The sequence below is a fragment of the Mustela putorius genome, unplaced genomic scaffold, assembly GCF_011764305.1.
Source record: "Mustela putorius furo isolate JIRA1106 unplaced genomic scaffold, ASM1176430v1.1 tig00000765_pilon_pilon_pilon, whole genome shotgun sequence".
Lineage (NCBI taxonomy): Eukaryota > Metazoa > Chordata > Mammalia > Carnivora > Mustelidae > Mustela > Mustela putorius.
In genome coordinates this window covers 10,176,086-10,247,336 of record NW_025421470.1, presented here as the reverse complement: position 1 = coordinate 10,247,336, position 71,251 = coordinate 10,176,086, and the positions used below count along the sequence as shown (strand labels likewise).

The window sequence follows — 71,251 nt, the reverse complement described above, 5'->3', positions numbered from 1 at the left end:
CTTCTGCAATGTTAGAAACTGCTGGGCTTACAGCAGTGTAACCATTATGCCTTCACATCCCATGAAAGAAAACTGGAACAAAGCCCTCAAAGTCCTCAGGGAGGTGAAATGTCTCTTTATCTCGACCTGGGAGACCTGCTGCCTGAATTTACAGCAGTGTATGCACACTTAAAGCAGAAGGAAAAAAAAAAAAAAAGCAAGAATCGGTTAATCAGAGGTAGAAAAACACAACCCGTAACCTGTGTTTTGTGAGCTCTGAGTTTCTAATGAAACACGAGCCAGTATGATTCTGGGAAAATTCAACTTCCTGGTGTAAAGACAGGCTTATAAAACAGCTTTCAAGTTTTGTATATATCGAATGCTCCCGCACTCACCCAACTGGATTTTTTCAGATGTAATGCACGTAAGGGCACCAGAGACACACCACTGAAATTTACAAGGAAGAATAATTTTATCCCAAAGATAGAAAATCTTCTCCAAATAGGGTTGTTTTGAAATTTAGTGGTTCAGGCTTTGTCTCACTCTTCCAAACAATCTAGAATTCCCTCCCCCTCTGACTGCCATATGTCTACATTGCTTTCACATCCCCCAAGGTTCTCACTCACTCCCTCACTATAAACATCCACATTGCCAATGTGTACCTTCCTTTTACTCTTTCATCAAAGATCCCAAGTGGGTTAACTTAGGAACAGTCAAAGACCTTCTACCTGGAAAATAGTTTCTTACTCTCTCTTGGGTGCCTTCACACGTTCATGGGTGCGAAGCTTTTATTTCCCAAATAGAGGTAGGGACTTAAATGTGTAAATGCTCTTTGTCCTGGTAGTTCATTGACTCAAGCTCACATGAAGGTGTACATGCGTGATGCTCAGGGTGGTCTTCCCCAACCTGGAAGAACGTGAGACATTCCTGCAGACACCAAGGCCTCATTTCTGGAGACCGGGCCAGCAGGCATTTCATTCTGACACATGCCCCCGGCACCCCTGTCATTGTGATGCACAGCTGGGGTTGGAGCACTGAAGGTCTGATGCTGATGCCTTATCTTTGTTATGTCCACAGTTCCACGGACTTTGGACTTCTTGTTTGGTCCCAAATAAACTTATAAATGCAGGAAACTTATAAGGGATCACTTCCCAGTGCTAAGGTTGGGAAACTTGTTCAAAGACACCCAGAAAGCCAGTGCAAGTAAAAGAAGAAGAAGGTAGGGCTGGTCTGCCCTTGGCTTATTTTGGAAATTTTGTTTAAAGCCAATCCTGTAGGTTAATAAATGCCATGAGTATCATCTGTGAAACTAGGGACTTAAACATGAAATGGGTTTTTAAGAAAAGCTGGCTTCCATTTCGAAATGGAGTCAGAAGCCCTCCAGAAGGAATCTTCCAGCTGGATGGTAAGGATGTATTTCTTTTTTTTTTTCTTCTTCTTTTTTTTTCTTGGCGAGAAAGTTGCCATCCCTGTCTTAGCAGAGAAAGGGCCAGTCAAGTATCTTGGACTCTCTTGATTTCTGGGTTTACAAATATTGACAAGTATAAATGGGGTTGCAAATGTATACAAATGGAGAAAAAAGTTTTATGAAGCATATGAATCCTCAAATAATGAGGATTGCCTATACTTTGTAGAGATTGACTCCTAACACCCTTAGTGGAAGGACCCATGCCACAGAAGGGAAGACCAAGACATGTAGGGGTTAGTAGCTTGCCCCAAGTAAGACAGCAGGCAAGAAGGAAGCCAGGACTCTGCACCTGCTTCCAGGGCTCCTCAGAGCCCTACCTGCTGCTTTCAGACTTGTTAAGAGTACCAGGTGCCATGAGACCTTAACTCTGCCAAGAGCACCTTAGGCATTGGGATCTTTCCAGAATATTTGATGGGTTTTAGGACTTCAGGACAGGGTCTGTAGAAGGCACTGTGCCTCTCATCCCTGCTTCTGGTGCGGCAATTGTCTACAAGCTAAAGAACAGGACGGACATCAGATCTGGGCCACTAATTGGCCCTTTTTTCAAGAAGAAAGATACAAGAGAAAAGAGAATGAGATTTAGCAGCTGTGTTCAGAAGGCTGGCAGGGATAGGAGTGGGATTTGGGCAGCAGCCTTCATGGCGAGCCTGTAAGATGGAGGCTGTGGCCTGAAGTCAGCCGCCTGCACAGAGAGGGAAGCAGGTTCCCAAAATAGAGCTCCACATGAAGGCAGGGCACAACCTCACTGGTATGTAGAATCTGCAAAAGCTGAACTCAGAGAGAATACACGGTGCTTTCTGAGGCTGGGGGTGGGGCAATGGGGAGACACTGATCACGGGGTACAAACTTTCAGTGATGAGATCAGTAAGTTCTGCGGAGCTAACGTACAGCTGGGTGATTACAGTTAACAAGACTGAAATGAAATATACTTGAAAATACACTTGAAGAATACTTGAAAGTTGCTAAGAGAGTAGGTCTTAAATGTTGTTTGCTACACCCAAAAATGGTAATTATGTGAGGTGGTGGAGATGTTAATTAACCTTGTGGTGGTGATCATTTCGCCATATGTATGTGTATCAAATCTTCATGTCGGACATATTAAATATCACACAATGTGATATGCCAATTAGATCGCAACAAAGCTGGCGAGAGAAGTAAAGCACAGCATCTTATTCCATGATCGCCAGGGATGATTACCATGATTGTTTTTTTTTTTTTTTTTTTGTACAAGGGCCTGAAAGTGATCAAGTTATCCTCAGAGGAAATATTTCACACAAAAAAATCATATTAAAGAGTGAAATTCACAACTCATAATTTAATCCAGTTCAAGTCCCTGTCGTTTCACTCTGAGGCATTCTCTTTTCTACTCTAGGACAGTGACCACCTCTCAGGATTGCTGAGATTATTAAATAATTTGAAATCACATATCATGTATAAAAAATGCTCTATCTAGTGGCAGAATGCATAACAATCTATTTAGAAGATGGAACTAGACAGAACAATCTTTAAGGTCTTTGATCTTACTGTTGATAACCGTACCTGCACTAGAATTATGGAAGAATTTTAAACCTAATTTAGAATGTCATAAAGGAAGTATAAAGGGAAGAAATTACTGTGCCATGTAAATTTCTAATTAAATTTCTAATTGGTACCATAATGCTTTCTCTGCAAGATGGATAATTATATAATAAGTACTTATACATAATTTTATTATAGTGAGTCACTGTACCCCAAATATTTACATACGGGGTTTGGTTCCAATAATACTGTGACATTTCATAAATAAATACAATAAAATATAACCAAATATCCATACTGTTTTTCCCCAACATGCTCAACAACCAGTCTGCTTTTGAGATTTTGGCTCATTATTCTGTACTGTGTACCAGGCACATAGGGCTCTTCTTTCCTTTCTTTCCTTCCTTGCTCCCTCCCTATTCCTTCCTCCCCTTCCTTGGGTTCCTCCTTTCTTTCTTTCAATCAGTAAGTCCTTTGCTTTGTTCATTTGAAATAAGGAAGTAAACCTCATTGCTAACTAAAACTTAAAACTGTAAGCATTCTTTTGCTTTTAATTTAAGCATTTTATTTTCATGAAGATGACTGTTACAGCTTCCTTTTTTGCTCTTTCTGATGGGTTCTGGATCAAGACACTAGAAAATGGGTTAGACTGAATTTAGGATAGAGTCATGGGCTCAGAATGAGAGCTCAGTTGCTCACCCTTGGGGAAAACACTCACGCTGTGAGAGGTAAACTCAGTTGTATTGTTTTTGGCTCTGGGAGACCTTTTCTGCTCACTTCCTGATTCTGAGCTTTGTTCCGCTCTGATTAGTGATTTCCACATAGGTGAGATGTTAGATCATAGATTACAGAATTGGAGTGCTGAAGGAACCCTACAATCATCTGATTCAAGGTCCTCATTCAGGTGATATACCATTAAGTGAAAGGGACTTCCCAAGGTCACTGAATTCACCACTTTCCCGATCACACCCAAACACCTCCTGGGAGAGTGTGCGCACAGAGCTGAGGCCCAGGTAGCCTTCACAGCCTTTATCTCTTTCTGGTCCAATCAGATTAAACTCAACCACATTCAAAAGGAAAGCTCAAATCTTAGTAAGATTTGGAGGTGTAAAAGTCATGAGCTAAATGATTTCATCCTAAGTGTGTTGAATAAATGAACAAAAATACATTTCAAACATTTGTCTCCAAGTTTTTAAGAAATGTGTTTCAAAATATAAGCAGCAAAAATATTTCCACAAAGCATGGCCTTGGCGTATTTGAATTCATAGAATGTGGTTAAAGATCTTCAAAATAAACAAATGTGTAATCAGAGTTATTGATAAAGCATGGTGTGAAATGCCAGCAATGAGCCAGTGTGAACATTGCAGGTTTACAGCTGTAGGAAGGTTTTTCCAAAACAGAGAGGGACCTTTGTTCCATTTGTGCTTATTTCTCCAGCACTAACTGAGTCTGTGCCACAAGAAAGTCCTCAGAAAAAGTTTGTGGTATGATGGATGGTTGGATGGATGGATGGATGGATGATGGATGGATGGATGGATGGATGGATGATGGATGGATGGATGGAAGGATGATGGATGGACGGACAGATGGATGGGTGGATGGATGGATGGATGATGGATAGATGGATGGATGATGGATGGATGGATGATGGATGGACAGATGGATGGACGGATGGATGGATGGGTGGATGGATGGAAGGATGATGGATGGATGGACAGATGGATGGATGATGGATGGATGGATGGGTTGGTCTTCTCAATGCTGTGAGTAGAACAGAAATGTTTTTGTCTTTTTTCTTTTTTTTTCTCATACTTTCCTTTATTATAAGATTAAATAAATGACCATAGTTATCAAACTAGTATTTTTTTCTGATGAATAATATGAATCATGACTATTCTTTTTTAAAATAAGAGAAAATTACTTGGGATGATACATGTTCTTTAAATAGAAAGTATTCTTCTTTTAAAGATTTTTTTTTCTTTTTTTTTTAATATAATTTTTTATTTTTTATAAACATATATTTTTATCCCCAGGGGTACAGGTCTGTGAATCACCGCAACCTCTTCGACCTCAGCCGCAGCAACATCTTCCTAGGAACAACGCAAAAGGCAAGGGAAGCAAGGGCAAAAATGAACTATTGGGATTTCATCAAGATCAAAAGCTTTTGCACAGCAAAGGAAACAGTTAACAAAATGAAAAGACAACTGACAGAAATGTTTTTTTCTAAAAGACAGTTTCATGACTATATTATAGAGAGGATAACTTAATTTTGTGATGTGGTGCTTACTTTTTCATGAACCTGTAGTTAGGCAAAATGATAAAAACAAAAGGTTTTTTGTTTTGTTTTTGTTTTTGTGGTCACAATGGTCAGCTTGTGCTTTACCTGGCTACTCAGAGCTTACTTGACTCCCAGCAGCAGGTATTTTTTGGATGTGTGGGTACAAGGTATGCTCTAGGATCACCTTTTCTCTTTACCTCCATCTTTTTCCATTCTGACAGATAACTTTTTTCCCAATGTTTCCTATAAGGAAAGGAAATTTAGGAAATTGAATTTTCTAAGTCCTTATGTGTCAGTGGATGCCCAGGGCCACAAAAGCTGGCTTTTTGACAAATAACAAGGGGTTAATATTTTAGATAAATGTCTTGTGTTATAGAAGAGGTCCATTCCAATATCTGGACAGTGAAAAACAATTGGGCCAGCCCTTGGACCACCACCCAAAGGCAATACCACTTGGTGATCGTGCAGAAACATTCAAGTTTACAAAATGCTTTACACATTATCGTTTCCAAAGTTCAGAGGATCCTAGCGCGGTAGGTTTATTACCAAGAAGTGGCTTGCACAATACAACACAGCCAGTTAGCAGCAGAATTGGGAGTTGAGCCTAGACTTCTCAATGCAAATCTCATAATCTCTATCTCCTTTCAAAGAGTTTCTCATCAGGATTCATTTGTAATCTGTAAGGAGATGTTTGAAGAGTGAGCAACCCTCCGACACAACACAGCACCCCCTCACCTACTTCCCCTCAGCTCTTGGTAGAGTTGATACACTATATTAAGGCAATTTCTTTGGAAAATGCTACAATCAGGGGGCTGGAGGGAGGCTGGTCTCCTTATCACCCAACGGTTGACAATATGGGCTGGTTAATTCTTGGTGGTGGGGGATGCCCTGTGCGTGGGAAGAAGTTTAGCAGCATCCTGGCTTCTACTCACTAGAAGTCAGTAGAGCCTCCAATCTCGACAACCCCAAAGTGAGTCCAGACATGACCAGGTGTCCCACGAGTGGCATAATTGCTGCTATTTGAAGCCCAGGGTTCATACATACCTCCATCCATTGCTGTAGATTTTAGGGTTCTGAAGGATGGGAGGGAGGAGAAAGAAAACTTGGGGAGTTTAGAATTAAAAGAAAAGTGAATTTCTACAACATGTAGAGAACAGATACAGAACACTGGACAGTTTGAGAAAAATGCCAAAATGCTTAGAAAAAACCTTTATAGATGGAACTGGAAGGTTTCAAACAGACTGTCAGTCTTCAGTTTTAGTACTGTTTTATCTGCAGCAGGATTGTTACTGCTACTCCTGGGGTTGGAAGGTAAGGTATGGAGCTGTGAGAATAAGAGGCTGGAACTGCTGCCTTGGGGGCCCAGGAGTCAGCTTGGCCGAGGGGTCCACACCCCTCCATCCCTACCCTTCTCCCTGGACTGACCATGAGGCCTGCAACACAACTTCATGTTTTCCCTTCCAGACTGTAGGCTGCCTTTCCAGAAAGGCTTTCAGCAAGAGATTTGTAATACAATTTTGGAGGCTTCTCTCCTCCTCCTTCATCTCCTTCTCCCCCTCTGGTTTGTAAAAAAAAATCTCTTCTCTCATCCAACAGGTATTTGTTCCAAATCTTGTTTATGTTGAGAACAGTGCAAGATCATGTGGAAAAAAAAAAACAGAAAAAAATCCTCACTAACTGTGAGTTCATGGTAGGGTGACCATATGATTCATTGTCCAAACTAAGACACGTTTATGAGTGACAGGGGGTGCTTTTATGATTATGTTCCCGAGTCAACAGAATAACCCATGACTGTCACTGGCTAAGTGGGACGAAGTGTTGTGGTTTTTCCAACACTTCAATATGCTGTTCTGTCAAGATGTGTCCTTTGGGACGATACTAACAATGAGGTCACAATGTCAACAAGTGCTGTGCTGAGCACATTCTCTGACTTACAAGGGCCATGGTCCTATTACAGCATCTTCTGTTCTAGATGAAAAACTTAGTCAAGATCCCACGGTTAAAGTGGGATTTAAATCAGCCAACAATGTGACCAAAGAAGCCACCAATTTCACCATGGCACCATCTGTATTCATTTGTGTAATATATTTATTGACTTTCAAGATGGTGTATCTGTGCTTCAGTCACTGTCTTCTGGTTCAGGCTGATTCTTCAGCAGTAGCCTCCTCCTCCTCCTCCTCCTCGTCCAGCGCCTCCTTCTTTTTCTTCTTCTTCCTCTTCCTCTGCTTCTTCTCCTTCCCCCTCTCCTCCCCTTCTCCCTTTTCCTCCTTCTCCTTCTTCATCATCTTCTTTGTCCTCTTCTTCTCCCCCTCCTTCCTCTTCTCCTTCTCCTTTTGAGATTCAATTTTTTAAAGTAATATGGGCCTTGAACTCACAACCCTGAGATCAACAGTTGCACGACCTGACAACTGACCCAGATAACCAACCCAGTGATAACCTTCTTTTAAGTGAAATATGCCTTTATATTTGACTGGGTAAATCCAGGGAAATTAAGGCAGGTTTGGGGCCACTATAAGGTGAGGAGGAACAGTTGTTGAAGAGAAATCAGTGCTAGTGGGGACTTCTGTTTGGTCATAACGCATCCTGTGATCTGAACGTTATACATACATCAAAATCCCAAGGGTCTTCTGAAAGGAAGACACACCTGCTAGAGAAAGAGATCTCTATGGAAGTGAATCTATTCATTCTGGAAAAATAGCAAAATGACAAATCTTTACATTGTTTAGTTACGAGCCCTTGAGTTTTTCCTCATTAATCCCGAGTTATCCTGCCTCGAGATTCCTCATAATATGTGGTAGGTCAACTCCGTAAGTACTAAGAGCTACTTCATTACCTGTACATTTGCCTCTTGCCTCCCAGCCTTGAATCTGTCACCTCTGTCTAACCCTCCTTGGTATTTAAATAGCTAATCTAGTATTGGTTGCTGAGTTAACCATGTGCAAACCTCTAAGCACCATCACCTTGACCTTCACAATTCTGTTTCTTTGGTATTTCCTTTTGTGTTTCTGTGTATGAACTGATTTGACCTTTGCTAATAATTAAAAGCATTTGCTGAAGTATTCACCACAGTCAGTAGATAAGAATTTCTGAGAACAGTATTTCTGTGACATTAGCTTGTCCCCTGAAGTATAAAACCAACTGAGGTAAGTATTTTTGAAAACTGGTTCTAGTTGATACATATGTATTTGAAAGCATACATGTATTCATTACTCGAGAGGTATCAGGCTTCTAGTACAATGTGCCCAGTCCTGTTCTAGGCAGAGACAAAGAAAACCCACAGTTTTCATGCAACAGCATCCTGGTTGGGGAGTGGGGGATCAAGGAAATGGATAATAAAGAAGCAGAATACATTATATGTAATACGGAGATAAGTGCTATGGGAAAAATAAGGCCGAGAAGGCTGATAGAGAGTAGGAATTGAGCTTTCAGATAGGGTGCTTATCCACCCTCACAATAGTCAGGATATGGAAACAATGTATATATCCTTGGATGGATGAACAGGAAAAAGGAAATGTGGTATAAACACACAATGGAATACTATTCAGTCTTTAAAAAGATGGGAAACCTGACATTTGTGACAACAGGGATAAACCTACAGGACATTCTGTTAAATGAAATAAGCCAGGGAGTGCCTGGGTGGCTCAGTTGGTTAAGGGACTGCCTTCGGCTCAGGTCATGATCCCAGGGTCCTGGGATGGAGCCCTGCATCGGGCTCCCTGCTCAGTGGGAAGCCTGCTTCTCCCTCTCCCATTCCTCTACTTGTGTTCCCTCTCTCACTGTGTCTTTCTGTCAAATAAATATAATCTTTAAAAAAAAAAAAAAGAAAGAAAGAAAGAGAGAGAGAAGCCAGATGCAGAAAGGCAAATACTGCGTGACCTCACTTACATGTGGAATCTAAATAGTCCGACTCTTGTAAACAGAGAGTAGAATGGTGGTTACCAAAGGCTGGGGGAGGGGAGGGGGAAATGAGGAGATGACAGTCAAGGACACAGAGTTTCAGTGACGCAAGGTGAATACGTTCTGCAATATCGTATTGTATATTGCTAAGCGGGTGAATCCAGCATAAAAGTGGCCTGGCAGACTCGTGATTTTGAGGGGGTCATCTGGCTTTGGGGTGGTGAACAGACTTTGGAAAAGCAAGAAAACCAGGAGGACCAGCTGGGAGGTGATGGTGGTTTGGTCCAGTAGGGCAGCAATGGGGGTAGAGAGAAGAGGTTGGATTCTGGATAAGTTTTAAAAAGGGAAGATAATAGGATTTATTGGCAGGTTGGATGAGGTGTGTGAACAAAAGAAATTAAGGTTTTCAGAATGTGCATGTGTGAGTATAAGAGTATATGTCTGTATAAAGCCCAACATTATCCACGGATGTCTGGCTTAATTGCTTGCTTATTTAATTTTGTTCCATCCCAAAGCCCTGCAAAGGAAAGGGACCTCTCAGTTTTGCTCCTTGCTATATGCCCAGTGTCTAGAACAGTATCTCTCTCAAAATGAAAAAAGTGTTTATTATGAGTAATGGGATTACAGAAAAATTGTAAAGAGCTCTGCTATTCTCTGTCTTCTCAACTTTTAGCTTGAACACTGTATTCATTTAAAAATAATATAGGGGCACCTTGGTGGCTCAGTGGGTTAGGCCTCTGCCTTCGGCTCAGGTCATGATCCCAGGGTCCTAGGATCGAGCCCCACATGGACTTTCTGCTCAGCAGGGAGCCTGCTTCCCCCTCTCTCTCTGCCTGCCTCTCTGCTTACTTGTGATCTCTCTCTCTCTGTGAAATAAATAAATAAAATATTTAAAAAATAAAAATAATATATTCACTTAATTATAGAAACTTAAAGAAATTTGTAGAATTATGTGATGTAAATATTTAACAATTGTTTATTAAGACTATGACTAAAATATGGAAGAGTCTACATTCTACAGATGGCCTTGTGTTATTTTTAAAGACAATATCAACGTGAGTAAATGAATGCAAAAAGTATATAAAAATAAATCCTAATCCTATAGAATAAAACAGCCTTGTAGGATATGTAGGATCAGTTGCTAGGATGGAATAGACTTCACTAGGGCTGTTTTTCAACGAGGACACTACCCGGGACTAGCCTTCAGCCAGCCAGTCAGCTGTGGTGAGTTTGCATTCATGGGTTAATCAACTCTGGGCTTGATTCAAAAGGAGTTTTTCAGAGATGCCAACCTTCCTATAAGGAGGGTGTTTCTATTAACTTTGCCAGAGTTAAGGCTCACGAAATACTGTTAATTCACATACGTATGAGCCTTTGGTTTGGTCCTTTGTGATGATAGAGCATTGGAGACAGTTGGTTTGTTATTAAGAAGAAATGTATAGATGTAACTAATCTCGGAGGTTTCCACGGAGAGCAAATAAACCCAGAGCCCTGCAGTAGGTCACAGGACCACAATGCATGTATACATCCTGAAATCCAAAAAACTGAAAACTGCAAGCTTTTCGGGGAGACCTCTTCTGGAAGCAAAGCCAGACTGACCAGAACTCATTTGGTGGTGAACTTGAACTGGGATCCCTGAAGCTATATGTGGTTTTTATGTATCCTATCTAATATGAGTGTTCACTGGTACCACTACAGAAATAACAATGCGTCTGATCACAGGGTGGTGAGCCGTGTGACATAATATATACTAGAAACTCTCAGCCAACTTTCTGTTTCTAAGAATTCTGTTTTCTGAAACACATCTGGCCTCACGGGTTTTGCATTGTCCTGGACTGTGTTTGCTGTCTGGGGCTGATGGTGCTGGCTTTGTCCTTCCTTAAGAAATAAGGCTGATCGCTGTCTTGCCTTGCAAATATTGCAGGATTTTCCCGGTGACCAGAGGTTTTGCAAGGCAGCATCTGTGTCTGATATTTCTGTCTAGCTCATATGTGTGAGTGCCGTGCTTTGTGGTGATGAAGCTTCTGGCCCCTTCCTTTCCCAACAGGGCACAACCTTGGAGAAAGGTAGCATGAATCTAGGTGACATTGGGCTCCTGTCTTGTTACCCATCGGTCATGGACAATGAGTATAGAAGGAGACATCCTTATGATTGGCTAAATGGATGACTCTAAACCATATCAAAGATACCACCTGATCTTTTAGGGATGGCAGAGCCCTCTGTGGATGTGATAGAATAAGGTGTCTCAGGGAAGTGTCAAGGCCGCCAAGAGCCCGACAAACTCAAATCAGTCTTGAGTTGGGCTCCCTACTCTATCACATTTAGATTGGCCATCTGGAGCAGCAGGCTCCTCTCTGTAACCCACACGATTCAGCCTAGCTCATAATAAACTTACTACATAATTTTCTTTTATTTATTTATTTATTTGTCAGAGAGAGAGAGAGAGCAAGTGCTGGCAGAGTGGCAGGCAGAGGCAGAGAGAGAGAAGCAGGCTCCCCACGGAGCCAGGAGCCCGATGCGGCACTCAATCCTAGGACCCTGGGATCATGACCTGAGCCGAAGGCAGGGGCTTAACCGACTGAGCCACCCAGGCGCCCCATTACTACATAATTTTCATCAGAACTTCCCTTTTCTTGGGGAAAGGTGTCCAGTATGGGATTTGGGGAGGTTCCTAACCCAGTGAATGCCACAGCATCCCTTCTTCAAATCTTGTATTTTCTCCTCTTTACCCCCACCTCCCCAAGCTAACACGTCACAAGGTAAAGCACTGGCCATGGGTTTAGAAAAATCTAGAATTTGAAACATAAACTGTTAGAGTCTTGAGGAAATAGGGAGATGAAGGATCTAACCTCTCCCCAGTGCAAGGCCCCCATTCTTGTCATACCTTGAGGAGGGGACCCTTGTGCTCAACAGAACCCATCTCTGGTCAGAGCAGTAAGACTCCTTTTGCTTCTATATGGGGCAGAGAAACCTCTCAGGAAGGGCTTGCAAAAATCGGTAGGTGGCCTCCCCTTCACCTCTCTTCCAGGATTTACCTCCCTTGCTCTTGGACATTGAGGTAGGACCTGGACATCTGCATTAGGTACCAGCTGAGAAGCTGAACGCTTGGGTGCCTGGGGGAAAGTGGATATTAGGTATTTGGGTGTCCAGTGTGGGGTGTTGGCGGGGGTGTGATCCAAATGGCTCTGGAACTTGATGCTGTTACAGAAAACACCCAAGCTGCCAATAGAACCAGAATCTTTTCACTGAGATCCACAAGGGCCGTGAGAAAGGCCGTCATTGGCCAGGCTCCCAGGCCACCCGAACAGGGGGAGAGGATGGGGTGCAAACCCCGCCCAAGCCCCAGGGGGATGGAGTTGGCACTGATGACTTCTGGTCAGCCCCAGGACTGCAGGGCAGGCATTTCAAAGGGTGCAGGAGCGAAGAGGTCTTCCCCAGCCGCGCTCTGCTCCTCGGTGGCCAGCGCCTCCAGGGACCCTGGGTCAGAATTAGAGTCTGGGTGGGAAGCAGACGTGGACCCGCAGTTACGGTGGAGGTGGAGGAAGATACCAGAGAGCTTAAACCGCGAGGAGAGGCGCGGTGTCTTGGGGTCGAGCCCCATTTTAACCCCGCAGTTCCAGAGCTCCGCCCCGCCTGCGCCCCGCGAGCCCCGAGCCGGCGTCCTCTAGGAGCGGGCGCAGTGGACCCCGGCGCGGAGCTCCTCGTCCAGGGCCGCTTGCTCCATCAGCAGTGTCAAGGAAGGGTCTCCAGGGGAGGACAGGGATCGGCGGCCATGGCCGAGGCCGCGGAGCTGGAGGGGGCCCCCCCAGGTCCCCAGGGTCCCCAGGGGCCGCTTGAGGCCCCGGTGCCTCTGGCAGAGAAACCTGGCGAGCCGGGGGCCGCGGGCGGGAGGGCGGAGCGGGAGGAGGCCAGCGAGGGCGCCGCGGAGGCGCCGAGGGGCGAGGGGGAGGGCGCAGCAGCGACGGTCGCGGTGAACCAAGCAGAAGGCACCGATCCGGACGGAGCGCGCGCGAGCGAGCCGGAGCCGGGCGCGGACAGTGGCCCCGGGGCCGAGACTCCAGGCGCGAGGGCCGCGCAGGGCGAGGCGGAGGCGGAGGAGGGCGCCCCGGGGTGCGCCGAGGTCCCCCAGGGAGAGGAGGCGAGCGGCGCAGAGCAGGTGGAGGAGGCGAGCTCCGGCCGCGGCACGCAGGGCGAGGCTTCGAGGGAGATTCAGGGGGATCCCGGGGAGACCGAGGTCCCTGGGGCAAAGGAGAAAGCGGAGCAAGGGCCAGAGGAACCCGGAGGCGGCACGCCGGGGGCGCAGGGGGCCAGCATGGAAGCCGCGGGGCAGGCGGGAGGGGCGCTCGGGGCCGAGGGTGAACCCCGGGACCGAGGCGATCTCAGCTCCCAGCCCCAGGTCGAGCCCACCGAGGCCGCGGCGGCGGAGATTGGGGGGTGCGGCCCCGGGGAGCTTGCAGAGGAGCCTGGGGGTGCCGCGGCGGGCGCCGCCGCCGACGAGGCGGGGGCGACGGGGACAGAGGAGTCGGAGGAAGTGGCCCCCGGGGACTCGAGGGCGGAAGCTGTCGAGGACGGGGACCAGGGTGAACCCCAAGAGGAAATGGAGGAGGCCGAGGAGGAGAGGCGAGAGCGCGGCCCGGAGGTACCAGTGGAGCCGGTCGCAGCCGGGGCCGAGGAGGAGCCCCCAGACAGCAGCAGCGCGCGGGCAGAGGCGGCCGCGCCAACGCGGGCCGCGGAGCCGGAGGCCGAGCTCAGCAACCACCTGGCGGAGGAGGGCAGCGTCGAGGGCCGGGAGGGGACCGAGCGGGTGAATGGCGGAGAGGATGGCGAGACGTCAGAGGAGGGGGCCCCGAGGCAGGAGCACGACATCACCCTCTTCGTGAAGGTAAGTCGAATCTAAGCGGTCCAGCTGTCCGGATTGTCGCTTCTGTTCACGGGAGGGAGGCGGGACGGCCTGGGGGTCATGGAGAGTCTCACGAGCGTTTTGGGGACACAGGATGGTTTGGGAACAAGAAGTTGGGTAGGGGTGGTAGGAGGTAGTGGGGGTGCGGGTCCAGCATCCCACTGTCTTTTGTTCTGAAAATCCTAACTGGTCCTTCTAGTCTGGAGATTATTGAAGAATCAATTAAAAAAAAAAAAAAGTGATATGCCCTATTAATGTTCAAAGCAATTCATGCCAAAGGATTTCACTTGAAGTGAAAAAAAAAAAAATGCGAACAGGTTGTAATGTGAGAAGTCTCCCCGGGACTCAACTTTCAGAGGCCCAGAGCTGGCCAGTGTTTTCAGCTCCCCAAAAGTATCCCTCCTTGATATTTAGAATGCAAGTGGAAATTTATTTAAATATTATAATATTGTTGAGCATTTTAACATGTATTTTGGAAGAAAACAAGACGCTGGTGACTTGAACATCATCTGCTTTTAAGTCATATTTCAACCCTGCTACAAATGGAAAGAAAGCAATGATTTTATTCCAGAATTTGTAGGACACCACTGAGGAACTTTTGCATTTAAAGAGACATCAAAGGTAAAGGACAAGGTCCAGCGGTAGCTCACAATCACAAACGGGGATCTTTGTTAAAAAAAAAAAAAAAAAAAAGCCCTTTCTGAGGACCTTCAGCCGGACCAGGAAAGCAGCTAATAATAAGGTCAAGAATGTGCATTGCAGGTTGAATTGTAATCCTTTCAAAATACTTTCAGGCTTATAGAAGCCAGTTAGGACCTAAAGCTCCTTGATGGGAATGTAAGCAAATTCTAATAAGCAAAAAGAGAAATATTTCCAAAGTGATTAACTTCAGAATTTCAAGAATTGCTTGGGGGGGGGGCAAAGGGGTTAGGGAAGAGAGGGCATGCGTTTCTTCACTGGTTCAGGAAGGTGCTGTTCTGAGCATTTCTGAAGACCCTGGAGCATTTCAAGGTTAGGTGTTGGGATATAATCTAAGGGCATAGCCCCTAGGAAGGCCCCTGGGAGCTGGAAGTCTGCAGAGATGGGAAAGGGAACTGGGAGGGGGGGATGGAGCTGAACACAGTGCTGCTGTGTGTAGATCTGCCCTTGATGTGAGCAATTCCCCCTTCCTCCATCTCAGGGCCACCTGCTTCCAGCATGTCTTTGCAGTTTCTTGTTATAATTTTGGAATACGTAACATCTTCCTCGTCTTCCTGCTTCCATTTCTCAGCTCTCCAGTAGGCCTTTGGTGATAGCCAGTGAGCTGGGAAATGAGATTTGATCACTTTACTTCTGAAAGTAAAATTCTCCAGTTGTTCCTTGTAGACTTTAAGATGAGGCCACGCTCCTTAGCCAGGCCACAGACCACTCACGATGGCCTTCTGGCCTCTGCAGTATTGCTTGGGTTTCCCCCCCAACTGCCTGACTTTCTCACCCATGGTACCACCATGCCAGCCTATTGAACTAGCTATCATTCCTTGTGAGAGCCACATTCTTGCCTGCCTGGAAATTGCACAGGTGCTGTACCCTCTGCCTGAGTCAAGTTTCTTCCCCCCTCACCCCACTCCTTGCCTCCTGCCTGGTTGTCTGCTGTGGGTCTACATTCAGCACGGGCATCGTCTCCTCTGCGGCGCCTTTGGCAACCCTAGTCTGGGTTGGGTGTCCCTCTGTTGAAGGTCCCTTCACGTGATGCATGTTTTACCTCTTCCCTTGACTATGTGAGATCCATTTTCTATGCTCTATGTGGAGCACAGGCTTGGAACCTGAAGAAGGTTTGAATGGGTGGCTGCCTACACAAGGTAGTATATACTGTGGACATTAGAGCCAGTGGGATCAAATTCTGGCTCTGCTGCTTCTTGCAGGGTGACCTTAGGCAAGCTACGTAACCTTTCTGTGCCTTTGTTGCTTATGGATAAAGTGGGGATAAAGGTAGTACCTACCCCACAAGGTTGTTACGGGGATTCAAGAATTTGATTATGTAAAGCACTTAGAAAAGCACCTGGCGGGACGCCTGGGTGGCTCAGTTGGTTGGACGACTGCCTTCGGCTCAGGTCATGATCCTGGAGTCCCGGGATCGAGTCCCGCATTGGGCTCCCAGCTCCACGGGGAGTCTGCTTCTCTCTCTGACCTTCTCCTCGTTCATGCTCTCTCTCACTGTCTCTCTCTCAAGTAAATAAATAAAATCTTAAAAAAAGAAAAAAGAAAAGCACCTGGCTTGAAATAAGCATTGTATAATTGTGCATTCTTGTTCTATCTGCTCAGCTCCCCCAAATGTCCATTGGATTTTGCACAGAAACAATCCCCTTGCCCATTCCATCCCTGCCTCTTTTTATTTTTTTTTTTAAGCTTTTATTTACTTATTTGTTGGGGGGGCGGGGAGAGAGGGAGGGAGAGGGAGAAAGAGTGAGAGAGAAAGCACAAGTAGGGGGAGGGGCAGAGGCAGAGGGAGAAGCAGGATCCTTGCTGAGCAGGGAACCCAAAGCAGGACTGAGGCTTCACTTCCTGAGCCACCCAGGTGCCTGCCCTCTTTTATTAAGGGAAAATCTCTCTAGGTACCTAATTACTCCATTCTCTGAGGATAGGCATGTTATGAAAAGTAAAAATAAGTTTTTTTTTTGTTTGTTTGTTTTTTGTTGTTGTTGTTTTTCTCAGTTCCTGCTCAGGAGTAGCTTGTGTGGGCAGAGGCAAGGGGCTTGTCATGGACAGCTTTCCAGAATGTTTCGTTCTGACATGATCATCCTGGTTCTCAGTTGCCTGCTCCCACCCCATATATTTTTTTTTTTTTCCTTTAAGAAAACAGATCTCCAAACAGGGAGATTGGTTTTGAAGCAACTACTACTTGATATAGGATCTGAGGATCAGTTAAGGTGTGCTTTGTAGGATTGTTAAGGCACTTCACTTTCTCTTTATCTTACAAATCATTACCCTTAAAAAACAAAAAAGAGCCCAATGCAGAAATCAAGTAAAACCCTTTAGACACTTCTACCTTTTGAGTTTGTAATACTTGATTTAAAATCCTTAAATTAGTCCAAAATAGGATTTCTTTGCCAGATTTAGCTTTCTTGAGGTTCCTTCTTTGGGCTCCACTGAGTTTAGACCGCACTGCGTAGTCGACATCTGACCTCCTGGGTTTTGTAAACATGTCAAATTTTTCTGTGCCATCACTGGAATGCAGAATTCACAGATTTGTTCTTTAAGGAGAAGTACCACAAACATTCCAAACATTCCCCTCGCTTTCATCTGACAGCTTAGTAAACCTGGTTGTAATTAGCCCATATTTTATTTGTCAATTTTTAACTTTTACATTTCCCCATATTTTTAAAAATAAATATATCAGCTGCAAGTATACCACAAAGTGATGACTGATGACCCAGTGACAGGTGCACATCAAATCTGCTTCTACTTTTAGCCACCTGGTAGTTTATATACTCCATCTTTGTGGAAGTTTATATACTTTATATACTATACTTTGTGGAAGTTTATATACTCCATCTTACTAATTTGACATTTTGTTTTATTCTGTAAGCATGCGAGAATATATTCTTGAAAAAGAGCCAAGAACATATGGAACAGACCAAGGGAAACTTCCCTGAATTATTATATGGTAAATTAATTGCTGATCATGGTAATTCTTACTTTTGTTTTTTTTACAAAGAAGTGTTAATTATTTGTCATCAAATTATAGGGTAACCCTGCAGCATATTTAGTAAGAAAGTTCCCTTTCTTCTTTACTCATAACAAAGGGTTACAATGTAATAACATACTAACATAACAATAACAAAAGACAAACAAAGTACTGACAACAAAGGATAAGGTAGGAACTTCACCAGCTGTGGGGTTTTAGTCACTAAGGAAGTCTTGCTTACAAATTTGGTGTTTCTAATCCAATAGTACCTGGCGATTGTGTATACTTTAAGGTAAGGTCTAGAGGTGAGGCTGTCTAAGATGGATTTCCTGGCAAATTTCACATGACCTAAAAAACCTCAATGTGACCAATGAACAGCCCTGGGCCAGAGTCTAAGAGTTTCTTAAACCAGGTTTTGGACACCGTATATTTAGCACGTAGCTACTGTGGAGCTTGGAAACTTGCATTTGCCATCACATTTGGGTCTCTCAATAGGTGGAATTGGAGATGGAACAAAGTCCAACTCAAGAAGGACTTGACCTCTGAATAGGCATTGTCACTGAGAACCCCCCCAACATAAATGAGTACATACATGGAGCCAGCCGAGCAGTGCCACACCATGTGGCCATGGCAACTTGGGAAGGATAGGTGTGTGTCCAGGAACAGCAGCTGAGAAACTCCTGGTAGACCACTTGGCTGCAGCAATCCATGCACCTTTCTCCAGGAGAGAGCATGTTGAGACTGTTCTGTGGGGGCTCGGTGCCCGAGGAGCTTGACAGGGAGTTGCTATTTTCATAACTCTGTGTGGACTATGACCCTGTGCTCTGAAGGGAAATGAGCAAAGATGCATTTCTATGACTTTACCTCTCCCCCCAAAATATTTTTTGTTATTTGTTTCCTGAGTGTCTTACACAACTTGCTTACAAACACATTTTTCAAATTTAAATTCAATTAGCCAACTTACAGTACATCAGTATTTTCAGATGTAGTGTTCAATAATTCATCAGTTGAGTATAATACCCAGTGCTCATCACATCTTGTGCCCCCCTTAATGCCCATCACCCAGTTACCCCATCCCCCTACCCACCTCCCCTCCAGCATCCCTCAGTTTGTTTCCTTAGAGTTAAGAGGCTCTCATGGTTTGTCTCCCTCTCTGATGACTTCCCATTCATTTTTCCTTCCCTTCCCCTATGATCCTCTGCATGGTTTCTTATATTCCACATGTAAGTACCAGATGATAATTGTCTTTCTCTGAATGACTGATTTCATTCACCATAATACCCTCCGGTTCTATCCAGGTTGATGTGAGAAGTATTCATCTTTTCTTACGGCTGAGCTTACAAACTCATTTATGAAATCAGTGGAGTTAGTTGGGGTGGAAGCTGGAGGAAACACTGGGGGGAAACACATGCTCACTGGGGATCATGGTCCCTCTCCCCATGCTGAGTGAGATCCATGTCACAATAGCTTCTTCACATCATGTCCTCCTCACCTGGCATGGCAGTGGCCTTGTTCTCAGCTCTCAGTCAGTGCTTTTGGTAATGATAGGTAAATAGCTGAATGGATGAATAGTCCAAGGTGACTCAGCTAGTGAGAAGCTGGACACAAAACTGTTTCCCACCAACCCAGTCTGGCGTCCCTTCTGAAAGAGCCAGAGTCATTCTCCTCTATGAAGACATCTTGGCAACAGGGCTCCAAGATGCTGGACTTCCCTCAGGGCTGTGGGAATTTGTGGCTCTGCTTTGCTGGGTACACATATGCCACAGCTCTTGCCCCTCACTGTTGCTGACAGGCTGTGTGCTCTGGACTCTTCAGATGTCTTTTTTGGTGAGTGATCATGCTTCACTCCCAGCCTGAGGTCCTCCTCCTCACAGTGGGTCTCCTTTATAGCTTTGATTTCTCAAGGTCAGCTGCTCTCTAGGAGTCCTCTCAGATATCCTACTTCCCTGAGTATCTAGAGATCTGTAAGATACCTTCAGAAACAACACACTGGATCCTTAGAGCAGGTAAATTTACCCTTTAGTTTCATATACATAGAAAAACAAAGTCTAGACTTTGACGGAATATATCAAGGACAAAGCTCTGAGCCATGGTTTAGGTTCAAGTGGGTCACAGAACTGTAGATTAGTCTGTTAACTTAGCCCATGTGGATTTATTGCCTCCTACGTGTTGACTCTGTGCTAGAGTTTGTGTACCCAATGTCAAGCAAGACAGACAGGGTCCATGCCTTTATATTTTTAAAATATTTATTTATTTATTTGACAGAGATCACAAGTAGGCAGAGAGGCAGGCAGAGAGAGAGGAGGAAGCAGGCTCCCCACAGAGCAGAGAGCCCAATGTGGGGTTTGATCCTAGGATGCTGGGATCATGACCTGAGCTGAAGGCAGAGGCTTTAACCCACTGAGCCACCCAGGCGCCCCTAGACAACTTCTAAAGACATCAATGTGTCTTTTGGCAACCCATTCTCCTCCCCACAGGGAGACGGTGTCCAATTCCATTTTCAGCTGGAGTCTGCAAAGCCTAAAATATTTATTGTTGGGCCCTTTAAGACAAGATTTGCTGACCCATAGCTTAAATTTCCCGTGATTCATGACCTGGGACGAGATACACTGCCTCTGGCACAAAATTGGAGTTTTATTTAGCGAGGAAGAAGGGGAATGACTATTGCGTAAAGAATCAGCAGTGTCTATAACAGGGAAAAATATATAAGACACTATACATCTTATGCATATTGTTAGAAATGTTATTTTTCTGTGAAGTCCCTAATCTTGACTTAAGTGAGATTGAAATAAAACAGAGATTATAAATATAAAAACATACAATGCAATGCAACATAAGGGAAAGGAAGTCTTTTTCTACCCCTGACGTCCAGCCTTTCAGTTTTTCTTCCTGGAGACAGCCACTGAATATCTTTCCAGAGATATTCTGTGCATATGCAAGCTTATATGTAAATAATCTCACTGCATTAGTTATCTAACACTGTGTAATAAGTTACTCTAAGACTTAGTTATCTAAAACAACAAACATCTGTTATTCACAGTTTCTCTATGTCAGGAATTTGGAATCAGTTTAGTTGGGTAGTTTTGGCTCATGAGTTTGCAGTGGAGATGTTGGCAGGGCTGTGGTCTCATCTGAAGGCTTGGTTGGGGTGGTGGGGTGGCTGACTCACATGTCTGTTGGCAAGAAGTTCAGTTCCTCACCACTTGGGGCTCTCTTCCTGGGCTGCTTTGATGTGCTCACAACATGGTGTCTGGATTTCCCCAGAGCATGGGTCCAAGAGAGAAGAAACCACAACTGTCACTTTTAATCTTATTTTATTCATTAAGTCCAATACTTAAGAAGATCATAATTAAACTCCACATTTTAAAGGGAAAGTCAAATGATTTGTGGATGTATTTTTTAAAAATACCACACCCACTTTTTTTTTTTTTTCATAAAAAGTAGTACACTGGATATACATTGGGTTACATCTTGCTTTCTTTACTTAGTAAAGAAATAGTATATATTAGAAATCATTCTGTGTTAATACCTATAGTTCTATCAAATTCTTGTCAAAAATTTCATAGTTTTCTAGTAATGGGTATACTCTGTAGTCAGTTTCCCACAGGTGGATGTTTGGGTGGTTTCCACTTTTGTATCTTAAACCGTGCTATAGTGAATATCCCTCCACAGTTGTGTAATCACGTATGGTAGCTCAGTTTTTAGAAATGACATTAATACAGGAAAGGATGTGCCTGTTTAAGATTTTGATAATCTTTACCAAATTTCCTCTTCAGAGGTTTCACCACATAATGTCCTCCTGACACAATATGGAGGCCATGTTTATTTCCCCAACCTTCCCTACTCAGAATTTTCTCAAACTTTTTGAAGCTGAGAGGTGAAAAATGATACCCATTGTCATTTAATTCACATCTCTTTCAGTGTACTTTTAGAGCTCTAAAAACTATTGATACCATTTTTCCATGAGCAGCTTGCTTATGTCCTTTGCCCATTTTTCAAATCTACGTTTAGCTTTATTCTTCCTGATTTTTATATTAAAGAAATTAGACCATTGTCTGTCATGTGGGTTGGATATATTTTATGGGACTGTTTTGACTATTTGTACTGGAGTAATTCATCCTTTAAGTCTTAGTAACTTCTTGGAATTGATGCATAGGAAAACCAAGCAAAGGCTGTGACAGATCTCTTCAAATCTTCAACTTCATTTACTAGGATCTTTAAATGTTCTGTTTTATCTTCCATTCTATCACTTCTTGAGTCCTGAGGGATCAGATATTTCGAATCTTGCCTTTCTTCTTTTCTTTTTAATTAGCAGGTTACATTTTATCTAGCGCATGCCCTTGGAAAACTACATTCTTTCTTACATGGTAAGAATTCCTATTCAAAACAAGGTTTAAAATATACAGATCGCAGGATCATTTCATGCCACACTGCTCCATGTGAATGGGTATGATACATCACTTTGATTGTGGCATGCCATCTACTGGGATGGACTTGAATCCCACAAATAAAAACCATAGTGAAAAAGAATCAAATGTCGTGCAGTGATATCAAAATATGGTTTCTGAGGTTGTCTCCTAGCCAGATGTTCTATTTATGCTCCCATCTGTTGAAAGAATTGACTAAAATTTATAGATAATGATGACAAATCCTAGTTGTAGACATCTAGTGAATTGTGGAAGACTACCCAGAGCTTATGTTTAATTAGTGGGAGGAACTGAAATACTCAAATACCAAAGATCATTCAGAGAGATACTTTGGAAGCATCTCAGAGCCCATAGCTCTATGGGCAAGAGTTGATATATACTTATTCAGTCTGCAAGGGTAAGTCTAATTTGATATGTGTGTGTATGAAATCATCAGATTAGAAATAGTTTCTTAGTCCAGATTTTTACTGGGTTTATGGACTCTACCCCCAACTCACTGTGTCTTCTCCCTTTGGGCTTGTTTGGCCACGTGAACGTTGAGGCTCTTGCTGGGGTGGGGGAGTAAAAGTGGATTTTCTATCTTCCGAACTCCTGAGTGGTATTTTGGACCCAAGTGGCTATTTAAAGCAAATATTTATTGAGTGCCTGCCAAGTATCAGACATGGTGCCTGGGGCTGGTGTACAATAGCGACAAACAATGATGAACACAACCCTCACTTTTCTAGAGCTTTCGGCCTACAGAGTGACCCAGAAGGAAATGGCTAGAGTGCAGTTTGAGGAAGGGGAGCACGGTGAGGGGGTGGTTTGCTGGAATAGATGGGAGGTGTAGGATGGCAGAGTGCACAACGAGCCTGAAAGGGGGGAAGAGGATCTAGCCTGTAGATCTCTGACAGCCTGGGCTCTGCCCTTTTGCTGCAGTCCCTTCCCTTTGGAAGATTGTGCTGTGCACGATGGATGGGAAAGTGAATGAACAATGTACAGGTATGTCTACTGCATCAGGTAAAAAGAATTGGGTGGTCAGTTTTAATGATGCATTTTTTGCAGAATGTAAATTTTATAATCTCATAAATTCTTTCCATCTAAGTTAGCAATGCCTCATGCATCATCATATTGCATTCACAGACCTTGGCTTGAATCTGAACACAGTAACTGAACAGCTATTAAAGGTCCAAACATGTTGCACATTGTTTTTGGCTTTCTGTTTCTATGGTGGAGCTGTGGTAAGGAATACAGTAGAAGAATAAAAAATGGGGGAGGGAGACACAGGTCACTCAGTGGTGCTCAGCTGGTGGATGGGCCCATTTGAGGGGTTCAAGGCAGCTTCATGCACCTTTCTAGGGTCTCAGCAGTGTGGCTGGAAGGCTGGGCTCAGCTGGGATTGTCAGAGGGAGGACCTACACGAAGCCCCTCCAGCTGTTGGCCTCATGAAGGTCAGTGAACAAGGCAGAAGCTGCATAGCTTTTTATAGTGAAAACCACACAGCTCCAATGTTTGTCTCTAGATCCAGCTCTTTATTAACTTGAACTGGTTTAAGAACATTTTAACAGTGTCTCAAAGCCATAGAGTTATGTCATTTATACCCAGTGATGAGCAGAATGGCGTCTCTGTGGCATTTTCTACAGCTAATGTCAATATGTGGAGAGCAATCGAGCAATCTTGTTTTATTGCTGCCATTTAGGACAGTCATAATATCGTGCTTAAAGTGGCAGTTAACAAAAAGTAAGTGTCCCTCATTTCTGATGTGTTAATGCCTCCGAGTTTTCTTTAGCATCGGATTCTCTGCAGAGTTAAATGACACAAAGAAGCCATTGAGTTGTTACCCAGAACTTTATCCAGTCCGAGACCGTGTGTGCGGACAGAGTCAAAGGCATTCCCGCCTGAGGCTCAAACAAAGGGAACCAAGTTGGGGTGGAGATTAAGTCGGTCCAAGAGTCGTCGAACTCACTGCCTCCCCGACCCAAAGGCACCCTCCAAAAGTGTTAATTTCCCTCATTTAGGAAGAAAGCCCCCGTCCCTGGATCTCCAAACCAATAATGCTTTTGTTCTGCACAGCCTTTAAAGCCCGTGAGGCCTGCGATGTGCGGTGACTGTGATCTGAAGGGCCTTATCAGAACCCTTACAATGACCGCCTGCCCAGAGTCCTCTTCCCCCACCTGCTGTGGCCAGGGCTGGGGCTGGGGCACCCAGGCGTCTCTTCCTCCTGGACCGCAGCATCCTAAGCCCCCAACAAGGTTAGAAAAACACAAAGATAAAGCCTTGGGCAGAATGGGTCTGGGCTTTCTCCTCCCACAGGAGCTGGAGAGAGTCCTGCAGGCCAGAAGGCAGAATCGTCCAGCTTTGTAAATGGGGACCCAAGTCTAGTGTGTCTCTGGGACCACTCAGGCTCCCCACACTTGGAAACAAAAAGGGTCCCTGGGACGAGTCTCTACTTAATTGGCACGGAATTTCTTCTTCATAAGAATAAATGGCTGCTTTGTAGAGAGGACAGAGAAATGACTCTAGAAAGGGTACATGGAGTGACCCAGGTGTCAGCTTGAGGCCCTCCTTGCCCATGTGTTGTAATTACAGTAATTAAACAGTATTGACATTTGCTGTAGGAAATGCCGCAGAGACGCTGTCCTGCCCATCCTGGATATAAAAGACGTAACTCCACGGCTTTGAGGCACTGCTGAAATGTTCTTAAACCAGTTCAAGTTAGGCAAGAGCTGGGTCTAGACACAAATGTTTGGAGCATTTCCTCACACCCTGAAATCCCATGGATGGTGGGGTGGGTTAGAGGTGGCTGCAAGTTCTTTGACCCTGCTCCATTGAGAAATGGGGTCTCTGAGTCTCTCTCCTCTCTCCAAATCTGGCCAGACCCCTGTGACTGGCTGTACCCCAGGAGAATATGGTTCACTATAAAAGGATATGCAGCTTCTGCTTTGTTCACTGACCCTCTTGAGGCCACCAGCTGGAGGGGTTCCACGTAGGTGTTCTCTTTGACAACCCCAGCTGAGCCCAGCTGAGCCCAGCCTTCTGGCCATGCTGCCAAGACCCTAGACAAGTGCATGAAACTACCTTGAACCCCTCCGATGGGCCCATCCACCAGCTGAACACCACTGAGTGACCTTTGTCAATGCCACGTGGAACAGAAGGGTCACCTAGTTGAAGACCTTGTCCTGATTCCTGACTGATGAAATCGCGAGACATAAAAAAAGCAGCACTCCCTGCTACATTTGGGGTAATTCGTTACTTGGCAGTGGGTACCTGGGAGGTATGGCTTATGTCTCTTCTCAGTTGGTGAAATCTGGGTGGGTCGAAAGACAGGCCATGGTGAGAGGCATGGAGGGCTTTAAGGCCAGTCGAGGAGTAGGCAGGGCAAAGAATTAAGGCTCCCTGTGGCTGATTCCTCTGTTTGCTGCATGGATGTTTTTCCCTCTGCGGTCACTGTAGGGACTGGAATATTCTTAGCCATTCAAGAACGCAAACCACCAGGGTATATAAAAACAGGCTGCATTATTAAGCAGGCTTTCCAGAACAAGATGTTCTTTTGTTGTAATAATTCCTTGTGAGAATTTTACAAGGAAATAAGCTTTTCATGTCTGTGTAAAAGGTTCAGTTGGTATCAGGCCATATTATTAAATAAGGATTAAAAATAGCCCTGGAGTTTTTAAAGCATAATTCATATATGAGGATAAGTAGTAAGTTCCATTTTGTTCGTCGGTGTACTTCTTATGACTTGATCCCACCTACTGTGACGATGAATACTAACGTAGCTAAGCCTCTGGCTGGAATTTAAAGCTAAGAGCAGTTCAATTCAGTGATTAAGCTGGGTTGGGGGGCAGGACGGGGGTGGGTGGTGTGTCAATCACCTAATCCATCTAATAATACACTGATTGTCATGATAGTTGAAAAGAATAAATACTATACATAACTTGGGAATGTATTCAGGATGAAGGGGCTTTTTGAAAGGTTCAGATTATGTTTCAAAGTTTCAAGATCTAAAATATATTTCTTAGGATCTAAGTATAATGATGACTTACAATGTTCTTAAGTTCTAAGTGTATGGAAGAGTGAGAAGCACTTTTCAATATATATATATTTTCAAGGTATATATAAATATACATTTATTTTTATAACAAATATTTACTTTTAATATTATATTTGTTTTTATATAATTATATAATAAATATATTTATTTTCTATTACATTTATATATAATAAATACCTATTTATTATATAAATAAATAAATACATATTTATTTATTTTTTGCAGCCTGGAGTGAAGGACTTCTTAAACACAATATATTAATAAAGTGCAGGCAACGGGCCTATCTCGCCACTTCCTTGGGGACGGGCAGCCTAAACCATTGGTTGGTTGGGCAAAGTCAATCTTGAAAGCGTTATCAATAGCGCAGGCTTGTATTTATTTGAGAAAAAAAAAAAAAACCACTCAGGAGTGCCTGGCTGGCTCAGTCGTTAAGGGTCTGCCTTTGGCTCAGGTTATGATCCCAGGGTCCTGGGGTTGAGCCCAGCATCCCGCACCCTGCTTGTTGGGGAGCCTGCTTCTCTCTCTCCCTCTCCCTCTGCTTGTGTTCCATCTCTTGCTGTCTGTCAAATAAATAAAATATTAAAACACACACACACACACACACACACACACACACACACACACACACACACTCAATGCTTCTTTTCTAAACTAGGCCTTGCTGCCCTTATGATATATATTTTTCCTTCATGGGCTTTTAAGAAGCAGGACACATAATCTTTGTGTCATGGGATTTGCTAGTATAACAATAAACTACCAACAAAGATCCGAAAACGAGGGTCTTAATGGTCTTTCTCATCAATCCTCAGAGGTGTGGGGGGAGAGAGGCTCCGTTCCTTTGGCTCCGCTTCTGCAAGGAGCCTTACTTCTGTGCTAGGGTTTGTGGATCGCCGCGGTCCTCGCTGATCACCTTGCTGCCGCTAGATGGCAGAAGAGGGAAGGCACGAGCCAAGACGATGGGCCGGAAGGGTAGTTTCCTGGCCAGTTAGCCGTTCCCTCAGACTTGGGAAAAGTTAAAGACCAGAAACCTTGCAGATGGTCTCTACTGCACAGTAGTCATGGCGATGATACAGCTGGAATCTTTGCAGTCATTGGCCTCTTGCCTGCAAGCAGCGGATACAGCCCTTCCTATTGACCTTGGCAGTTACCTTGGCCCCGAAATCCTCGGTGATAGCAGGAGTCCAGCAGGGCAGGGTCTGGCTTTCTGCTCTGCTCCCCGTGGGCCCTCCTCCCCTCCCATCTGCAGGTGGCCTGCGCCCCCGCCCCACGTTGCATGGCTCCGTTCTCACCAAGAGGTGGGGGAAGGAAGTGCGGATTCTCCTTTGCTGTCACACGCCCTGCAGGATGACAGGAGATGGTGATGCTGAGCTCAGAAAAGCTTGCATGGAGCACTGGGTGTGGTGAAAAAATAATGAATACTGTTTTTCTGAAAATATATAAATTGATAGCTGTAATTAAAAAAAAAAAAAAAAAAGAAAGAAAAAAGCTTGCATGGAACATGCCGGCAGCAAAATCATCAGGCCCCAGCAAAGGGCTCGTCTTGTGAATGAGACTCAGTAATACTGGTTACTGTCAATTGAAGGGAGGCTGGAAAATAGAAATTCTGGCATTGGAGCCGGGATATCAGATTCTGAGGGCTGCAGGGTCAGAACCTCCCCCAAGGAAAGCAAGCAGCGTGCCTACTTCCCTTGCACCTTACAGATAAGGCGAAATGAGGGGAGAGCTTAGTGTGTTAGGGACTGGCGCTCTCTCTATCACATTTCTGTTGGTTTTCGCTCATGTTTGTCTCTGTCCCCCGCTGAAGAGGTTCATATATCTTTTAGAACACTATATCTTTCACAGGATACTCCTTCCCCAATTATGCAGTGGGTTGGGCATTTCTGTTCAAGTTGTTCCATTAGTTCCTGGCAAAGAAAATAATCTTCTGTTGTATCATTGTTTCTGTGGGAAAATCAGTCAATATATCAATTCACTCACATCATCTTTCCCAGGAATGAGGTTTCCTTTTTAAGAATGTCCTTCCCTCTAAAAGGTATTAGTGACTCTTATTTCAGTAACGGATTTTTTTTTTTTTAAATGTGTAGTCCAGATTTTCAGAACTATAAGCCTGTGGTATACCCTATTCTGATGAATCAGGTTGATTAGCTATTCAAGGTTTGCAGAGTATTATTAAGTTGTGACTTTCTGCACCGATAGCATCTGAATAAAAATGGAAAGAGTTAAAAATCCCCTGAAATTATTCAACTTATTCCTCAAGAATAATGTGTGAAATGAGTTTAGAGCTTTGGATTTCTCCTACACTACCCTTCATAGGTGGAATTCTAGAATGTTCTCCCCACAATGGGTATCCAAAACTAGGTCGGAAGTAGGAGTCAAGGAAGCATTACTTCAGAAGCTGATCCTACCCTGATTGGGTCTCTTTTCTCTCCCCATTGCCACTGTCCACTAGACCTTGAGGATGTGTTGACAAATTAAAGACCCTGAATGCTTCTGTTCAGCACTGTGGTGGGTACTAACTGTCAATGTGGACATTGCTGCTGTAAACACTGAGGGTGCAGAAGCCCTTTTTTTTTTTTTTTAAGATTTTTATTTATTTATTTTTTTATTTGACAGACAGAGATTACAAGTAGGCAGAGAGGCAGGCAGAGAGAGAGAGGAGGAAGCAGGCTCCCCGCTGAGCAGAGAGCCTGATGCGGGCCTCGATCCCAGGACCCTGAGATCATGACCTGAGCCGAAGGCAGCGGCTCAACCCACTGAGCCACCCAGGCGCCTGTAGAAGCCCGTTTTGATTACTACATTTGTACCTTCGGGGTAAATACCCAGTAGTGCAATTGCTGGGTCATAGGGTAGCTCTATTCTCAACTGTTTGAGGAACCTCCATACTGTTTTCCAGAGTGGCTGCACCAGCTTGCATTCCCACTGGCAGTGTAAGAGGGGTTCCCTTTTCTCTGCCTTCTTGACAACATCTGCTGTTTTCTGAGTTGTTAATTTTAGCCATTCTGACAAGTGTGTGGTGGTATCTTATTGTGGTTTTGATTTGTATTTTCCTGATGCCGAGTGAGGTTGAGCACTTTTTTCATGTGTCTGTTGGCCATTTGTAGGTCTTTGACCAAATGTCTGTTTATGTGTTCTGCCCATTTCTTGATTAGATTATTTGTTCTTTGGGTGATGAGTTTGTTCTTTATAGATTTTGGATACTGGCCTTTTTATCTGATAAGACATTTGGAAATATCTTCTCCCATTTTGTAGGTTGTCTTTTGGTTTTGTTGACTTCTTCATTTGCTGTGCAAAAGCTTTTTATCCTGAAATCCCATAGCTCATTTTTGCCTCTGCTTCTCTTGCCTTTGGAGACATGTCTAGCAAGAAGTTGCTGTGGCCAAGGTCACAGAGGTTGCTGCCTGTGTTCTCCTCTAGGATTTGGATGGATTCCTCTCTCACATTTAGGTGTTTCATCCATTTTGAGTCTATTTTTGTGTATGGTGTAAGGAAATGGTCCAGTTTCCTTCTTCTGCCTGTGACTGTCCAGTTTTCCTTGGGGCACTTTTATAAAGTTGCCTTGTGAGGACAGGGGCGGGACAGCTCCAGGTGGTTCAGAGCAAGAGCAAAGTGCACACTCTGTTGTCGCTCCCTTGCCTGAGAGACCATGTTCCTGCACTCCCATCTCTCAAGTACTTGCCCTCCTTGTTTCTTCTGCGTGGGAGAGGGGAGCGCCGAGAGAATGGTCTCCATTGCTGGATTCTCCACCTCCACTTTGGTTTCCCACTCATCTAGTGGTCACGGTCAGACCCACTCTTGGGGAGAAGTTGTCAGTACTCAACACGCAACCCAACACTGGAGTGTTGCAGGAAGGCGGCTCTCTGCAGAGAAGCCCGAGTTAATTGGTGTTAGCAGGGATTTCGCTGAAGAGGAATGGTTTTCCTTTGGGGATTGGGAGGTGGTGCAAAATAAAACCAGAGAGCACTTCCAAGGTCTTTATGTTTCAAAGCACAGGGCTTGTATGGCATCATCCATTCTGAGTATTATTTTTTATGATCATTTTCTGCCAATCCTCATTTCAGGGCCAATTTCTTCTATGGAAGGTGCTCTTGCAAGCTTCTCACTTGGTGCACTGAGGGGTCTGAAGTTCTTCCTTTTTATGAGAACTGTCGGGAGAGAGGATTGATGTTGGTGTCCCTCAGAGTTGCTCGGCACCACTCCAGGGGCACTAAACCCCCAGGATAGATGGGAGTATTGCTGTCCGTGGCCCTTTCTGGGGGTTGGGATTGTGGCTACTGGAGTTTGTTCTTTTGGCTTCACTTCCCTGGGTTTGGCAAAACCTTTCAGACTGGTCTATTTGTGGGCTGTGACGTTTCTCTAGTGCTTTCTGATTTCTGATTCACCTTCAGTGCAGCGTAAAATGATGCTTCTTGGTCTCCCTCTGCCCTCCAAACAGATGCCCGCATTCCCTTGGAGCAGCCACCCGGATTCTGGCTCTGCAGTCATGGGGCAAGCTTCTGCTTCCTTCTTCCTACAGAAGACTGTCCCCTTCTTTCCTATAAATGGATTACAGGACCTTGTCCTGGATTCTTGGGGGGGGGGCATCTGGACCCTTGCATGCTCCCAAAGGACAGATCTGGGGGCTGGAGCAGGGCAAGGGGCTTCTCTGATCCTGCTCAAGCTTACAGAGCATGGGGTGGAACATGCCTGGATGTCCGGGTGCCCAGGATCAACCTCTGGTTGATGGGTGGCATCCCCCCGAATCACAGCCAGATCATCTTCTCATTCTGTAGTCCTCCTGAAGGGGCAAGCATTTGTCTTTCCCTGTATAGTTCATGAGCTAGAGACACACTAGTTTGCAGTATCTGCAAGTTATTCTCTGCAAATAGGAGGATTTTGTTGTCTCCCTTTCTGAATTCCAGTTTTCCAAGCCTTACTTTGGCTTTCAACATAAAACCAAAATATAGCAATTCTTTCTTTCTTTTTTTTTTTTTTTAAGATTTTATTTATTTACTTGAGACAGGGAGAGGGATTGAGAGACCATGAGCCGGGAGAGAGGGGAGAAGGAGAAGCAGATTCCTTGCTGACCAGGGAGCCCAACTTGAGGCTCAATCCCAGGACCCCGGGATCATGACTTGAGCCAATGGCAGACGCTTAACAGACTGAGCCACCCAGGCGTCCCGAAATACAGCAATTCTTAAGGAACTGGACTTGCCTAGTTTGGATTTAGGACATACATGAACATCTTTAGAAAAGCCCAGCCTCTCCTCTTGCGTCTGCGTGTCTGTCTCCATGGGACAGATGAAGTGACTCATCACCCTGACATCGGATTTCTGTAGCCACAGTATGGTTTGCAACAAATTAGGGACATCGGTTTCCTGCCCGCTGACCATAACTGCCCCTTTTTAAAAACAGGAGGCTTGGAAGGGTTTGCTCCTTGACGGGTTTGTGGACAACTCTGTGAAGCTGATCTCTGGGGTCATTGTCTTTTTTGAGCTAAAGAGTCAGGGTTAGGGAATCCTGAAATAGTAGAGGCCCCTCCTTCTCTTTTCCCAGGGGTGAGGGTGGGGAAGGAGTTACAATATTTGCCCAAAAAAGCATGTGGCACAGAAAAGACTTCCTTATAATAAAGCCAGGGCGTTAGCCATGGCCTTGGCCAGCCCCTTTGGTGTTTCTGCTTGTCTGGAGAGCAGCTGATCCCCTTGGCCTGAGGCCACCTGCCTTCCCTGTTGCATGGGTCAGGCCGGGGCATAGAATATAGTCCTAGGGACGAATAAAGCCTCCAGATAATTCTGTAATGTCTGAGTCCCCAAATCTCCCTGTTTAAATTGTGAATAACTGCTGATCGGTACTGCGCGTCTCTCTTCCCTGACAGAGAACTTCCAAGTTTGGCACATTTATTTTCCATAATCTAGGAACCCCTGAGCTTGTAAGGAACTCATCAGAGTCTGCAAGGAAAGGCAAAATAAAATCTAATCGTTACAACTGGAGTCCTTACCTTCTCAAGCATAGTTCTGTTAGAATATTGTCATTTTACTAAATACTGCATATATATATATATATATATATATATATATATTTTTTTTTTCGGACTCTGATTTTCTTGCTTTTGAAGCTTAAACCAACGCTCCCTAATTTATACCTGATAGGATTTTGTGTCCTCCTGGTTGGTTCTTCTGTCTCCTGTCACTGATGCAAAATGGTAGGCTGGTTAGAGTCCAAAGGTTGTAAGGCCTGAGATTTCTGTTTAGTAATGCAGGCTTACCTGCAGTGGGAAAACAGGGTGAGTTGGGGAAAATTAGCAAGTTGAAGGTGCTCAGGTTTTTTATTAACCAGGGAGATACAGGACAAAGTTTACTACATTTGCATTTAAATAAAAAAATACCGTTCCCTTATATCATTGATCTGGCCTGGGGTCCCATAGTGTGTTGTGCAATCACCTTTCTCCTTGGCAAGAAGTTGTGTTTTGTGCTGGGAGCTGTTCCTTTGTTTGCTATTCTTTCTTTCTTTCTTTTTTTTTTAAACGATTTTATTTATTTATTTATTTGACAGAGAAAGATCATAAATAGACAGAGAGGCAGACAGGGGGGGGGGGAAGCAGGCTCCCTGCTGAGCAGAGAGCCTGATGTGGGGCTCAATCCCAGGACCCTGGGATCATGACCTGAGCTGAAAGCAGAGGCTTAACCCACTGAGCCACCCAGGTGCCCTCTTTGTTTGCTATTCTTGTCGAAGTGCAAAAGTCATTCAGGGATAATCCATTATTCCATTAGGCAAGACAACTGCAGGAGACTCAGTTGGTCTAATGCCTAGAAACGGCTCTGTTCTATTTGTCCTACCTGGTACCTGTGGTTGCTGTTTCAGTATACCAGATTTTTTTTTTCTTTCAATTATGTAAGTATCATTGAGGCCCAATGTTTTATTAGTTTCAGGTGCACAACATAGCGATTGGACAAATCTATACATTATGTGGTACTCATCACGCTAAATGGAGTCTCCACCTTTCCCCATATCTTATTACAATATTATTGACTATATTCCTTACACTGAGCTTTTCATCTCTGTGACTTATTTATTTCATAACTGGAAGCTTGTACCGCTTAATCCCTTCACCTATTTCGCCACTACTCTGTACTTAAAAGTGAGTTTTGTTTGTTCTCTTATTTATTTTATTTTATTTTATTTTATTTTTTAGATTCTACCCATAGACAAAACTATGTGGTATTTGCCTTTCTGTGTCTGACTTATTTTACTTAGCATTCTACCCTCTAGTTCCATCCACGTTGTCACAAATGACAAGATTTCATTCATATTTTTTTTAGATCTTATTTGTTTATTTGACAGACAGAGATCACAAGTAGGCAGAGAGGCAGGGGGGGGGCAAGCAGGCTCCCCGCAGAGCAGAGAGCCCAATGCGGGGCTCGATCCCAGGACCCTGAGATCATGACCTGAGCCGAAGGCAGAGGCTTTAACCCACTGAGCCACCCAGGTGCCCCCAAGATTTCATTCTTTTATGGCCAGGTAATATGCCATGATAGTATACCAAATGATTTAATATGAAATTTTGAATATCCTACTACAGCTATAGCTGTAGTAATTAATAGGGCTTCTCAAAAGTGCCTCGAACCTTTTGGAAGGAGATCGGACAAGCATAGCTTTACAAAATGACATTTAATAAACAAGACAAGAGCGTTGATCTGGTTTTGCCACTTGAGCAAACACCTGTAGGAAGGTGCAGAAAGGGTCATCCAAGGGGACATTTTCATGTTGTGTACGAGGAGATGGACAGCGTCAGTTTGTGGGAAGGTTGGCGGTTACTGGGGCCGGTGTCCTCCTGGGAAAGAGAAGAATAACAGCGACCACTTACCTTAATAGACCATGACTGTTTTTCTAGATGATTCTCTGAGTTGCAGGCCTTCATGGAAGGCTGGTATGGGCATCTTTAGCCGGCTGGACTCTTACAGATGTTGCGACTCACACTGTCCCGGTGAACTTTGCCTTCCACCTGAAAAGGTAACCCCAAAGCTTCTGGTTTCTGCCAAATATTAAAAGGAAAGCATCTTCAATCCACATTCATCCTAAACCTGTATTTCAAGAATATCCTTAAGATATTTCTGATTCCCTGGTTAGTTCAGTCTGAACAAAAAGTTCTACAGAATTCCTAGTCCTCTTCCGTGTCCCGATCAATAGAACTTTCCTACGTTGGTCATGGAAACCAACCTAAGAGTCTTTGAGGCACTAAACTTCCTTCTTTGTATATAGATGGTTCTAGGCCTTTGGCTTCCTTAAAACTTATAAACATTACAAAGAAAAATAAAGAGAAAGCAAGGACCTCTTTTGTTTTTCAGGAAGCTACAGGTTTCTAATGACTTTTGCAAAAGAGCTACAGAATTCTGAGCAAAATGAGAAACCTGAATCTGGACACTTCTAGAGATAATTAGATTTTTTTTTTTCATGTTCTCTTCTGCCCAGCAAAGGGAGTGATCCTGCTTTCCCGCGCACTGTACTGCCTCCCTCCTCTCTCAATTGTACTTCAGTGAAAACTGAGAAATAATTTGCAAGTCATAAACTGCTGTTTTCCTAACATGAACAAAGTACGCACAGCTGATCTCAAATCAGGATGCCTTTTAAAAGCCGCATTGTTCAGGTCCCAGTTGCGTCTGGGATCTGGTTGTGGCAGTGCTAGGACAAAGAGAGACAAGGCCCTCTTTGGTGGTTTTAACGTGGGGTCTAAAAGGGCGCCCAAAGGTAGGAAGACCAGTGCATTGTCGTTTATTCAGGACTTTACTGGTTTCAAAATCGAAAATCTAGGTAGCAGGAAACCCCTGAGGCCCTGGCAAATCAGGAAGGGAAAGCCTCCTGCAGGCGCTAAGAAAGGAACTTGGGAAATTCTCCCCCAGAACCTAGTTAGGGCTGAAGTGGTAAAAAGAAGGTGGGAAGTCTGAATGTGCATCTCAGGACCACTAGGGGGCGCCATCAGCCCCTTGATGTCGTTCCACAGTTTGATGCTCTAAGGGCCTTTTGAAAAGGCAGGTTCTAAAAACTACAGTAAGGATCCAAGATTGTAAGGGGCACAATGTCCTTGGGCGGGGTGGGGGGGGTGCTCCTTATCCTCTAGATGTGATGATCTGTGACTGTGACCAGTTAGAGTTTTGGCTGTATGAATCCTCAAATTGGGTTTTACCAAATAAAAAATTGGGCAAAGACAATAGCCATGTGAGTCCCATTGGAAAGAAAGCTACCTTTGGGGCTGGTCATCACAGGCGGTGACCCCAAAGGTGACATGGAGGAACAAGCAAGAGTCCCCACCATTCAGGTCAAAGTGCTCACAAGTCCATATAGAGTTGCTGTGGTCCTGGCTTGGGTGAACGTGGACCTTCTTCAGATGGTAGCCTTACTTGTCCTCCTCAGTGCCTGTGGCCATCACGCAAATCCCTGGCAAATGAGAGGAGTGGCTCCATGCAGGAAGTTTTTGGACTAGGCTGAGTGCCATTTGCTTCAGGATTTGTTCCTCGCCATGACTGATCAGTTGGTTGATCCGCTGAGCTGTCTTAAGAAGAGGTTTAGCATTCTCATAGGGAACCACTAACTATTCATTCCTACTGATGTAACCAATTACCCCAAAACTTGATGGTATAAAACAACTGAAATTTATTATCTCAGAAGCTTGACCTGAGTCTTCCTGGGCCAAAACTAAAGTATGAGCAGGCAGGGCTCTGTCTCTTTCTGGAGACTCTGGGGAAAATCCAGATTTCTGCCTTTGCCTGCTGCTGGAGACCATCTGCATTCTTGGCTCATGGCCCCTTTCCTCCATCTTTGAAGCCAGCAGTGTTCATCTCTCTGGTCATTATTCCCTCCTTATAAATCTTTGCAGACCAGTCACATACCATAGCTTTCAAGGATCCATGTGATCAGATTAGGCCCACCTGGTAATCCAGGATCACCTGTCTATCTGGAACCCATAGCATTGATCACACTGCATAGCTCTTTCCACCAGAGAAGGTAACACAACACGTGGACATCCCCAGGAGCCATTATTCTGCTTTCCGTGCACCAGTAAGTCATCTTCAAGCTTGGGTTTCGCCCTCTGCTCATCACCCCAGGCCACGGCCAGAATGAGTTGTGTTAAGAGTAGACCTACTTAGGAAGTTGGTTGGTGGGTACTTTCCTGTCTGCTTCTGAGGTTGTCCTCCTGGTCCTTAACCAATGCCTTCTCAGACTCTCCAGGGAGAAGAGCAAGTCTGAACATCCTTGGGCTGCAGCAGGAAATGGTCTTGCTTGGAGCTTAGGGCTCTCTGTGGGTTTTTTAGTGAAGCCTGTTCATGGCCAAGATCAGGCATTTGTTGTTGTGTGTTTTTTTTTTAAATTAACATATAATGTATCATTTGTTTCAGGGGTACAGATCTGTGATTCATCAGTCTTACAAAATTCACAGCGCTCACCATAGCACATGCCCTCCCCAATGTCCATCCCCAGCCACCCCATCCCTCCCACCCCCTCCCCTCCAGCAACCCTCGGTTTGTTTCCGGAGGTTGAGTCTCTTATAGTTTGTCTTCCTCTCTGGTTTCATCTTGTTTCATTTTTCCCTCCCTTCTCCTATGATCCTCTGTCTTGTTTCTCAAATTCCTCATAGCAGGGAGATCATATGAAGATTGTCTTTCTCTGACTGACTTATTTTGCTTAGCTTAATACCCTCTAGTTCCATCCATGTTATTGCAAACAGGCATTTGGTTTTATCTGCCTTAAGAAAATTCCAAATCCAAACTCCCTTGGCCACGTGGCATGGGACAGGCTACATGGTCTGTGTTGGAGTGAATCCTAGTGGATCGACAGGATCTTTCAAGGGGCCCTTTGGCTTTGCCTGCCCTGCTGGAAGACGAGGTGGGACTGTCTGCTAAGGGTCATGGCTTTGCAGGACTCCCTAGTTTCTGTCGGCAGATGTCAGCTCTGGATAGGGGCAGGGGGTTTTGGTGTTAATTGGGCAGAAGGGCTGTTTGTGTTGTAGTTGTGGGGATGGGGGCACAATGTCAAACTCATTGTCACCTTGAGTTATGGCAAGAGTTTCTTAGAGAGAGAACAGAATGTGTGGCACATGGCCAGAGGCCCCCCAGCCCACCGGCCGCCAAAGATGTTCCCAGGATTGTCAAATGTCTTCTCCCTACTGTCCCCACCCCTGCCCCACAGGACGTGCATTTTCAGTAGCCTTCACCCAGATCCATTTTCTGTCCCAAGCACTGTTTGTCCTTTGCGCCTGGTTCTAAAATGCACCTTTTAATTATTATGGATTCCCCAAGCTACCTCCAATCCTTACTGAAAAGAGATGGGCTAAAACCAAGAGGTAGACCTTTGCTCCGAGGAAGAACCTTGCTGGAGTTCTATGTAAACATAGGCCGGTGTCCAGAGTAGGCTGAAGAGGATCAACTTTGGCCAGCTCCTGGGTTCCAACCCTGCTGGGTGACCTTGGGCAAGTTACTCTACCTCTCTGTGTCTTAGTTTTCTCACCTGTAAATGGTGCTAGTAATAGTGCTTGCATCTAATGGGGTTGCTGTCAGGATTGAGTTGATCGAAGTGTTTAGAACAGTGGGTGGTAGAGTATATAAGTGCTGTGTCTTAGTTGTCCTCCTCTTCACTGTTTTACCACATAGCTCTTCCATTTGCAATGGCACTGGCAAGAGAACTGGGATCTGTTATCCTCTTAAGGACCCAGGTGAATTATTCCTAGAAGATTTACTTGTCTTCTTGTTGGATTGGCAGGTGGGAGATAAAATAAGGTAGCACTTCCCAATCAGTACTCAGCTATCAACTCCAAATTCCTGTGAGGCAAACTTTCTCCCCAGTGGTTTCTGAAGCCGGGGATACTCGCAAGGTTTTCCTACTTCACTGGGATGGAGGTTCTTGCTGTTCCTTTTAACCCCAGGGGTAATAGGGAGGATCCAAGAGAAATTGTGGCCCTTGTTGAGAGTGACATAGGGGTTCCCAAATGAGGAGATCCTGATTTCTGGCCCCATTTCTGTGGTCCCCTGGGGTCTAGAGGGTCCATTACACCCAGAGCTGGGCGATTCTGGGGTAGGTTTGCCACCTGGACCCCACCACTGGTTTTTAACTGCTTCTCTTTCTCAAAGGCTTCCCTAACAACTCAGAGGGGGAAAGCTGGCTGTGCATAACTTGGGGAGATTGCCAGGCTAGTCGTAATTCCCACCTCCTTCCCAGACCTCTGAGACCTTACCCTCTGTTTATCTGTCTGCTTTCCCAGGGAGCTGATAGGGTTGAGCATTCAAGGTATCAGCTACCTAATCAGTGCATTATACTAATCTATGCTGATGTTCTGGTTAGAGAGGAGCAAAGCCCTGTTTCTAGGTAGTCTAGGAGGACATTTACATGTTTTTCCTCCCCTAAAAAGTAAGGCTCTCATCTGGGCAGACAGCACGGTGACCAGATGTTCCAGTTTGCCCAGCGCCTGGGGGAGGAGGATGCAAAATTTCCAGCTTTAAAATCAGGACCGTCCTGGGAAACCAGAGTAATTTGTTCCCCAGAGATGGTCATTTTGGGTGGGTGGGGAAAGAACCCTCAGGACAGGCAGGCTGGGGGGATACCTGAGGACAGATGAGGCTGACCACGAGGCTGGGTGTGGTGGATGGTCTCCTTGGGGAGAAGGTGGAGTTTTGCTGACTTTAAAGGAACTGTACATGATGAAGAGTTGCTAGAACTTTGCAAGACAAATCCTCACGCTATGAGGATTTTAAAGAATTATATTTTATTTATTTAATTTTTATTTATTTTATTTATTGATTTTATTTTATTTATATTTTATTTATTTAATTGAGAGAGAGGGAGAGAGAGCAAGAGAGAACACTAATGTGGTGAGGGGCAGAGGGAAAAGCAGACTCGCTGCTGAGCAGGGAACCTGACGTGGGGCTCAATCCTGGGACTCTGGGATCATGACCTGAGCCAAAGGCAGCCACCTAACTGACTGAGCCATCTAGGCGCCCCCTCACCAGGCGAGTTTTTGTAAAGTGACTTCCATAGGTGCAGCTTAGTGCTGTGGACACTGTCAGGGGAGTTAGGTAGGAGATGGACATGTTACAGACACTAGAAGGGAGCAGTCATCCACCTGTCCTGCTCAGAAGGCTGACACAGTCCACTATGAAGATATGCAACTAACAGGAAACAATTAATAAACAATTTGGTGCTAAGCCAGACAGAGCCATCTGCATTGCAAGCAGAATTCAGCCAAGGGCAAAAGCAATGCCCAGCAGTCAGCCACAGAAAGGGATCCAGAATGGGAGCGAACACCTACAGGTTGGGAGGCAACAGTTAGATGGTTTCGAGGTGGACAAATGGTATTGTAGGAGGGTGACATGGGACAATTAAGGACACAGCAGTTGGTCAGTGAGAACAGTATTTGGGGAGAGTGAATGGGTTAACTGGCCTATGTTACAGAGTGGAAAGCTTCATCCTTGAGAACAAAACAGCCAGTTATGTCACCAGGAAAATGGGTAAATTGGGGAACAGCAGAGGGATTGAAATTTGGGATGTGCAAACCATGGCAAACGGGTAGGTAAGTTCTTAGTGCAAAGGAGAGGAACATTACGTTAGAGAGAAAAAGGAGGGACTTGCAAGGGGCTGCTTTGAATGAAAGTCTGTTGGAGAAGAGAGTTTGAGGAGGTTGATGGTTTTTCATTGGCTGAGTTGTGGCAGTTTCTCATTGGCTGGGCCGTTGCCCGGTGAAGAGAAAATCTTCCTTCCTCCTGTTGGGGTAGCAAAGTTGGCTTCTTCCTGTTGGAAGATGCAGGGGGCGCTTCTTTCTGTTGTGTCCGCAATGGAGTTGGTTGGGCAGGAGAACGCTAAATGAGGTTTCCCTCATTCAGTTTCACAGGGCAACAGATGATTAAATGTTTCTGGGTGTCAGGGATTGTCCTCCATAACATCTAATGAATTCTTGCCCAGTGGGGTGGGGTGCATACTGTTACCCTATGTTGTAAATGAGGACATCAGGGTTCTGAAGGTGAGGTACTTTGCCTTGGTCACACTGCAGGGACTCTAGCAGTGTCATTTTAATTTGCTTTCGAACAACATTCCAGCTGAATGACCTAAGATCTAAGGAAAATGGTATCTTATCTGGGTGGTCCAAGATATAGAAAAGATCAGAGGAGTTAGCAACCCTAGGCTGGGAGCCGCAGCAGGAGGCTGTTGCAGGAATTTGGGTGGGAGGCTGAGACCTTTGCTGTGCTGGGGACAGACTAATGTTCAGGTAAAGGAGAGGAAAGACTCTGGCTTCTGTCTTGAGGACCTAGAAAGCAGCTGGGACCATTAACTGGATCCCGTTTGGGAGAATGAGAGAAATCTTTATTCACCCAATCCTGTCTGTGTCTTTGGGCAAGTTACTTAGCTTCCCTGAGCCTCAGTTTTCTCCATCTGTACAATGGGAATAGTTCTAAGGTGTCCTTCAAGATTTTGAGAGGATTAAATCTGATTAAGGGCTGTCATTGGTTTAGAAACATATTTAAAATCAGAGCAGGTATTCAGGGACTCTTTGTTCTTCCCAGTTTTGAAAAATCATCTTAAAAATTGCTGATTTTTGGAGGGCATTTCCTTCAAAAAACATTCTCATTCGACAAGAAAGGGATTGGCCAATTTGTTTCTCTCCTGCTTTGCTAAAATAACCTTCTTTCAAGGGGTTCTTGGGTGGCTCAGTCGTTAAGTGTCTGCCTTCGGCTCAGGTCATGATCCTAGGGGTCCTGGGATGGAGCCCCACATTGGGTTTCCTGCTCAAACGAGAAGCCTGCTTCTCTCTCTCCCATTCCCCCTGCTTGTGCTCCTTTTCTCTCTGTGTCTGTCATTGTCAAATAAATAAATAAAATCTTTAAAAAAAAATAAGCTTTCTTCATGTGGATATGCAGGTCTGGTGTGTAGACAGACCTTCGAATCCTGATGGAGACTCTTCCATAATGTGGAATTCACTCTGCCCTGTGACAGTGGACACGAGAGAGTGCAGAACTGCTCAGGGTCCCTTAGACTTAGCATGGCAAAAGTCAGAGAGGAGATCCATTTTCACTTTCCAGCAGGGGCCTTTGGTGCCATTTCTTGAGAAGAAAGCAGTCCCCTTGGGCTTTTCAGCCCTGCCATCAGTTAAGGTGCGCACAGAGGTCCACATGCTCTTTCCCCAAGAGGTTGGTGCAACCACTCCCAGACATGAAGGCCAGCCCAGGCCCTGCCTTTTTTGCCTCCTGGCTGAAGATGTGTTTGCTTTTGCAATTAAGAAAATGACCTGAGTTGTTAATTTTCGCTTGGAATAGGTATAGGAGGCGTTACTTTTGGGAGGGGGGGCAATCTGTGGCTTTTTAAGGACTGTACAGTCTGGCACAAAAATCACACTAATTGAGCCTTGTTAAAAAGTTCCCTCAATTCCTTAATTGTCCGTTCTGGGACGCTCCCATTTGGTGGAGTAATGATGTTGTTGCTGCCAGTGTTAATGACACTAATAGCCTTTTTTGGGTGCCCCGGAGACCCAGGTGTATCACACCAAGATCCTGCAAGGCATAGGTCTCCTTATCCTGTTTTTAAAATGGAGAAACTGAGGCTCAGGGACAACCTGTGAACTGCCCGAGGTCGCACACTAGTCCATAGCGGGGCCAGAGTTCGCACCGGCTCTCCCTGGCTCCAGGCGCTGTGCTCATTCCGGCTGAGCACTCTGCCTCAATACAGAAACTTCCATTTATCAGGCAAATGGAAAGAATCCTACATTTTTAAAACATTTACAGAATTAGTCAAAATCAGGAAGTCTCAGAACTACTTAAATATTGCATTTCAGGTCGCGCCATTAGAGCAAGAGGCTTGGGGAAGATTTTACAGCTCGTAACTCGGGCCTTCCCCTCCCCCACCCTGCTCTCCCTCTGCCCCCCCCTCCTCATCTCCGGCCCACCCCTGTTAGCTGTTCCTCTCCATGGGAGATATCTTAGTAGGAAGAATTTGGAGCTCCTGAAAGGGAAAAGTTCATGGACGTTGGCCCAGAAAAGAAAGAGGGGGGAGGGGCTGTGAGGCACTTTCTGAAGCCAGCCCGGATTCACGGGTACAGAAGCTGCAGGACTCAGGCCTCCGGTCATCTCCCCGAGTGCCAGGAACTCTCCCAGGCCCGGCGGTAGTGGCCCCAATGAATGAAGATGGGTCCCTGCCTCCAGACACCCCCCCCCCCCGCTTCGAGGGTTAGAGCTATCCTAGTTCTCCCACCTGCTTCTAAATGGGAGCCAGAAGAGACCCGGGAGGAGGGCCCCCACCTTTCTTCTCCTCGGGTTGGGACATTCTCCCCAGCCCCGACCTGCACCAAATGGTGGGTGCAGAGGCAGGGTGGATGCAGCCTGGGCAGCACAGAGAGCAGTCAGTGCTCCCACATTTCTCTGTCACAAGCCCTGAGGATTCCAGGCGCCACACGTCGGTGGTTGATAACGGTCAGGTCCTCAGGTACCATGCAAGGTGTCCATCAGACCCCAGAGTCAGGCGGTCCATGCACTGAGCCTGTGTGTGCAGAGGGAGGGAGCCCAAGCCTCTGTGGAGACATGCAGTCAGTGTAGACACACGGAACTTGGGAGAGGGCTGGGCGTATGGCCTGAAGGCTAAGCGCTCTGTGTCAGCCTTGCCGTGCACGTCTGATGGCCAGTTCCCAAGTGTGTGAGGCCATCATGCTTCCGGCAAAGGACACTGGAGGAATTCGGGGAAGTTCGTGGGTGGGACTTGAGGGAGGGAGTCATCGCCTGTCTGGTTGGCTCTGACTTTCTCTTTGGCGGGCACAGAATTTCTCTCTGTCCAGCCTTCCATGGGGTCAGCGGCCAACAGAGGAGAGTCCTGGCCCCTCCCGTCGACCACACTGGTCTTCTCAGAGGAGAAGCGGCTCTGGTGGCTGCGTGGCCTTCCATGTCACACTCCGCCTTCTGCCTCCTGCCTCCCCTGGTCAGCTACTGTTCGTGTTCTGGCCCAAGTGCCTCCAGCACGCTGGAAACAGGACAGCCTGTCATTACTCACTGATTTTCTCCCAATCTCTGTGATGCAGCCAAATGAGCTGTTCGCCCCCACGTCCCTCCTGGTTTCCTGCAAGGACTGGAATACTTCCCTGCACACGGGGTGCTGTCTGACCCCCTGGGATGAAAGCCAGCTATCAGAAAAGGGACTACGAGAATATTCCTGATTTATTGCCTCCTCTTTATCTTCCCTCTGCCCACCCCAGTTGTCTTTCATTTTACATTTGGGTAGAGGAGGGGAAAAGTGCTTACTTTATAGAACGGGTTTAACCTTTGGACCCCATAGAATTTTCTAGAAAGAAGGTAGAGCCAAGTAGTTGGAGAATCAGGGTGGTGGGTGTGTGGCCTGCTCTGGAGGAAAGGAGAGGGAGGGGTGCTGAGGAGCTGCCAAAAATACCTCGATGGGGGTCGTCACCCCAATGTCAGGTCTGGACCGGGGTCCCAGGAGTCCATTTGGTCCCTCAAAGGCAGTGGCAGGGCAGGAACATTTTAGTGGAAGCCTGGGGCGTGGGAGGTGCCCCTTCCCTCTAACCGCAGTGCATAGCTGGAGAGGTGGTCTGCCTGAAGCAAAAAACAGTGAAAGGAAATTTGAAAAAAAAAAATTTTTTTTTTCAAAAATTTCTTTCCCCCCACAGATTCTAAATGGCACGAATATGCAAAGGGCAAGTGGGAGAGGCTCTAGTTTGCCGACCTCTAGGGTGTGACACGGGGACCCTTCTGCCTCGGGCCTGGGGGACTCTGTGCAGGGGACGTGGGGGCAGGCCAGAAAGGCAGCTTCTTCTCAAGTCCGCAGCTGCCCTCTGTGGCAAAAGGAATGTCCCGGAACGTGTCAGAGGCATTCCTGTTTTCCTTTTTGAGAATTACCATCACAGGCCCTCAGAACTGTTGAATCTGAAAGGCAGACACAGGATTCTGGGTTATCCAAGCGTCTGGGACTTCACTGGAAACAAGACACTCCGCGCTCTTCAACTGCTTCATCTGATTTTATCAGAAATGTGTACAAAAATCCCCCCCCGCCCCCACCGTGGGCTGAGAAGCTCCGCTGAGAAATTTTAGCCCAGGGTGTAATTAGCCCAGGAGAATTATCAGCAACGGAAAATAAAACCTGGTACCATAAAACGTCTCAATTAGGGCGACGGTGTCAGTTAGTCACTCCTCCTGTCCGCGTATTTATCCCATCATCTCCGGGGCTCCGTGAACCTGACCTGGACCGGCCCCTCCCGGGTGTTGCGCAATCCCGGGCCGCCGGGCCGCCTCGCTCCGCCCTCGTCCCTGCCCGCGCGTCCTAGCCCTGAAAACACATTCAAGTAATCAAGTTGGGCAGCAAGGCGTCCTCGGCGGCCCCCTCCCCCACGTGTTCCCCCGACCCCCCCCCCCCCATGTGCAGGAGACCAAGACAGGGACGTGTGTTCAGAGCCATTTGAGAGGAGGCGACAGCGCGCATGTAAAGCTTGTTGGCAGCCCGGCGCCGGGCGCATTCCGGAGGACCGACTCACTCTGGGACTCACTCTGGAAAGCGCAGGACAGTCCCCAGCCCGCTAGCGCCGCTGGCACGCGACGGTGCTGCTTTGGGGCCACATGGGGGCGGTGCGGAGGGCAGTCGTGACTTTCATCCCTGCCTTCCGAGCTCCGCGCGCGGCGCCCTGCGCCACCCTCCCGCCACCTGTCTGTCTCCGGTCGTCCCTGTTCCAGAAAGGAGCCTGTTCCCCAGTGTCCGTGTCTGCAGGGCTGCGGGGCGGGGCAGGTGTTACTGGGAGGGGACGTGTGGCTCCTAACCCCCACCCCGGAGATGGCAGACCCGCACGGGCCCCGCGGGATTTGGCCGCATTCGGGGGGGGGGGGGTTCCGACAGGGGTCCCCGAGGCTGCAGAGGCGAGGGGGCAGGAGAACGGAACACTTGCCCCGCGCCGCGGAGCTTACCTAAGGCCTGACTGTGCTTAGTGTAACCACTAGAAAAATAAGAGGTTTGGAAGCGGCGAGCAAGTCAGGACTGGCCCAAGTATGCGGCTTTCGGTCCCTGCGCTTTCCGAGCCCCGCCCCCCGCTTGGCTCGATTCTGCCCCATCCTGCCGCGGTTCAGAAAGAACCCGGACTTAGAGGGGTCCTTGCAGCCAGGCACCCGGAGTTTTATGTAACTCAACTCTGCTCTTCATGCTCCACAACGGAGAGAGGAGGAGCCTGGGCAGCCTTCGGAATGGCCAGGAGCCCGTGGATCCTGGGGCAGGGAACAGCTTCTGGAGGCCAAGCAGGATGCTGTTTCGGGGCCCATCTGCAAGGGAGTTGTACTGCCCACTCGGTGGGGTGGGGGGTCCTGCCTGCCCACCTCTCCTCTCCAACCCTCCAGCTCCCAGAGGCTTCAGAGTCCAGCTGGGGGAATCCTCAGCCCTTTTCCCCTGCTGGGTCGACAGGCCAGCACCTGCCCCTGGGGGGAGGGAGAGTTGGAGGGCTGGAGAGGGTAGGCTGTGCTGCGAGGGCCTGGAGCTTCCCGGACTCTGAACCCAGCCCTCTAAGTCTGTGGGTGCCTCTTTATGCGCATGAAGTCCACCTTCATGGGTCTCCGGCCACCAGCATGGTGTCACCTTGGAAGAGCTTGTTAAAAAATCATATTCTGGGGTGCCTGGGTGGCTCAGTGGTTTAAGCCGCTGCCTTCAGCTCAGGTCATGATCTCAGGGTCCTGGGATCGAGCCCCACATCGGGCTCTCTGCTCAGCGGGGAGCCTGCTTTCCCCTCTCTCTCTGCCTGCCTCTCTGCCTACTTGTGATCTCTGTATATCAAATAAATAAATAAAAATCTTAAAAAAATTCATATTCTTGGGCCCCAAGCAAAACTTACTGAACCCAACTCTCTGTGATGTTTTAATTCATTGTTTTACTTTTTTATTTTTTAATTAATTAATTAATTAATTAATTTTTAAGTGAGTCATGCAGTAAAGTAACCCAAATGTAATGCCTGCCACTTGAATATACCTATGTAGCCATCATGGAGATCAAGATCTAGAACATTTCTGCTACCAAGAAGCCTCCTTCCCATTCTTCCCAGATAATACCCGACTTTCTAGGGACCACTGTTCTTCGGACTTTCATGAACCAGAGGAGTTTGCCTGTGTCTGAACTCCCATGAGTCTGGTTTCTTTCTCTTAACAACCACCTGTTGGGAATTCATCCACATTGTTACCTATAGTAAATAGCTAATTTTTTTTCCCATTGTGATGTAGCGCCCTATTGTATGAATGGACTACAGCGTATCTCCTTTTCTATGCCTGATGATAGCTGGGCTGTTTCCTGGTCTTGACTATTGTGCCAGAGCTACTAAGAACATTCCTATGAGTGTCTCTAGTGTTCCTTAGCATTTCCTTTTGTCAGGCATGGAATTGCCATGTTGTAGGGCTTATTTTTTCTTATTTTTTAAGTTTAATTTTATTATGTTAGCCACCATACAGTACATCATTAATTTTTGATGCAGTGTTCCACAGTTCATAGTTTGCGTATGACACCCAGTGCTCCAGGCAATCCCTGCCCTCCTTAATACCTACCTTTATATCTTAATACCTCCTCCCCGCTTCTCCTCTAAAACCCTCATTTTGTTTCTTGGAGTCCATGGTCTCTCAGGGTTCGTCTCCCCCTCCAATTTCCCTCCCTTCATTTTCCCTTTCCTTCTCCTTGTGTCTTCCACGCTATTCCTTATGCTCCAGAGATAAGCGAAACCATATGATAATTGACTTTCTCTGTTTGATTTATTTCCCTTAGCCTAATCTCGCCATAGAGTTTATGTTTAACTTTGGTAGATGACTGCTAAACAGTTCTCCAGAGGACTTGTGCCGTTTGCTCTCTGACCAGCGGCGAATGGCAGTTCAGCTGCTCTGCATTCTTGTCAACACTTGGTACTGTCAGACCTTTTTACTGTAGCTGTTCGGGGAGGTGTGCCGTGGGATCTCTTTGTGGCTGTAATTTGCACTGGCCTCCTGCCTACAGATTTTAGGAACATTTTCATGAGCTTGTTGGCCATTTGGATGTGTCTTTTGTAAAAAGTCTGATCAAGTCTTTTGAAAACTGGGAGTCTCTTGCCCTCTTAATTTCTAGGACATCTTATTATTTTTTTTAATTTTCATTTTTTTGTTTGTTCCTGGTGGGCTTTATATTAACATATAATGTATTATTTGTTTCAGGGGTACAGGTCTGTGAATCATCAGTCCTACACAATTCGCAGCACTCGCCATAGCATGTTAGGACATCTTATTATTAACGGCCCCTCCAGGGGTGCCTGGGTGGCTCAGTCACTAAACATCTGCCTTTGGCTCTGGTCATAGTCCTGGGGGTCCTCGGATCTAGCCCTGCATCTGGCTCTCTGCTTGGCGGGAAGCCTGCCTCTCCCTCTCTCACTCCCCTGCTTGTGTTCCCTCTCTTGCTGTGCCTTTCTCTCTGTCAAATAAATAAATAAAATCTGAAAAAAAAAAAAAAAAGAAAGAAAAAGAAAAAAGAAGAAAAAAACCCAGTCCCTTCAGGTGACTTAAGGACACCATCTCTCTGAAGGTCCTGTTTTCTTGGCATCCGTTTTAGCCTTTCTTCAGTTCCCAAGCCAGCAGCTTGCTTCCTGTCTCGTGTATTGTGAGGCAGGTCTCAGATGCGGTTCTGTCCTGTGCCGCTTCTCTTAACCATAGGCAGTAGGGTTAACTGTGGCTGTGTTTCTGTCACCGAGGTCTGGCTGGGGGTGGGGCTTGCCGTCTGGAGATATGAAGAGCATGTCCAAGCCCCCTTCTTGCCTTTCCAGCAGCATCTTATTGGGCCACGGGCTTGTCAGAGGCCTGAGGCTTGGGAGAAAGGTGGCAGGAGAAAGAAGCATCTGGGAACACCTTTTCTTGCCCTTGATCCTACTGCTCCATTTCCAAGGGCATGTGGAGCCCCCCCTCTCGTCCCCATCACCTGCCTTTGAGAAGGACGTATATTTAGTATGTGTGTGTCTACGTTTAGGGGAGGTGTGTGTGGATGTGACCTGCTTTGGGTCCCCAGAGAAGAGTCACTCCCTTCTCAACACCAACTGTGTAATAAGCCCCCTTCTCAGTAGAAGTGCTCCCCATCTCAGCGGCCCCGTGAGTCAGATGAGGGGATATCCAAGTTTGATAGCGTATGGGGATCTAGAACGCGTACAATGCACCCCTCTCATTCTGGAGACGAGCACCGCAGAGACCACGAGGGCTGGTGTCTCGGTGGGAGAACCTGCCGGTGGGTTTCTAAGCCTGCTCCCCCTGGAAAGAGGGGTACTGCTTCTGGAGGCCATTGTGAGACAGAGGAGGCAAAGAGCATGTCTTTCTTGTGGGCCTTTGGTAACAAAGGGAGTTCCCAGGGGCTGCGCTCTGCGTGTGTGCAGGCTGGGCAGGGGCCCAGCGCGGCAGGAAGTGGTGAGTGGGGGAAAGAAAGAGGAGATGCTCGGTGCGGCCCGTCCCTGGGATTACCCCACCCTCAGCCTGGCGGGGCTCAGCGGCTCCGTGAAATGGCCCCGGAAGGGTATTGACAGTGTTAGGACCATTAACACAAATGTGTAAAGGTTTTGTGCCCGCGTGTTGCGGAATCTGGGACTTCCCACTGTGAAGCCGGCTCTGATGAAGATTCCTTTTTCCACGTAGGCTGGTTACGATGGTGAGAGTATTGGGAATTGCCCGTTCTCCCAGCGCCTCTTTATGATTCTCTGGCTAAAGGGCGTTATATTTAATGTGACAACAGTGGACCTGAAGAGGTAAGATGGGCCTTCCGCATTACTGCAAGAACTGTACTTTACGCCTGGCAAACCCATTCACACCCACACCCGTTCTCACCGGCACTCGCGTCCCCCCCACACTCACATAACACACGCACATACCACACACTCACACATTTAAAACTCAGGCACACCCACACGTGCACACACTCACACTCACACACTCCTAGGACCCAAGGGCAATATCGTGGCCCATCCATCCTCGGTCAGGATCCTGAACGGAAGCCCGAGTCTGGGCTTCTCACGCAACAACAAGACTGGATCCAACGGGATTCGGGAGGAGTTGGGGGCACCATAAGGAACTCGCTCCTCTAGCTACTGGTCTGCCAAGAACCTCTCCAAAGCCTGTGTGAGCAGCTCTCCTGCCATGACAATGGGGGCGATTTTGCTTTCTCACCTCTGCCTCCAGAGAAGCGTCACACTTTTGTTGTCAGTAAGACATTTTGGAGACCCACGATCACTGTTGACATTCTTAAGGGTTGCCCCCCCCGCCCCCATAAACTGGGGAGGACCTGGCTAAGCTTTAGAAATGAGTCTGCAGGTTGGCAACTGTTTATACAAAAGCTGGTGCTCACCGCACCCTCCTCCCCCTACCCCAGGAAACCCGCAGACCTGCAAAACCTGGCTCCTGGAACAAACCCTCCCTTTATGACTTTTGATGGCGAAGTCAAGACGGACGTGAATAAGATCGAGGAGTTCTTAGAGGAGAAACTAGCTCCCCCGAGGTAGGCCTCGAAAACCAGCATTCACAACCCGATTGTCACTTTCCCCCCCTTCACAGACAGTTTGAAAGCTCCTGGCTTCTGTGTATTTGGTTTTCCGTGGCCACGGCACTTCATTTCCTTTGCTGTACCGCGGTGTGCCACAGAAAACACAGAGCGAGATCAGAAGCCTTGAGTGACGGTAGGCCTGGGTCTCTCTGCTCTGCACCTGCAGGTTGGCAATCATGGTTTAATGGCAGGAAGTGGGGGAGGAGGTGGGTTGATGTCACATGGGTCGGCCATTTCTTAGGTCCACTGCTAGAAGGTAAGGCGTGCAGGGTAGCATGCTATGTTGCAGAGTGCTGGACCCAGAAATGAGCCTTCTAGTGCCCCACTTTCATCTTACTTGGAAGGGAGCTAAGACCAGCAGGGTCCAAGGTGTGCCCGGACGAGAACAACAAGTGCTTTCTCCCTAGACTATTGCTTCCAAGACTTGGAGATAAAAAGATTAGGAGAACATTCCAGAGGGAAGTGTTCTCATTTATATCCACTCAGAGAAAGACTTGTCTGCCTCCCCCCACCTCCCCAACCACTCGCATGAACCCAAATCAAACATTGCTTATCTGTGATGCTCCAATTCTGAATTTTTCAAGGTACCCTAAGCTGGGGACCCAACACCCTGAATCGAACTCTGCAGGGAATGATGTGTTTGCCAAATTCTCCGCATTTATCAAAAACACCAAGAAGGATGCGAACGAGAGTGAGTACCTGCTGTCTTCCTGTTCAGTGTTCTCCGTGTGGACGGCCCCTGGCTCAGCCTCTGGTGTGGCTGCTCCTAAGATCCTGGGAGTTCTGACTAATGTCCCTGGGGGTAGGGACCTGTATCTGGAAATGAGGAATAATGCCTCTAATACTGAATCGGCACATTGGTTTCAGGAGCTCGAGGTTGGGAGCCCAGAAAAAAACATTTTGAGGGGAAAAGAATGCCCACCAGGAATTCCTGGCTGCACCATGGGCATCAGTTTTGAGGAGGCTCCTGACAGTGCTTATTTCATTATGGGCTTCCCATAAATATTTCTGAATAAGTGGATGGGTCCAAGAAGGAGCATTGTTGTGTAGACAGCAGAATTATTTTCCAGGGAGGAGTGAGTCCTTTATGCAGATCTTAGAAATCTACATCCCTCCCTCCAGTTAGTTCCCTGTCTGCCCGGCCGTGTGTCAGAAGGGAAAGGTGATTGACTCCTTCCTTGATATCTAGAGAAAGGTGACAATAATTTTTATAATTTTTTTGCCTTTATGTTCTAGTTTATGAGAAGAACCTGTTGAAGGCCCTGAAGAAGCTGGATAATTACTTAAATAGCCCTCTGCCAGATGAAATCGATGCCTACAGTACTGAGGACATCGCTGTTTCTGGAAGGAAGTTCCTGGATGGGGACGAGCTCACGTTAGCTGACTGTAACCTCTTACCCAAGCTCCACATTATAAAGGTTTGATGTTCCTCCTACCGTAGGTGCTGAATACATGAATAGAGCTTTGTTTTATTTTGACCAGACATCAAAACAATCTAAAATGCAGACTCTTGAGTTAAAAAGTCAGGTATTTTGTTTGTTTATTTGTTTGCTTTTTTTCTGTTAGAGGTGGTCGAATCCTAAGTCTCAGATACAAGTATATTCCCAGGTATTTTTCAGGTGGTCTCAAGAAACATTTTGGGAGCTTGGCTTCTACCCCTCCCTCCTCACTGTGTCTTGTTCCAAGTCTTACCCCCAGAGCCTAAAGAAAAGTTATATGAAGACAACTTGAGGGCAACATTGACTATACCTGGCATTTAATGCTTGAGCCTTGGAGATGATGTGCCGAATCTGGGAACACTGCAGTGTGTGTGAACTCAGTCACTTGTTGGTGATTAGCTGGGGAAATGGCTCTGCATAGGGATGACAGAGGTGTGTCTTCTCAGCTCTTAATATCTACCCCCTACATCTAGGGAGCAGCTCCTTGGCTGGGCCTCTGCCAGATTTGGCATTGTGTCTTCCCAGATAGTTGAACAGGAAGTCAGCTTCATGTGTCATTTATTTTAGGGTTTAAAGGCTCCCTAGACCAGTGGTTCTCTAGCATTAGTAGGCATAAGAATTATTTGGGGGAGCTTTTTAGAATTGTAAGTCCTGCCATCCAGCCTCTGGTCTCCTCAGTCAGAACTTCTGGGGGAGATCCTGGGGGATTCCAAAGTAGATGGCCCAACACGTGGCCTCTGGAGTTATGGCTGCCTCTCAGTGGTATCCCTAGCCTTCAGGTCACTTACAGGTGTTAACTGCTTTCATCATCACAACTGCAACATTGGGGGCCCTCAGGAGCCTCAGAAGCCCCAGGAAGAAGCCTAAACCTTGTTCTGGGGCACCTTGATGATTAAAATCCCACCCAGTCCAAACCCAAGTCCTTGGTAGAAGGACGGGCAGATGGGCGAGAAGACAGAGGGAGTTTCAAGTTGAGGACCCTGTGATCTAATAAGGCATGTCATTGACTTTTAGAAATTTACAAATTAGGCTCACCTGTCTGTGTTGCTGAGGCTCCCGCAGGCTACCAGCAGCCCCGGCTGCCTTCATCATGGCCTTGCCTTTCGCTTCTGCATTTCTTCTTCCTTCCTGATTCCGTTCCTAACCCTTGCCCCGTTTCTCTTCTTCTGTTTTCCCGGGTATGCTTGAAGGATACTGCCTTGAAATTCAAGCCTTGAATATGTGTCTGAGCCCTTACGTGAATATTGTTTTCAATAATGTGGCCAGTTCCCCAACACCTAAAATGTAGTATTAAGCATCTCAACTCATCAAAACCTTCTACGTCTGGGAGCCATTTTCCAACAAGCTATTTATGTGGTCGTGTGTGGTTTAGTCCTCACAGCGGTGGTTTTGTCGTCATTGCTTCGACTAGTGTAACATCGCAGAGGTACGTGGAGGTTGGGAAAGAGCAAGAGAAATGCCCCAGCCATGTACCATCGATTGCCACTTGTTTCACTCCTGTAGGAAAAGAGTATTTTAAATTTCAGTAGATGGGGTAAACTTCGGAGTAAAATAAAGAAGTTCCTGGCTCCAGTGTAAGACCATAGAGCAAATTCTTCAAAGCCATTGAGCAATGAAAATACCAAACAGCTTCATAACCTTTCAGGATGGAGCACCTTTGGAAGGGAAATGAGACTTGGTATAAAGGAATTTATGGTAAAAGATGAGAGAGTAAAGAAATTTATCATCTATTCTCTTTCCTGAAATCCATCAAAAATAACATGAAAAAAAAGAAAAAAAAAAACAGAGTAAAGCTTCATCTGTCATAAAACCAGAAAAGGACAGAACACTAATTCAAAGACTAAGAAACTTTGTCCAGTGTGAGGTGTCACAGAGCCAGTGCAGGCTTCCCTGTATCTTTAGCAAAGTTCAGATTTCTCCAAAAGTAAATAGTACAGTCCTGAAATGCCCAACCCAAACTTCTTTGAGGTCTAGGGCCATGAGAGGAGAAAAGGGAACAGCCCCACACAGATTACTTCTGGGCAGAGGTCTCTGGGGAGGGAGAGCGGAAGCAGAAAGCATGCAGAGGCGCTATCTTTGTGTTCTGCCACTGGTCCCCTAATCTGAAGGAACGGGGAGAGGGGTGGAAAGAAGGGATGTGGCATTCTGCTTTGTAGCTGCTGCGTAGAGAATAGAAATAGTCTTTGAACTAGTCAAGAGAGAGACTGTAAATTGCTTGCGCTTCATTTTTAGCCATGGTGACCTCCTGCCTAATCTTTGAGTCTCAGAGTAGAGGATGCTCTAACCTTAATCTTGATTCTGACCTTGACCCTGACCCTACTCCTAATGTGTCTGTGGGGTGGAGTGTAGAGCAGTGTTTGGTGAGAGAGTTTTTGAGGGTAGACATTCAAATTGGTCTCCCAGCTGCTGTGAATCACTCCCTTTGCCCTCCATACTACTTTTAAAAAGTGTTCAGTCCAATACGTCTGCCTCATTGAAGGATGATTAATAACCAGTAAGAACCTAAGTAGGACTTCTGTGAGGATAGAGATGATCAGGAAGGACCGGGGAAAAAAGGAGAAAAAGAAGGATCTGCAAAGGAAAGGGCAGATGAGAAACCCATAGACGATGAGGACTTGCTCCAGTAAATGAAAATACATTCTAGTCAGATTCTCCTCTGTGACCTTCAAGACATGAAAGAGAACATGGATCTTTTGAAAAAAAGCTCAGAGATGGAACAAGATATCAAAAAACTATAACATCACAAGGAAGAGGAAAATCAGGCTGGTGGAACTCAAGACAAAAACTTAAAGACAAGTTTAATAATTTCAAAAATAAAAGTTACATTACACATAGCAAGACACAGAAAAAGACATTGCAGAAATTCATCAGGGACCTGGAGGACAGGCTTGAGACATCATCCAAAATCGAGTGGAGAAGCAGCAAAGGATAAAAGTGATTAGAGATTTCCTGGATGTACATAGTTAAGAACCAGAGAACAGGAGAGAAAAAAGAAAGGAAGGAAGGAGGGAAAATTATTTTGAACTAAAGGATGATCTGAACCTTCAGTATAAACAACATGCCATGACCGGAAAAGTAAAATCCAGAACAATCAACACACTATGATACATGTTAAATGATAAATTTCTGAACTTTGAGGATCAAAAGAACACTTTGGGTGTCCACACAATAAAAGAATTAATAATAATAATAATAATAATAATAATAAACAGTAAAGCCACCTACAGAGGGAATAAATTCAGACTGGTCTCATGCATCTCCATGACCACAGTAAAACCCAGAAAACAGGGGCCCCTGGGTGGCTCAGTCAGCTGAGCTTCCAACTCTTGATCTTGGCTCAGGTGGCAATCTCATGCGTGGTGGGATCGTGCCCTGCTTCGGGCTCCATGCTCAGTGGGGAGTCTGCTGGAGATTCTCTCTCTCCCTGTTCCTCCTCCCCCACTGCACATGCTCTCTCTAAAATAAATAAGTAAATCTTTTAAAAAACCCAGAAAATGGTGGTTTAATAGTTATAGAGACTCAAAGGAAAGATTGTATGATGATATATACCACATCTTCTTGATCCATTCATCTGTTGATGGACATCTAGGGTTCTTTCCCATAGTTGGCTATTGTGGACATTGCTGCTATAAACATTCGGGTGCATGTGTCCCTTTGGATCACTACATTTGTATCTTTAGGGTAAATAACCCAATAGTGCAATTGCTGGGTCATAGGGCAGTTCTATTTTCAACATTTTGAGGAACCTCCATGCTTGTTTTCCAGAGTGGCTGGACCAGCTGGCATTCCCACCAAACAGTGGAGGAGGGTTCCCTTTCTCCGCATTCCTCGCCAGCATCTGTCATTTCCTGACTTGTTGATTTTAGCCATTCTGACTGGTGTGAGGTGATATCTCATTGTGGTTTTGATTTGTATTTCCCTGATGCCGGTGATATGGAGCACTTTTTCATGGGTCTGTTGGCCATCTGGATGTCTTCTTTGCAGAAATGTCTGTTCATGTCTTCTGCCCATTTCTGATTGGATTATTTGTTCTTTGGGTGTTGAGTTTGCTAAGTTCTTTATAGATTCTGGACACTAGTCCTTTATCTGATATGTCGTTTGCAAATATCTTCTCCCATTCTGTCAGTTGTCTTTTGATTTTGTTAACTGTTTCCTTTTGCTGTGGCAAAAGCTTTTGATCTTGATGAAATCCCAGTAGTAGTTCATTTTTTCCATTGCTTCCCTTGCCTTTTGCGTTGTTCCTAGGAGGATGTTGCTGCGGCAGAGGTCGAAGAGGTTGCTGCTGCCGTGTTCTCAAGGATTTTGATGGATTCCTTTCGTACATTGAGGTCCTTCATCCATTGTTGAGTCTATTTTTGTGTGTGGTGTAAGGAAATGGTCCAATTTCATTTTTCTGCATGTGGCTGTCCAATTTTCCCAGCCACCATTTATTGAAAAGGCTGGTCTTTTTTTTTCCATTGGACATTCTTTCCTGCTTTGTCGAAAGATTAGTTGACCATAGATTTGAGGGTCTATTTCTGGGCTCTCTATTCTGTTCCATTGATCTATGTGTCTGTTTTTGTGCCAGTACCATGCTGTCTTGATGATGACAGCTTTTGTAATAGAGCTTGAAGTCCGGAATTGTGATGCCACCAACGTTGGCTTTCTTTTTTCAATATCCCTTTGGCTATTCGAGGTCTTTTCTGGTTCCATAAAAGTTTTAGAATTATTTGTTCCATTTCTTTGAAAAAGCTGGATGGTACTTTGATAGGAATGGCATTAAAAATGCCGTAGATTGCTTTAGGTAGCATAGACATTTTCACAATATTTATTCTTCCAATCCAGGAGCATGGAACATTTTTCCATTTCTTTGTGTCTTCCTCAATTTCTTTCATGAGTACTTTATAGTTTTCTGAGTATAGATTCTGTGTCTCTTTGGTTAGGTTTATTCCTAGGTATCTTATGGTTTTGGATGCAATTGTAAATGGGATTGACTCCTTAATATCTCTTTCTTCTGTCTTGCTGTTGGTGTAGAGAATGCAACTGATTTCTGTGCATTGATTTTATATCCTGACACTTTACTGAAATTCCTGTATAAGTTTCTAGCAGTTTTGGAGTGCATTCTTTTGGGTTTTTCCACATATAGTATCATATCATCTGCGAAGAGTGATAATTTGACTTCTTCTTTGCCGATTTGGATGCCTTTAATTTCCTTTTGTTGTCTGATTGCTGAGGCTAGGACCTCTAGTACAATGTTGAATAGCAGTGGTGATAATGGACATCCCTGCCGTGTTCCTGACCTTAGCGGAAAAGCTTTCAGTTTTTCTCCATTGAGAATGATATTTGCGGTGGGTTTTTCATAGATGGCTTTGATGAGATTGAGGTATGTGCCCTCTCTATCCTTACACTTTGAAGAGTTTTGATCAGGAGGGGATGTTGTACTTTGTCAAATGCTTTTTCAGCAATCTATTGAGAGTATCATATGGTTCTTGTTCTTTCTTTTATTGATGTGTTGTATCACATTGACTGATTTGCGGATGTTGAACCAACCTTGCAGCCCTGGAATAAATCCCAACTTGGTCGTGGTGAATAATCTTTTTAATGTACTGTTGAATCCTATTGGCTAGTATTTTGTTGAGTATTTTCGCATCTGTGTTCATCAAGGATATCGGTCTATAGCTCTCTTTTTTTGGTGGGATCCTTGTCTGGTTGGGGATCAAGGTGATGCTGGCCTCATAAAATGAGTTTGGAAGTTTTCCTTCCATTTCTATTTTTTGGAACAGTTTCAGGAGAATAGGAATTAGTTTCTTCTTTAAATGTTTGGTAGAATTCCCCCGGGAAAGCCGTCTGGCCCTGGGCTTTTGTTGTTTGGAGATTTTTAATGACTGTTTCAATCTCCTTACTGGTTATGGGTCTGTTCAGGCTTTCTATTTCTTCCTGGTTCAGTTGTGGTAGTTTATATGTTTCTAGGAATGCATCCATTTCTTCTTTCAGATTTGTCAAATTTATTGCCGTAGAGAGGTTGCTCATAGTATGTTCTTATAATAGTTTGTATTTCTTGGTGTTAGTTGTGATCTCTCCTCTTTCATTCATGATTTTATTTATTTGGGTCCTTTCTCTTTTTCTTTTTGATAAGTCGGGCCAGGGGTTTATCAATTTTATTAATTCTTTCAAAGAACCAGCTCCTAGTTTCGTTGATTTGTTCTATTGTTTTTTTGGTTTCTATTTCATTGATTTCTGCTCTGATCTTTATGATTTTCTCTTCTCCTGCTGGGCTTAGGGTTTCTTTCTTGTTCTTTCTCCAGCTCCTTTAGGTGTAGGGTTAGGTTGTGTACCTGAGACCTTTCTTGTTTCTTGAGAAAGGCTTGTATATAACCGCTATATATTTTCCTCTCAGGACTGCCTTTGTTGTGTCCCACAGATTTTGAACCGTTGTTGTGTTTTCATTTCATTTGTTTCCATGATTTTTTTTTCAATTCTTCTTTAATTTCCCCGGTTGACCCTTCATTCTTTAGAAGGATACTGTTTAGTCTCCATGTATTTGGGTTCTTTCCAAACTTCCTTTTGTGGTTGAGTTCTAGCTTTAGAGCATTGTGGTCTGAAAATATGCAGGGAATGATCCCAATCTTTTGATACCGGTTGAGTCCTGATTTAGGACCGAGGATGTGATCTATTCTGGAGAATGTTCCATGTGCACTAGAGAAGAATGTGTATTCTGTTGCTTTGGGATGAAATATTCTGAATATATCTGTGATGTCCATCTGGTCCAGTGTGTCATTTAAGGCCTTTATATCCTTGCTGATCTTTTGCTTGGATGACCTGTCCATTTTCAGTGAGGGGAGTGTTAAAGTCCCCTACTATCATTGTATTATTGTTGATGTGTTTCTTTGATTTTGTTTATTAATTGGTTTATATAGTTGGCTGCTCCCACATTGGGGGCATAGATATTTAAAATTGTTAAATCTTCTTGTTGGACAGACCCTTTGAGTATGATATAGTGTCCTTCCTCATCTCTTATTATAGTCTTTGGCTTAAAATCTAATTGATCTGATATAAGGATTGCCACTCCTGCTTTCTTCTGATGTCCATTAAGCATGGTAAATTCTTTTCCAACCCCCTCACTTTAAATCTGGAGGTGTCTTCGGGCTTAAAATGTGTTTCTTGGAGGCAACATATAGATGGGTTTGTTTTTTTATCCATTCTGATACCCTGTGTCTTTTGACAGGGGCATTTAGCCCATTCACATTCAGGGTAACTATTGAGAGATATGAATTTAGTGCCATTGTATTGCCTGTAAGGTGACTGTTACTGTATATGGTCTCTGTTCCTTTCTGATCTACCACTTGTAGGCTCTCTCTTTGCTTAGAGGACCCCTTTCAAGATTTCCTGTAGAGCTGGTTTGGTATTTGCAAATTCTTTCAGTTGTTGTTTGTCCTGGAAGCTTTTAATCTCTCCTTCTATTTCAATGATAGCCTAGCTGGATATAGTATTCTTGGCTCCATGTTTTTCTCGTTTAGTGCTCTGAAAATATCATGCCAGCTCTTTCTGGCCTGCCAGGTCTCTGTGGATAAGTCAGCTGCCAATCTAATATTTTTACCATTGTATGTTACAGACTTCTTTTCCCGGGCTGCTTTCAGGATTTTCTCTTTGTCATTGAGACTTGTAAATTTTACTATTAGGTGACGAGGTGTGGGGCCTATTCTTATTGATTTTGAGGGGCATTCTCTGAACCTCCTGAATTTTGATGCTCGTTCCCTTTGCCATATTGGGGAAATTCTCCCCCAATAATTCTCTCCAGTATTTACCTTCTGCTCCCCTCTCACTTTCTTCTTCTTCTGGGAATCCCAATTATTCTAATGTTGTTTCGTCTTATGGTGTCACTTATCTCTCGAATTCTCCCCTCGTGGTCCAGTAGCTGTTTGTCCCTCTTTTGATCAGCTTCTTTATTCTCTGTCATTTGGTCTTCTATATCACTAATTCTGTCTTCTGCCTCATTTATCCTAGCAGTGAGAGCCTCCATTTTGATTGCACCTCATTAATAGCTTTTTTGATTTCACCTTGGTTAGATTTTAGTTCTTTTATTTCTCCAGAAAGGGCTTTTATATCTCTCGAGAGGGTTTCTCTAATATCTTCCATGCCTTTTTCGAGCCCGGCTAGAACCTTGAGAATTGTCATTCTGAACTCTAGATCTGACATATTACCGATGTCTGTATTGATTAGGTCCCTAGCCTTCGGGTACTGCCTCTTGTTCTTTTTTTTGTGTTGAATTTTTCCGTCTTGTCATTTTGTCCAGATAAGAGTAAATGAAGGGGCAAGTAAAATACTAAAAGGGTGGCAACAACCCCAGGAAAATATGCTTTAACCAAATTAGAAGAGATCCAAAAAGTCGTGAGTGGGGGAGAAAGGGGATAAAAAGAGGTTCAAAAAGGAAGAGAGAAAAAGAAAAAAAAAAAAAAAAAAAAAAAAAAAAAAAAAAAAAAAAGAAAAAGAATTTTAAAAAAGAGAAAACACCTAAGAAAAATGTAAAAAATATATATATATATATATATTAGATAAACTAGTAAAAAAATCGTTTTTTAAAAAAGAAAAAAGGTAACAGTTAAAAAAAAAAAAAATAAAATTTTACCCGAAGGCGAGAAAAAAAAAAAAAAAAAAAAAAAAAAGAAAAAATTAAATTAACTGCAAGACTAAAAAAAATCACAGGAAAAAAGCCATGAGTTCCGTGCTTGGCTTTCTCCTCCTCTGGAATTCTGCTGCTCTCCTTGGTATTGAAACCGCACTCCTTGGTAGGTGAACTTGGTCTCGGCTGGATTTCTTGTTGTTCTTCTGGGGGAGGGGCCTGTTTGTAGTGATTCTCAAGTGTCTTTGCCCCAGGTGGAATTACACCGCCCTTACCCGGGGCCGGGGTGAGTAATCCGCTCGGGTTTGCTTTCAGGAGCTTTTGTTCCCTGAGCGCTTTCCGTAGAGTTCCAGAGGACGGGAATACAAATGGCGGCCTCCTGGTCTCCGGCCCGGAGGAGCCGAGAGCCCAGGGCCCCACTCCTCAGTGCGCGCTCAGAGAACAGCGCCCAGTTACTCCCGTCTGCCTGACCTCCGGCCGCGCTCCGAGCTCACCGAGCCTGCGACCGGTTCAAGGTAACACGGAGCTGCGAGATTACTGTCGGCTCTGTCTCTGCAGCCGGCTTTCCCGTTCCAATACCCGCAAGCTCTGCGACACTCAGACACCCCCGATCCTTCTGTGACCCTGCGGGACCTGAGGCCACGCTGACCCCGCGTGGGCTTCGCCCCGGTTTAGCCTCTGGAGCGATGTCCCTCAGCGGAACAGACTTTTAAAAGTCCTGATTTTGTGCGCGGTTGCTCCGCCGCTTGCCGGGAGCCGGCCCCTCCCCCCGGGGTCTATCTTCCCGTCGCTTTGGATTCACTTCTCCGCTGGTCCTACCTTTCAGAAAGTGGCTGATTTTCTGTTTCCAGAATTGCTGTTCTTCTTCTCTTCGATCTGCCGATGGATTTTCAGGTGTTTGCAATCTTTAGATAAGCTATCTAGCTGATCTCCGGCTAGCTGAAGCAGTCTCAGCTTGCTACTTCTCCGCCATCTTGACTCCTCCCGAGAATCTCTATTATTTAAGGTTATACTGGAAACCATGAGAAAAGTTAAAATAGACCATAAGCTTCCAAGTGACCAGAAAGAAACACACAAACACACACATATAGTAATATACACAGAAAGACAGAAAACAATATAAATATTAAATTCAGAATAGGTACCATAAAAAGAAGATTATGTCTATAGGAGGCATACACTTAATAAATTTGCTCAAAAATGTTAAAATTTAAAAAAAATTAAAATTAAAAAATTAAAATGTGTTTCGCAAAACAAAAGGAAAGCAGAATCTTAACATTGATAGCAATAAGGTTGAATTCAGGTAAAAGATGTTAAACAGTTTAGTAGGGTTTCTGAACAGTTATATATTGTCTTATGCAGCATCAATGACTTCTGGCCTGCAAGATCTGAGTAATAGGTCCCAAAGATCTCATTTGTGTGGTCCCATGTTCACTTCAACCAGACAACCCAAAAAACCGATGCAATAGGAGGCAACAGAGCAAAACTGAATTTTGTAGCCCTAGGTCCCTGTTAGGGGATGAATTGCATCTCCTCAGATTCATGTGTTAAAGTCCAGATCCCAGGAGCCTGGTAGAATGCCCAACAGAACATATGCTCCTTTCTGACAAATTCCCCAACAACACCCCTTTAGCCAGACGAAACATCTCACACTGTAATGTTTCTCATGATGTTCACTCTCAGTTGCCCTGTCCTAAAATCCACCATTTCCATGAGGATAAGATTTGTGTCCTTTTGTTGAACCTGAGATGATCTCTTCAGTGATAGGACGATGGAAATCTGTAGGAATAACATACACAGATATCTGGGATTTCAGGAGGTAAGGCTCAACAAGCAGAAAAAGAGAGCACTTCACAGTAAATCTGGCACATTCTGAACTGAAGAGCCTCAGGAATCTTTAGGCACCAAATAACATAACAACAGAACACACAAAAGCCCAAACTGCTGGCAAGACAAGGAGAAGTCCAACAAAGTAGAGACTAAATTCATGCCAGTGGATCCCAAGGACTATCTGGGATAAACTGGTGAACGGGATTGTGTGTGTGTAGGAGCCACTCTTTTTTTTTTTTTTTTTTTTTAAGAGAAACAGTGAGAGAGGGAACACAAGCAGGGGGAGCAGAAGAGAGAGAAGCAGGCTCCCCACTGAGCAGGGAGCCCAATGCAGGACTCCATCCCAGGACCCTGGGATCATGACCTGAGCTGAAGGCAGACTTATGACTTATAAGCCACCCAGGCACCCCTGGAGCCACTCTTTTGTGCCCAGTGCTTTCATGGACTTTCCTGTTGCAAAGTTAAAGTGCAATTTGGGCGTAGCCTGCCTGGCTGTATGAAGTATACACCAGGACTCCAAAAAGAGAATATATTACACACCTCAAAAGAGTGGATTGTCTGATCTAATTGTCTACATTAGTGGGCTTTTCCTTTGCTGATTGTTTCCTCTTGATTTTCAGATTGTGGCCAAGAGATACAGAGATTTTGAATTTCCTTCTGAAATGACTGGCATCTGGAGATACTTGAACAATGCTTATGCTAGGGATGAGTTCACGAATACGTGTCCAGCTGACCAGGAGATTGAACATGCATATTCAGATGTTGCAAAAAGAATGAAGTGAAGCCAGAGTGTTTTCTGTCTTATTTTCAGCTGTATGAGCTAGGCTATGATGCGTGTGTGTTCTTTGTGAGTGTACCATTTGTATTCCTTCCAATAACCATAATGCCCATATTTTAATGATACTGTATCATAGCGAAATGGTACATGGCCTTGTGATTTGTCAAGTTACGTGTATATCGGAATAATACCAGTACATATTGTGACACACACCCCTTGTCCAGTTGACTTCTTAATTTACTTCTTTGGCATTCTTGGACCCTGTAAACCATTATATTAGGGCATATGTTTTGCAATTTAAGTTTCAGAGCAAATTAGATTTGGGTTCAATTCCTCCTCCAATTTTTAAAAAAATTCATCTGTCTCTGATAGTTTTCCTAATCGTCACACACAGCTTATTTTTCTCCTCTACAGTAGTAGGTTTTGGGGTTTTTTTTTTGGAACAAAAATACTCTTTTTGTAGTCACAAGATGATTACGTGCCTATTTTAATATTTTAAAACAATGTCAGAGAATATAAGGAAGGGATAAAAGAAACCACCTAAAATTTCACCCCACCTAAATAATTGCTGATAACTTATCGGTGGACATCTTCCCCTCTCTTAGCTCTTGCAGATTTCACTGCACCCAACTCCATTCCTGTGAAGTTGGCGAGAGGACCTGTGGGTGATGCCTTTGGATCCAAAAAGGCATCCACAGAGGATCCAAAAAGATTTGACCCTGCAGAGCTAGAGGAGGCTTGCGATCAGGTTTCATAGGTGGAGAGTTGGCGTCCATGAACCCGCAGGGTCCTGCAGGGACCACGGGGCCTGGGAGCTATGGGAGATCCCTTCTCTGCCTGGACACCACTTTGGTGATGCCAGGGGCCTCCTGTCCCAGAAGGGCAGTGGAGGAGAACACCCATGGTCGTTTGTTCCAACTTCTTTTTGGATGCCTTCTCTTGCTCTGCCCCCTCTCATGAGGCCATGCCTTCATGGGGACCACTCAACACCAGCTCCCCCTTGGAGGACCCTCCTGCCCTGTGGTGAAATGTGAAGCAGACACACTTCGATTCTTTCTAATGGTCACCCTCAGACCCAGAGCTGAACTTCTTTGGTGGTGATGGGCTGTGGGGCTAGCCTGGTTCTCATTGCTTCTTCAGCCTTTGCAGTGTCATTTCAAGGTTAGGCAGGGAAATTCCAGAGAGACTGAATTCATGATGACTACTCTTGGGCAGTTCTGGTAACCAGTCAGGTTGGGGAGGAAGTAGAAACTCTAGGCTGGAGAGTTTTCTGGTTTGTCTGTGGCTTGCCTGCCACCTTGCCCTGCAGCCAGCTTCTCTCTTTAGTGTGTCTGGGCTAGGCTGCCTGACTCCAGCTGAAAGCACGGGAGACAATGTGGAAGGCTGTGTAGATATGCATCAAAACCCCTCTGGGTTTGAGCATTCTCGAGCATTCTTGGGGTTACACTCCTTTGATATTTACATACATCTTATAGAAACCCTCTCGTCTATTTGGTGGTAGCCTGTGGTTGATGCTAAAAGCTCATTAAAAAAATAGGGCACCTGGGTGGCTCAGTGGGTTAAGCCGCTGCCTTCGGCTCAGGTCATGATCTCAGGGTCCTGGGATCGAGTCCCGCATCGGGCTTCTGCTCAGCAGGGGGCCTGCTTCCCTTCCTCTCTCTCTGCCTGCCTCTCTGCCTACTTGTGATCTCTCTCTGTCAAATAAATAAATAAAATCTTAAAAAAAATATATGCATTTGCTCTATGGGCATTTATTTGGAAAATAATTTATTGGATTTATTTGGAAAAGAGTAAGCAGGGCACCTGGGTGGCTCAATGGGTTGAGCATCCAACTCCTGATTTCCGCTCTAGTCCTGATCTCAGGGGAGATGGAGCCCTGCATCAGGCTCGAGTCTGCTTGAAATTCTCTCTCCTTCTCCCTCTGCCCCTCATGCCTGTGCTCTTCCTCTCTCTAAAATGAGTTAAGCAAATCTTAAAAAAAAAAGGAATAAAATGCATTAACAACAACTCTTCTGGGATTTAGTGACAAATGTCCAATAAGAGAACCAAAGTCCATAATATGGTGGCTACTTTGTATTCCTTCTTACTAGAGGCTCCAGTTTCGTGCAGGGGCTTTCTTTGTTAATCCTTTCTGTTTTTGGAGGTTGTGTCTAGCATTCCCCATCATGCATGTTTCATATCTGTTTTGGGGTCAGATTTTCAAGTCGAGTGTTATATAATGGTACATCTACATGTGGCCAATGAACAGAATACCACTTGTGACTAGTGCAAACTTTGTAATTTTAGATGGTGATATGATCTACATAAACTCTTTGTGCCTTAAAAATTAAATGCATAAAAATGTTTACACGAAACCAAGATCTTTAATCTTTTTTTTTTCCCATTTTATCTTCCTCACTCACACTTAAAGGAATAAAATGAACAGAAACGGCTTCCTTTAAAATAATGAGAATAATGTCGAAGCAGAGATTATTGGTAATCGAATTAGAAATAATCTGTATTTGAATTGTGAGCCACAGAAACATTTTAACAGAGACTTGAAGAGATCAGAAAAGACCTATCCTTGTGTGACCTGTTCTTGTCCGGGTGGCTACAGTAGAGGTTCTCAGACTGTTCCAGTTTTCAGTGTGGTTGTAGGAACATGGGTGGTCGCTAGCCATTTTGGGTGGACCCCCCACCCACTCCGGGGTCCCATCCCCACATCCAGTTCACCTGCCCCTAAAAGGCTATTCCTTTGGGGAAGGCAAGAAATATTCCAGGACTGTTCTCTGGCTTCAAGTCTTTATTACAATGTGGGTCTTGAAACAAAATGTGTTTGGTCTTGAAACATACTGTATGTTTCATTCAAAACATTCTTGCAAATATGGATATTCAGTGAATAAATCCCCACCTGGAGGCTGACTGAGAAGTTTTCTTGCCCAAGAGGTCCTACAATTAGGAAAAAAAAAAAATCAGCTTTTCTTCTGAGCACAGAATTTCCACGTGTAAGCTGGAAAGGATACGGGAATGTCACAAAGTTACACTGCCTGGCTACTGCCCAGGGATTGGGGATGGAATGAGGGAATTCAGTCCAGGAAAGAATTCTAGAGACCAGAGGTCTCAAGAGGTAATTTCTGATCCATAGGTCCATCCCCAGGCATTGACTTTATGCCCAAGTCCCCCTCAGACAGAAAGATAGATACACACACACTCAGGGACACACACACAGACACACAGTCTCACACACACACACACACACACACACGCAAACATGTTCACATACAACAGAGTCACAAGCGTGCTCTCACACACACACACATGCACACATATAACACAATATGCTCACCCATAGGCACACACTCACATATACACACATGTGCACACACATCCCCCTACAAACATATTGTGGGCGAGGTCAGCACTGTTCCCTTTCCTGTGTCATCTAGTCAATGACCATAATACCTCTTAGCACCTATGACTCAGTCCCACCTCCAGTGGTTCATAATTAGCAGACATCAAAGAATGTCTTTTGAAAAAAGAAAACTCCAACATTTATTTTACACTTAAGAGAACAAAAAGTGCGTCATCCCAAGAACGTATAATTCACAGAACCCTGGATACATACAATGGATACCTTGGGGTTCATATTTTTGCATTTCAAAATAATTTCTCTTTCCACATGGAGCTTTAATTCTGAATTTTTCAAGATGGTCAGTTTCCCTTCTGACATCTGCATTTTGGTCTAATGTCTTAGCACACTTCAGGACATGACCACTTGAGAAGACCAGATGTACGTGTGTGGTCCCCTGCTCCCAGAGGGACTGTCATTCACCGCGACTTGCGATGGCATTTGCAGGTCAGAGGGACCCGGTTGCTGCCTGCCTGTGTGCTCAGTGACTCTGGAGCAGCTGCTTACCCTTGTAGCCTGTGCTCGGACAATGTCATTGTCCCCATTACAGAGGGTTTGTGCAAAATCTCTGACGACCCTCATCCTGGAGAAGGTTGTGAGTCAGGGAGCGAGCCCAGAGCTGCCATTTTGGGGTCCCCATCACCATCCAGGGGAAATTGTGTTCAAAAGCAGGGAGTTGCCGATTTGGGGGTGAGGGGCATCTATTTAGAAAGTCAGGCCTGCGATTTGGCCACCAATGTCCCAGTGACCGGGGAGGGTGATCTTATGGAGCCTGCTGCTCACTTCTTCCCTGTCAGGGACTGCTGTCCACACCGTGCTGTCTCAGTGCCCCTCCCCCGCCCCCCGTGGCTTCTGAGCATTTCAGCGATCCTAACAACCCTTGGGAAAGGAGGCCTGTTTCTTGATGTCACTCCGCTCCCGCTCCCGTGTATTTCTCCTGCCCCCTTCTGTAATGGATTCCCTGCTGTCCTCCGGGTAAGTGCTCAAGGACTGTGGGTATCAGTGACTGGCCTGGGGTTACCCATGAATCTGCTGACCTGCTGGGCTCTGTCCCCTGCAAAGCTGACTTTTTAGGGCCTAATGCTCTTGAACCTGAATCAGGCCCCTTTCTGAAGCCCCAACCTCCTACTACTACAAACGTCACCGGTACCGTGTAGGGTCCTGGGAAACCCTTAAGGAGTGCAGATTCCCTCAGGGCCCAGGATAATCAGAGCAGGAAGAGCGTAATGGCCATTGCTCAAGGAAAACATTCCTTGCTTTTGTAAAAGGGTGTTCAAATAGCATTAAGGTTTTTGTTTGCTTGCTTGCTTGCTTTTCCCTTATCTGGCATTAAGCACTAACAAGTTAAACCTGTTACTAGCCTCTTCCCTATGAGGACCTTTGGGGGTGTGTGTGGTGCTTTTAAAAACCCAAAACCATTGGGCTCATGGGTGGCTCAGTGGGTTAAAGCCTCTGCCTTTGGCTCCGGTTGTGATCCCAGAGTCCTGGGATCAAGGCCCACATCGGGCTCTCTGCTCAGCAGGGAGCCTGCTTCCCCCTCTCTCTCACTGCCTGCCACTCTGCCTACTTGTGACCTCTGTTGTCAAGTAAATAAATAAAATCTTTAAAAAAGAAAAAACCCAAAACCAAAACCGAGCAACAGCAGGCACTGGGTCCTAAGTCCGCCCTTGATGCCTTTGACACATCTGAATAATCATTTAATCTCTCTGAGCCTTGCTCTTCTCATCTGGAAAATGGGAATGCTATCTCACAGTCAGGTAGAAATCAGTGTACTTAGAAGTTCTCTGTGGCTGGCGGCACACACGTGATTTTTTGCCTGTATTTGCTCTTCTTATATGCGTCATGTCAAAATGGACACGTTTACAGGACCTTGAACTTTTCTCCTGAAATGGAAGGCAGTTAAGCCCTGACCTCCTGTAGCCCTGCCATGAAGTGCCTCATGGGGAATGGTGGCCACTAACTACTCAGCTGTCCCCTCTGGTGGGTCATTGTGAGCGGGGCCAGTCATCTGTCACGCATCCTGTGAACGGACAGGCTCCGCAGCTGACTGATGGCTCCTCTGGGACCCCTCCCATCTGGCTCGGAGACACAGCTTTCTGTTGCGTGACATGTCCTTGAGCCTCGGAGATGTGGAAAATTAGATACATTAATATGAGTGGTGTTCGAGCCAGAGCCCGAGGCCCACCGGGGCCCAGCTGTCCCCCACGACATGGCCCTTTCTTCCATTCCCTGAGGTGGGGGACGTCATCCCACCTTCCACAGGAACTGGGCTTCAGGCAGGTAACAGTAGGCCTGGCACCTCTCCCCCCTTGCCCCCGGGCCTGATGCCCATTCAGCTTCAGGGCTTAGTAAACCCAGTCCAGTCTTCTTGGTGTCTGTCATTCAAGGTCAGCCCACTCATCAGAGGGTGGCTTTTCAGGGCCAGAGAAGCAAAGCCTAAAATGTTCCCATTGGGCTCAGCCTGGCTTCCAGAAGCCTCCAGCCAACCCAGGCTGTATTTTCTGAGGGCTGCTGGCTGTCCACGGTGGGCTCCGGTCTCTCATGTGGCTTTCTCTCCTGCTATGGGAAGTGCTCTCAAGGACAAGGAGCTCCTGGTCAAGCCTATCTCTAACACAGCTCAGCCACTTCTGTTTGTGAACCCAGACTGGCGTGGGTTGGGCACTGCCTGTGGCCTTCAGGAGCTAAGGGCCCTTCCACTCCTTGGGCTCTTCCTCCCCTAGCCCAGGAGCCCAGCGCTCCCTCCTGGAGCCCAACACACTGATGGCTTGGAGATGCATGAGGGGTTCCTGGAAGGGGCATGTTCCTGGATCCTGAGAAACCTGGAGCATCTGAGATTTCTCCTTTCTCTTCCCACCAGCCTTGGCTCCTGGGCCCAGCACACCTCCCCGAGCCACCATGTGCTCTGTTCGCAGTCCCTGGAGGAAGGTGGACGTGGTGGGTGGGGAGGCACCGTCTCCCCTCCATCCTGTGGTTGTGTCCCCACAAACCTCCTTTTGGACCCTCGCCTGCCGGGGAGCCTGGAGGGGCTGCTCACTGTGGGGTCAGGGAAAGGGAGAAGACGGTCCTGCTCCTGTGAAGTTGCTACTGGCCGTCTCCAGGGCTGAGGCAGAGGCTGGCAACCTACTTAACTTCCCCAGTCCGTGGCCCAGCGATCTATAAGTCCATCCATTGATTTCACTGTAGAGCTAGATCAAAAAGCAGCCAGACAATCTGGACATGGGGTCCCACAGACTAGTCCCCAGTTCTCAGACTGCTGTCCAAGCCAGGGCTTGTCCTCTGGGCTACCTGAGAAGACAGTCTGGTGACTGTATTATTATCCTGTGGTGCTCACCTTCAAACCCCACCTTCCACCCTGACCGAAGCCCACCTCTTTGTTGGCTCCTTTTTTTTTTCCATCCTGGAGCGCTGACTTTTCCAATGTGCTCCCTACTAGAGGAAGACCCGCCTTCCATCCGACCAGAAGGCAGCTTCCTCACAACCCTACAGAAAGTGGACCTGGAAGATCCAATCCACATCTTTCTGCTCAGAAAAAAAGAAAAAGAAAAAGGCAAAATCGAGATAGACCTTGGATTTTCCTGGAAGAATCCTCAAAGAAAGGGAGGGGGAGGGTAGAAGGGTGAAAGAGAGGGAGGGGGGAGAGGAAGAGGAAGAGGAAGAAGGGGAGGAAGGAGGGGGAGGGGGAAAGGGACAGAGGAGGGGCAGGGGGACTCCCCACAGAGGTGGAGGTGACTGCGGCTTATACCACAGGTATGCTAGGACTTTCTGGTGCCCGAGGGACCTTTCAGGAAGCCCACGGAGTAGACACAAAAGTCAAGTTTAGCCGCAGCTACAAATTGCCTGGAGTTGACAAGGTTGGCGGATGGCGGGTGGTGGGTGGCGGGACGGACCTGGGACTTTTGGGCAGCGGAGGCTGCCAGGCCCTCGCTAGTCACGTCCCCTACCAGAGTGTTTAAAACACAAGCCCATCGCGGTCTTCTTAAACATGTGCACACACTTTCCCCACAGTGTGGACTGAACGAAAAGAAGTAAAAGAAAAATGCAGGTTTTCATAACAAGGATCTTTGCCTCTTGGTCCCTAAGTCTGTATAAGGTCGAGGGGTGGAGGCCTGGTCACGTCCTGTCATGGGGTTCCTTTACCCTGTGGTCTGGGGATCTCCCAAGTTTGGAGTCAAGAGGAAGGAGAAAACGGGTTAGGGAGGAGTCCAGGATTCTACAGGAGACTGAGCAGCAGGACTGGCCTCGCCTCCATCTGGATCTTTCCGTTTCTATTTTATCCTATTTGAAGCACGTATGCATGTACGTATGTACTTACTGCAGCTCACAAATGAGTCACTGGTCCTGAAAGTGAATATTGTTTAAAGGAAAATCTTAGGGTCATTTGGCAGTCGTTCAGGTGTTGGGAGGCCTGTGGTACATGCTTTGGTATTTTTTGCTAGCTCATGCAGGGGAAAGAAGAATTTGTTGTGTTGCGTATGATACTGGAATACACAAAGATTAAAAATACACAAGAAGTTAAAAAAAAAAGGTTCTTGCTTTTAAAAAATGTGTAATTACAATGAGAAAATAGAATGGCGGCCAGAGAGATGCTCAAGAATATGTATAATGGAAACCAAGTGGGTAAGCGGGCAAGGTACACTTGCTTAAAGATTTTTTTTTTTTAAAGATTTTATTTATTTATTTGACAGAGAGAAAGAGCGCAAGTAGGCAGCAGGCAGAGAGAGAGGGGGAAGCAGACTCCCTGCTGAGCAGAGAGCCTGATGCAGGGCTGGATCCCGGGACCCTGAGATCATGACCAGAGCTGAAGGCAGAGGCTTAACTCACTGAACCACCCAGGTGCCCCATACACTTAAAGATTTTTACAATGTTGTTGAGGGGACACTACCACAAATGAAGTAATAGAAGTGATAAAGCACATTCAAAGATCACTTTATAGTTTACAAAACCTACACAAGTATGTGTGGTCCCATAGGCCATGGGTGTGTGCTGTGGTGGCAGCGAGGTGGCTGCCATCTTGCCTTGCGATCTGGGAAGAGCCTTACTTGTTTGTCTCTCATGAGTGGAGGGTGAGGGCCACCACAAAGACCTTGTTCTGTCAACTTCAGGGCCTTGTAATGTCTAGAGGGGGCGGAACATTCCAGTCAGAATGGACAACTTACAGGTTTAGAGATAGCAGTAAATGGAGGGGAGGGGGGATAGGTAAAGTTTATCCTTCTCCAGATCTTTACCGTAAAACTAAGCAGTTGGGCTAGATCGGTGAGTTTTAAATCTTGACTGCATTTTAGCATTATCTGTGTAGCTTTAAAAATTGTCGATGCACAAGCCACACCTCAGACCAAATGAATTACTATCTTTGGAGTTAGGCTTGGACATTGGTGCTTTAAAAATATTCCCAGGCAATGGGGCACCTGGGTGGCTCAGTCAGTTGAGCATCTGACTCTTGATTTTGACACAGGTCATTATCTCAAGGTTGTGAGATAGAGCCCTGTGTTGGGTTCCATGCTGAGCATGCTTGGGATTCTCTATCTCCCTCTCTCTCTGCACTTCCTCCCTC

General features: G+C 45.7%; 1 protein-coding gene and 1 long non-coding RNA gene across 2 annotated transcripts; one reads left to right on the top strand and one right to left on the bottom strand.

The window, feature by feature from the left end:
- Nucleotides 1-12,521: 12,521 nt before the first annotated feature.
- CLIC6 (chloride intracellular channel 6) lies at nucleotides 12,522-62,524 on the top strand. Its single transcript, XM_004757538.3, has 6 exons — nucleotides 12,522-14,022; nucleotides 48,766-48,875; nucleotides 49,496-49,621; nucleotides 50,251-50,357; nucleotides 50,903-51,084; nucleotides 62,155-62,524. Exons 1-6 carry the CDS (start codon nucleotides 12,913-12,915, stop codon nucleotides 62,314-62,316), a joined length of 1,797 nt encoding a protein of 598 aa, XP_004757595.1. The 5' UTR covers nucleotides 12,522-12,912; the 3' UTR covers nucleotides 62,317-62,524.
- LOC106006281 lies at nucleotides 40,947-44,429 on the bottom strand. Its single transcript, XR_001180256.2, has 3 exons — nucleotides 44,259-44,429; nucleotides 43,544-43,707; nucleotides 40,947-43,120 (listed from the first exon to the last, which is right to left on the bottom strand). It is a non-coding gene; the product is annotated as an uncharacterized LOC106006281 (long non-coding RNA).
- Nucleotides 62,525-71,251: the final 8,727 nt, after the last annotated feature.

Coding starts and splice junctions, on each gene's coding strand:
- CLIC6 (XM_004757538.3), top strand. CDS start 12,913: ATGGCCGAGGCCGCGGAGCTGGAGGGGGCCCCCCCAGGTCCCCAGGGT. Junction 14,023..48,765: donor ACATCACCCTCTTCGTGAAG/GTAAGTCGAATC, acceptor TTTTCCACGTAG/GCTGGTTACGATGGTGAGAG. Junction 49,622..50,250: donor GAGAAACTAGCTCCCCCGAG/GTAGGCCTCGAA, acceptor GAATTTTTCAAG/GTACCCTAAGCTGGGGACCC.